At 34.2% G+C, this 72,089-nt stretch overlaps 1 pseudogene across 1 annotated transcript; it reads left to right on the top strand.

The window, feature by feature from the left end:
* Positions 1-41,833: 41,833 nt before the first annotated feature.
* Positions 41,834-42,249, top strand: LOC308346705 (10 kDa heat shock protein, mitochondrial-like; annotated as a pseudogene). Its single transcript has one exon. The product of its transcript is annotated as a 10 kDa heat shock protein, mitochondrial-like (transcript).
* The last annotated feature ends 29,840 nt before the right edge of the window (positions 42,250-72,089 follow it).

The following is a 72,089-nucleotide window of genomic DNA, read 5'->3' as shown; positions in this document are numbered from 1 at the left end:
GTTCTTCTTTAAAATGTTAAAAAGTTTGAAATTACTTGATAAATCTTGAGAGGAAAAACAACTCTGATACCTTACATTATATTATGTTACATTATGATTATAACTATTTTCAAATACATGCTTATAAATATACATATTATAATATAAATATATAAAATACATCTTAAGTAAAATAATATGGATGTGCTGATCATGGAAAAGATTATAAATATATAGCTATAAATATAGGACTTGAAATAGTGCTATGGTTAAAAAGTAGGTTTTGGAAACAAGTCACATGTCCAGCACATAATAAGTAATAACATAATGTTATTTCATGTTGGTTATTGAAAACAAATGCCTAAAAGAAAATTAAGTAAAAATGTAGATCATTATTATATTTGTATAATGGCCATGTAATTAATTTTTTGTCAAGTTAAAATTTTCAAAAAAGAGAAAATGTTACCTCTAAAGAAAAATTAAACTTTACTTAAGGTGAAATATACAATGCCAAGAACTCATCCTTTTCCTCACCCTCTCCAATGAAAATCATAGTAACTTAGGCTGTTCATTATGGTCACATTTTGTAACAATTTGCTCTAAAATGAGAATGCCAGTTCAACTTAACCTGTAATGAAGAGTGTATACATTAAAACTGATTGAATGTACAGTTGTAAAAGTCCTTGTCCCCCACACATAAATCAACCCAGCAGAGCCTACTTTCTTTGGAATCCACATTACTTAACTATGTGCAACTAAACAGAACTGACTGTTATAGGACTATGAAATTTTGGGAACATAGAATTATTATTATCAAAGTTCTATTTAATTATTAATTTGAGCAATAGTTATTGGTTAGAAGTCTAAAGTACCTAGTCAAGAAATTTTGATTACAAAGTAGTATGAGCACAGCATGAGTACATTTTCAGACATAATTCTGAGTCACAGTTGGGTGTGAGGTGAGTAAAGCTGGCAAAGACAATGATTTGCACAGTAAAGCCATGTTTCTTATAGAGTGAGTGTCAAATAAAAGCTGTATTCCAAGCAAAGTTATGCTACCTAAAAAAAATAAAATACCAATTAAATGCACACTTATGTGCAGAATATGAGGTAAGCCTCAGGAAAGGAGAATTCTAGGCAATATGATCAACAATGAAATACAATAGAGAAACTAATAAGAAAGCTTAGTTCTGTTTAGGCAAAGCTTTTGTGGGTTATTTTATTTTAAACTAAATACATGCTTCAGAAGCAATTTTCTGTCTGACATCATGAGGCCACATACTGTAATTATAACATTAATATCAATTGCTAATAATAATTTTAGTATTTATGAGATTAAAACATTCAAATAACTATTTACATCAGTCTTGTATATAGTGTTTTTTCTCAACTACTTCATTCTCACCTGGCTTCCTGCCTCACTTCTGCAAGGGTCTCAAATTCTTTTGAGATTTAGTCAGAGTCATTGACAGAGAACGTGGATTGTCACATGTAATATGTCGATCTACAAATGATGGCAATGTGGAAGTCTCTGAATGTTGAGTATAAAAGGTTAATGCCATCATTTTATGTGAGACCCTGAGATTAAAGGAATGTATCTGAATAAGACAACAGAGTTAAGTAGTAGCAGAGTAGAAGTGCGACCAGTTCCTTTGAGGTCCAGTCCAACGTGCTCTTTGCACAGAATGATGCATACGAGGGTCCTACATATAACCCAAAACAGGAGCTCATTTCAGTCTTTCCTTTATTAAAACAAGGAAAAAAGGAAACAGAAAAAAAAACAAAACCTTTCCTGATTCAAGTTGCTTCAACAGACCCAAGGAATTGTCTATTCTCACTGACTGATCGATCTTCTAATCACTATTTTCTCAATTCATTCTGAAATTGCTCTTTCCAAGGTCACTAATAACTTCCATTTTGCCAAATCATGGTCATTAAAGAATGACCTTCTACTCCAAATCCCAGCAGTATTAGGCCCAATTGACTATTCTTTCCTGGAAACATTTTCTTGTCTTGGCTTCTGTGGATATACATTTCTTCTGTTTTGTACTTCTGCCTAAGAGAAAATTTCTTTTTAGTGTGGTAGGTAAATAAGTAAGTAAATAGGTAGACAGATAAATTGACTTTAAATAAGGAGAGTTAGAAAGCTATTTCAGAAGTGGAGTAGTTTCGAACTGTTTTGAAGTATAAATAGAACTTTTAAAGGCAGCTGGGAAAGAGTATAGAATTCCATTTGGAGAGATTTTTCATATTTCAGAGCAAAGAATAGAGAGATTAATAAGGAATTAATATTTACTTTTGAATTCATGTTTGTTAATTGAGTTAAATTTTTTTTCAAGGAAAATATCAATAATTCTCTATTTCATTTCTGAGAACAGAAAGAATTAAAGTACTTCAAAGATAGGACAGATACACCTTAACCTTTTTTAATGTCAAGGAGAAATGCAAGTTTAAATGCATTGCAACCAATTTTTATTTTCCCCCAAATGACACTCTAATTAGCTCAGAAATACTAAATTGTATTAGTATTTCTAATGAGCCAAGTAGTTAAATGATTATTATAATTTCATTCTCTTATAAGATGAAAAGTAGGAGATACCATACACGTATCTACGAGTACTAAGAGGTAGAAATGGACAGAACGTTACCTACACATGTCTAAATTAAAAATAAGCTTGTAATGTATGTTTGATTCCCAGTTGACTCACATGTCACTTTAACTCTTACATCTAGTACTTGTCAGTAAATATGAAATGAATCACTAGGCTTATAGGTAAAACACTTAAAGAAGGGATTAGAGAATACCAGAAACCCAGTTATTTTCTGATGATAAACGTTGCAATAATGGGAGGAAAATCCTCACCATTGTTACTTAAATGAACGAACTGATTTTGATTATTGAATTCAAACTACTGTGAGTCTAATCCAACTACCATCTCTCACTGTGTTAAATATTGATGGTACAAGAATGACTATTACCAAGCCCTTTGTACTAAAAAAGACAAGGAAAGGGAAAAGTATGTAATAGAAGTTTAAGGCACTGTTTAGGTTGTTTGAGCTTACATTTTGGAAAAACAACTTTACTTTTTATTAAATGTTTGAGTACATGTCTGAGCCTTTCAAAACCTGCAAATTGAAATGGTTTTTCCCTATATAGGGCCATCTGAAATATAGGAGGTGGTTGATGTGTATGATAAAAAAAAAAACAAAAACAAAAACAAAACAACAACAACGAGATAAGAAGTTTCATTGCAGCAGGATGGGTCAACCTGGTTAGTCTGTGACCCATAAGCAAAGACGTACCTGCTTGCATGGACTTAACTGAATGGTAAGAACTTAGGTGAAGCAGGCATCTGCTGATGCTCCATAGACCTCCTGGCCAAACCCATCGCCTTAAAGATCCTGGAAAGGCACTTTGGAGTTGAACCTCTCCAAATAGAGAAACAGTTCAGAAATCTATGTTTAGACTATCCTACTCCTTAAATCCCCCACAAATTATACTTAAAATTTGCAAGGTGACTTATAATAACTCTTGAGTGGGAATAATCTTCAAAAACGGTTATGAAACATAGATTGTGAATGGCTTAGAAATTGTTAAAGTACTCTAAAGAAATAAAAATGTAAAGAAATGATGTTTTATGCACATGTGTGTGTGTGCATGTGCACACACACACACGCACACACACAAAACAAAGTAATCTAACTTTCGATGGATCTGGTCAAGTTTTGAAACAATCAGTATGATCTATTCTTTATAGTTCCTATTCTTAGTTTTCAGCCATTACTAAAGAGAAAAATGAGATTTTATTGTCATTCTACCAATAACTCAAGTAATCTCAGGACTGTTATTATCAGGATCATAAACAAATCAGGTTGTACTATGCACCAATTTAAAATGGGAAATAAAAGATACACATAATCGGGAGGAATCTCTGAATGTTACCAGGAAGGGCTGGTGATTTCTATCACATTTCACAGATTAGTACTCTTCACATTTACCATGGTTTCTTGCTCCCCACCCCCAAAAGTTAGACGCTTGATTTTATTAGCAAAGGAGAAGAGTTTCATCTTTCACGAAGGTTCCCAAAAGCTGAAATGACTAATACATAAAGTCATGCTGTTGTTTAATTGATTTACAATGAGAAATGTGCCTCTCCTGGGGGGTGGCATAACCACACATTCAGATGTAGACAAGGGCCAATTTCTACTCAGATGGATGCTTGTCAGACATGATATCAGAATAAGGGAAGAGATTAATGCAGGTAATTATGACATCCAGCTGAGACTGGAATGATCTTGCCAATGAGACTGGGGTACTGAAAATCCCTTGAATAGGATTCCCTTCCCCTAGATGACAACTGGATAGGCATTGCCAACATTTTGATGGCTTGTATTTTAAGCCACAAATGAAAAATCTTCTCTTTAATTGATACTGTTTCTTTAGACATGATATAATATTTTATTTAGTAGGAATCTCATTTTATTTGTTTATGAATATCTCTTGGAGGCTATGCATATAGAGTATGCATACTTATACATGCAACCCTCATAAAGTGATTTTTTTGGTCCTCTTTAAGAAGCTCCTGAGGAACTTCCCTCTAGTCCTCAAAAGCCCACAATTCCAGTGCCCTACTGGAGCACATAGTACAACGATTTCACCTGCAGGATAGCATGACTCCAAACATACAACTTTAGTCATGTTTTAAAATTGTAGGGCCATGTTCTAGGTAGTCTTGACATTTTTATGTCCTTTTAACTTACTTATTATTATGAACTCAATGATTGTCCCCATAAAATTCATATGCTAAAGCCCTAATCCCCAATGTGATGGTATTTAAAAATGGGGCTTTTGGGAGGTAAGTAGGGTTAGATGAGGTCATGAGGGTGGGGTCCTCATGATGGTACTAGTACCCCTTATAAGAAGGTGCAAATAAAAAGGCAAGCCTGAAAGGCTTACAAATATTTGTAATATATTTTTCTGGCAAAGGATTTATACCCAGAAAGAATTGTCATGAATCAATAATAAAGGGAAAAAATCCAATAAAAAATGGATGAGATTTGAAATAGGCATTTTGCATAAGTTCTATAAATGGCCAATAATCACACAAACGTGTGCTCAACATTAGTCATCAGGAAATGCAAATTAAAACCAAAATTAGATGTCACCCTAATAGAAGAGATTTTAAAAGGGTTGGATATAACCAGGTTGAGAAGATAAACATAGTGAACTCTCATGCCTTGCTGATGGGAGTGGAAAATAATATAATCACTTTGGAAAACTGTTTTCCATTTCCTCATAAAGTTAAAGATACACTCACTTTATCACCCAATAACTGGATCCTGGAGAATTTACTTGAGAGAAAGAAAAACACATATCCACAAAGTGACTCATACAAGAAATTCTTAACAGTTTTATACAAAATAGCAAAAAGTAGAAACAACCCAAATATCCATCACTAGGTGAATGGCATATTCATACAATAAACATTTACTCAGCAATAAAAAGACAAAGAAACTACTAATACAACACTGTAGATGAATGTCAGAATTGTTGAGAAATGGACACATGTAACTTTTTGAGTGATGGCAACATTCTGTATCCTGGTAGGGGGTGAATACTTTTTGTCAAAATTCACCAAATTGTATTTACAACAAATTTTTATTTATTTTTATTTATTTATTTTTAAAGATTTTATTTATTTATTTGACAGAGAGAGATCACAAGTAGGCAGAGAGGCAGGCAGAGAGAGAGGAGAAAGCAGGCTCTCCAGTGAGCAGAGAGCCCGAGGTGGGGCTCGATCCCAGGACCCTGGGATCATGACCTGAGCCGAAGGCAGAGGCTTTAACCCACTGAGCCACCCAGGTGCCCCACAACAAATTTTTAAAAATGGAGCTTAAAAGTGAAACATTGAAGAGTAAAAATTAAATGAATGTGTTTTATGAAGTTCTGAAGCAGGTAAAACTAAGTTATTGGTGATTGAAATGAGAACAGACTTTGTCTCAGAGTAGAAGGGTCTGACTAGATGGAGAACTAGGGGACTCTCTGGGGTTAGGCTACTGCTTGTATATCTTCACTAGGATGGAGGTTACATGGGAGTTCACATTTTTCAAAACTAAATTGAATTGTAAATTAATACTTATCCATTTTTGTTATACATATAAATAAGAACAGAAAAAGTCAATTGTTTTGGGTCTATTTCTCTATTTTTGTGCTAATAGCACCCTGTCTGAATTATTGATGCTTTATAATAAGCCAGGATATCTGATAGTGTGTGTCCTTAAATATTTTTTCTTCCAGATTTCTCTTGGCCACTCTTGTGCTTTTCTATTTCTATATACATTTTAACATTAGCTTTTCAATTCAGACACACATACATTTTGATTGGTATTGCATAAAATCTATAGATCAATTTGGGTTGAATTAAAATTTTAACAATACAGTCTTCTAATCCATAGCTATTCAGATCTTCTTTAACTACTTCAACTATTGCTTTGTAGTCTTTCTTTTCAGACATCTTGCATACTTTTGTTATCTTCATTCCCAGATATTTTCTATTTTATGAGCCTATTGTAAATGCTGCCATTTTTTTCAATAATATTTTGCATTTGTTGCTTGTATAAGAAACTATATTGGCAGATTTTTTTTTACCATAATCTAGAAAACTTGTTAAATTTCACATCAATTTTTATCAATCCTCATATTTTTATGTTTATACATATTATGTTTATACATATTTTATACTTTTTATGTTTATGCATATACATATTTATGTTTATACATATGTTATACATATACATATTTATACATATTTTATGTTTATACATATTTATACATACATATGTAAAAATACATACATATGTGTATATATGTATATAAACATATAATTTAAACATAAATATGTTTAAAAATTTTTATCTATATACATATAAATTTTTTTCTGATTTTTATATGCAAATAATGTCCTCTAAATAATGACAGTTTTCTTATATATATATGTATGTGTGTGTGTGTGTATATATATATATATCTTATATAATAGTAATAATTGTGAATATCTAGGTTAGATGTTAAGTGAAAAGAAAAATTTCATGTACCATCTGGTTTCCCTGAATTTCATCTATATTTTCTTGCCACTGTGAAGTGGCATGGATTTGAGGGACAAGATGCCAAGAATAATAGACCTAAAATTTAGGACTCTCTCCATGGAGAACTCTTGTGTACATCTTATAATCTAAAAACTAAGAGTTAACAGTAAACTGTCTAAATACCCATTTGTTTTTACTGTCATTGTTAATAAATACTGGCTTATTTTCTGTCTTAGTTTTTTTATTGCTGTCACAACAAATTACCACAAATTCACTGATTTAAGACACATCAATTTATGATCTCACAGTCTGTAAATCAGAAGTCTGAGTTGTTCTGCTGGTTTTTCTGCTCTGGTTTCCATAAAGCCAAGACCAAAGTGCTGGTGGCTGGGCTGCTATCAGGGGTCCATTCAGGCTGTTGGCAGAATCCAGCTCCTTATGATTACAGAACTGATGTCCCTGTTTCCTTTCTGGCTGTCACCTAGTGACCAGCAATGACCCTGAAAAGCCTCACTCTGATCCCTGCATGTAAATTCCTATAGCTCAGAGGCAGCACAAAGGCACATTTAATTCTCCTGTTTGGAATCTCTCTGCCTTTCCCTTTTGTCTCATTGCATCTCACTTCCCTTTACAGGCCAGGAAGTTCCCTGTGCTGAAGGACTCAAGTGATTAGATTGAGCCTACCTGAATAATTCAAAATAATCTCTCTTATTTTAAGTTCAGTAACTTTGTTCACATCTTCAAAGTCCCTTTTGCCATGTAAGGTAGCATATTCCAGGCATTAGGTGTGGACATCTTTGGGGCTCAAAGAGCATTATTAGGACTACCTCATTTTTTCAGTCTCTTTCAGAAATCTAAAGGATTGGCCTTTCCCCACATCAAACAAAGTGCTTTCTTGATTCTTTCTAGGAAGGACTGTTTTTTTTTTTTTTTTTCCCATAGCAATGTCATACTTTATGTATTTCTGCTTTCATTATCCACCTCTATCATTCTGTTATTGTCTCCCCAACTGTATTAAAGCTTTGCTCTCTTAGTATCAATGCTCTTTTATATTTTTCCTGTGAAATGGTCTGGCTTTTACTTGTCTTTACCTAATGGTCTTTAAAGTAGAGCCAGTCAAAATTATGTATCTGCAATTCCAGATGTTCTCTCTATAGTTAGATGTTTCCATCAAACATAAATGATTACAACAAACATCATGTAAATAAATTACTGCTCTCATCACATAGCAAACAGATGGGCTACTTCCCAGCAAACTAAGTTGTTCAATCAGTATATTGAGAATTCTATGTTTAAATGTTTATAATTTTGTTTTTTGTTTCTTGTTTTTAGTACAGCTCTTCAAAACATTTTTGTGGATCTGCTTAATATGACTTACTTAAACATGGATTATGTAAGGGAAATACAATTACTTAGTACTTTTTGAAATGGTTTATGTAACATCACTTCTTGTAAAGATCACAAGGAGTGGGAGGTTTCAGATGTATACCCCTGCTTCTTCTACTTTATTATTGACTTCTTCTCACCCACAGGGCAACTAGCTCTTCTTTCTATTTTGACTTATTTAGCATAGTACTACTTTTCTCAAATTACAAATGTGCTTTTTTAAAAGGTGTATACTTACAGATTGCAACTTAAGTCTTTCAGGTGTTTTTTTTTTTTTTTAAAGATTTTATTTATTTATTTGACAGACAGAGATCACAAGTAGGCAGAGAGGCAGGCAGAGAGGGAGAGAGGAGGAAGCAGGCTCCCGCCAAGCAGGGAGCCCGATGTAGGACTCAATCCCAGGACCCTGAGATCATGACCTGAGCCGAAGGCAGAGGCTTTAAACCACTGAGCCACCCAGGTGCCCCGTCTTTTAGGTTTTAAAATGGGATGTAAATATCTATTTATAATTAAGTCTCAGAACTCCTCTGGTCCATATATTGAGAATTGGCAAAGCATCAACAAGAGTAATTTCAGAACAAAGGAATGCTCTGGTTACATACAATATCATAATAAAGGACTGAATGGGAAAATGTTGTTAACAAGCAATACTTCAGTTGCATATAAAAGTAATTAATCCCATTACTTAGGAGTTCTATATTGTCAGCCCTAAATGAGTCATTTTCTGCTTGACTATATAGATGTTTCATATTTTGAGCTAAAAGTACAAAGAGGAAGTTCTCTCATATTCTATCTCTTCAATTTATAATAGATTATGAAATTCAGAGAGCAATATAAAAGACTGGTGAGAAGAGGTTGTACAGATTTATGTTAAGGCAACACAGATCAGCAGAATGTAGATAGCTAGACCCTTCATCCCACCCTAACACTCCATCACTTATTCATCTGAATCATTCATTTATGTATCTGGATCTCAAGGTCTTCTCGGTAAGATGGCCATATAATGTCCTGTCTGCTTGAGCAAAGAGGGTTGACTCAGTTTGTTCAAACATGGAATTTTGTGAATAGGAAAAAAGATAAAAGTCATGTCGTCCATTTCTCTAAGCGACACAGCCTTTTTTCAAAACCTCAAATTCAATTCTATAACACTAAGAAATGAGCATACAGGGGCGCCTGGGTGGCTCAGTTGGTTGAGTGACTGCCTTCAGCTCAGGTCATGATCCTGGGGTTCAGGGATCAAGCGCTGCATGGGGCTCCCTGCTTGGTGGGGATTCTGCTTCTCACTTTGCCCTTCCCCCTCTCATGCTTCTCTCTCCTTCTCTCTCATTCTCTTTCTCAAATAAATAAATAAAATCTTAAAAGAAATAAAAAATTTAAAAAAGAAATAAACATACAAATGAGCCTATGCGCAAAATTATGTAAGAAATATGCAATATTTATATAGTATATACAGGATAAATTCTATTCAATGAGAATTACAAATTTAATATTTTTTTGAAAGATTTTATTTATTTATTTGACAGAGAGAGAGAGAGATCACAAGTAGACAGAGAGGCAGGCAAAGGGAGAGGGGGAAGCAGGCTCCTTGCTGAGCAGACAGCCCCATGTGGACCCTGAGACCATGACCTGAGCCAAAGGCAGAGGCTTAACCCTCTGAGTCACCCAGGCGCCCCACAAATTTAATATTTTATATAAATACATAATGTAGTGTGTGTTAATCTATCTATCCATCTATCTGTTGGGAAAGAATGGAAGAAAATTTTCCTGTATTACCATCAGTTAATCACTGAGTGATAAGATTACATAAAATTTTCACTTTCTTATGTTCTTCTATATTTTCCAAATTTTCTATAATAATTAAATATTGCTTTTGTTAATATTCTTTATTAATGTTGATATATACCCACATCTGAAATTATATATCATAATAATAGAAGACAGGTCTTTGGGAACCTCATCATCTAAGACATGGGTTTTCTTGATGATTCTGAATAATGGAAAATTGTTAAATAAATTATTTTCTTTCCATAGGAGTATAATTTAAAATAAATGTATCAATGAGTATTAAATGAAATTAAATTGAATCACCAAGATAATATAAGAAAAATATATATGCATTATATTATGTACACATAATGCTTATGTGAGAAATTAAATAGGATATTTCTTTTCTCACATATTATTATAATCCCATAGTTATAAGGCTCTATCAGAAACAAAAATCATAACATGAAAATTCCTAATTCATCCCCTTTTGATATAAAAAATATGTATAAAAATAGAAATAAAAATTAAGAATCACCTCTTTTTCAGTTGAGGACTTTCTTTTAATAAGCAACAAATATAATCTTAAATTATTTGAACATATACATACATTTTAGAATCTCTCAAAGTTGAGCAAAAAAGTCTATACATACTTATGATAGTTCATAGGTAGTATCCTTAAAAAATAGATGAATATATAGCCCTTATAGAAAGTTTCATCTGCAGATAAATAATATTAACAACATATTCTTTAGATTAATACCCTCATTAGCTGGGTAAGAAAATTTCAATTGCCATAGCAACACAAAGTGGGTGGAGACCTACATATATATTAGCTCTGGAGATTTTATAGTTATTTGGCTCTGTAAATAGTCTTATGTTTTATAAAAGAAATCAATGTCACTAGCAGTAGATACTATACTAGACTTGTATGTACTATTCACACCAAGCATAAGGCTTCATTCAAATAATCCTAATGAAAAATAACTAACAAACCTTGAAAAATGTTAATAAAATATAATCTTTTAAAGGAAAGGCAGAGAAATGAGAAACCCAGGGGAAAATTGCATTATCTGAAAGAAGGTAAGGCGTTTGTTCCTTATATAAGGATATGTGAAAAATTCTATCCCAGGAGTATAATGTCATAATATTGAGACAAAATAATAATAGATGGATTCCTGTTATAAGTTGTATTGAATCCAAATCAAATTATTTGGCAATTTCAACAGCAGAAAATATTTGAACTATTTAAATTGATTTATGAATTTTACTTCTAACTACATGTTTATATGATATCGTAGCTCTGATCTCTACCAGTTTTTGTTAGATGTAATCAATAAGCAAAACAAAACACACAGATATCTGTAGATAAAATTACTATTAGTTAATGGAACTAAATATATATATGTTAGGAACTTATTCCCCAATTCAGCATTATTATAATCTTAATACACTGTAATCTTGACTGTATGTAAAATCCTAAATTATACACAGCAATATTAAAATGATATAGAACATACTTTATGAACCAGAAAAGAGAAAATCCAAATGCCACCTCTCTACTAAGTCTACTGTTTTGCTCATTTACAAGAAGATACTATTTTTTAAAATGAGCAAATTTAAAACACCTAACCATAAAGTGTCACTATTTAACATAATCAGAATAGAAACAAATGAATATTTGAATTTTTAAAGCAAATGCAAAAGATATGGATCCAGATAAACAAATAAAATCAGCCAAGTATTCAAATTGCACAAGATTTTTACTGTTCTTTAAAATGACCTCATCCTGATTTTGTTTTATATTCAGCATTGCGAGGCAAAGCCGCTCAAGTTGACTGTTTCCTTTGCCTCTCTACATCTATAAAAGCTCTTTGCATATAGGTTGGGGCACTCAATATTTGTTGAATGGATTAATGCCATTCGTATAATACCTATTATTGGTAAACACAATACCACACATTTTTAGAAGACTTTGCCCTGTGTAACCTCAAGATAAATCACAGCAGGCAGTGATATTGCAAGTATGATAAAGTAGTCTAATATGTCCCCATTACATAACACACATGCACTAATAAAAGAGTAGAGTGCAGAAGTTCGTGGTTTAAATTTGCTAGACTGAATGAGACTCTCCTTATATTTTCATTAGTTTTTATAATATATATATTTAAATCTGTCATTTATTGCCTGAAGTCTTTAAAAAGGATTAATGTTCAGAACATTTTTTAATTAAGTTGACCATCTTAAATGTTGAATTGTTACATATACAATGATCAATAGATACATATATAAACATATTTAGAAAAGTCTGATATTCCTGGAACTAATAATATAGAAGCTATAAGACAAAAAACCCTAACCTATAATTTATAATGTAAATAATGATAATACAGCTTTTGTAAAGACTAAAATTAAGTCTCACAGTTTTATATTTTGTCTATCCAGTAAAGCTGCATAAATATTATTTAAATTATAATTATTGCCTGATGTAAAAAGCTTAATTATGCCATATTTTAAGTATGACATAGGGAATTATAATAGAAAGAAAAATGAAATACTTTCAATTCCTAAAACATATAGATTTTCTTGCTGTAATACATTCATAGATAGCACTTTTTCTTGTAATTAATTAACATTTGATTGAATTTCCTAATATTACAGTTCTGTTAACATACAAAACCTGTATAATTTGTGCAGTCTTTTTCCCATCAGGCATGAATATAATTATCCCTTATCTTTCAACACAGCCAAGCCCTGTAAATATAATTACAAATTTTTATGTTTACTCAAGCATAAAAAAACTAATAAAATTAATGTTGTATTTATACTCATTCCTTTGTCAGTTATTAAAATGCACCAGGGGTTTCTTGAATTCATCCTCAACGACTACAATTTCTAGCTAGAATTCATTTTTACCTTTATTTTCAAACTTTAACAAAGGCATTTACATGTATTTAGACTCTCAGCTATTGTTAGAAGTTTATGCTTCCAACAACATAAAGACTGAATTTGATTAGAAATTTTAAAGAGTAGAAAATTGGAAGTATTAAAATTAATTTAGTGGTCCATCTTTAATCAATGCACCAAAGCATGCCCCTTGGGAACATATTTATATTTCAGAAATTGTCTTGTGGATGCTCAGGTGTCTTTAGTTCTAATGTCTCAATACGAAACTATAAAATATATTAAGTGATAATAAAAGTCATCATAAAAGACCTTTTCATTGCAAGATGAGAAACCCATATTTTTAACATTTTTTTTTAAACTTCAAGTTTTCAATAAGTAGGTCTTATCCCAATAGCAATAAAAATCCTATGTAATCCTATAAATGTTGACACTTATGGGATTTTTATGAAAACTTTAGGGTGGTCCCTTTTTATCTGGGAAATAATATAATTAATCAGTTTATAATATTTGCAGAAAACTAGGTGCAAGCCTTCATGCTTGCCATGCTGTTTGTTGATTTTACTGATGAATCTTCATTCTACATTAAATACAGGAAAACTGCTATATTTGACATTTGCCTGCCCCAGTTTGCAAATTAACCTATGAGCTTAAATAATGATGAATTCATGAGAGAGAAGTTGCTCAAAAGGAAGTATTGCTATACCTAAGATATAACTTTCTTCCAAGGATAATTTGTTAATTTATATTAACATATAGTATTTTTTATGGATTTTAAACCACATGTTCTCTAGAATCATATATTAATTGGATACTGAAACTAAAGTCTATCATTTTCACTTACATTTCAAAAAGTTAATAAAAACCTTCAGAGATTTATTTTGTGCCAGATACATTTCAAAGAACTTTACAAATAATACTCATTCTTCATAACAATATTATCTCCATTTTACATATAAGTAAGATGAGGCACAGAGAGGTTATATATTGCTTAAAGTCATACAGCTATGAAGCATTAAAGTGGTTTTCAAATTGAGGCAGGATGATTTCTAAGCTCCATGAATTCCATTCTGCCTCTTTGAGTCACAAGCTGAAAAAGAACTTTGTCCTTTACATTTTCTCAAAGTTACTAACAATGCTATTTCCAGCTTTTTGCTCACTAGTTGTTCAAATTCCACTAAAATTTAAACCCTTGTTATTTATAAAAAAAAAAAAAAAAAAGACTACATTTTCCCATTGAATTGCCTTGGTCTCTTGGTTGAAAATCAATGGAACACGTATGTGTGAACCTATTCTGTTCAACTGATTAATCTATAACTTTCCTTTCGTATACTGTCAAAACATTATCTTGATTATTCTAGCTTTACAGTAAGTCACAAAAGTAGAATATGCCCTCCAACTTTATTCTTTTTAAAGTTTCCTTTGTTATTCTAGGTCCTTTGCATTTCCATATAGATCTAGGAATCAGCTTGTCAATATGTTTAAAAAATGTCTACTAGGATTTTAATTATAATAACATTAATCAATTTGAAAACAACTGACATTTTCATAACACTGAATTTTATAATCTGTGAATAGGATTCATCTCTCAGTTTATTTAGGTCTTTCATTTCACTTGGTAATGTTTTGTTGTTTTCACTGTAATGAACTTGGGTGACTTTTGTTAGGTTTATTTCTAAGTAGTTTAGAAATAAGATAAAAGATATTCTGAATGGAATCGTTTTATTTCATCTTCTAAGTGCTACAGGAATATAAAATGAAATTGATTTTTGTATATTAATTTTGTTTCCTAAAACCTTTCAAAATTCACTAGTAGTTCCTGTATATTCCTTGGGATCTAGTTAACAACCATATACTTATAAAACAGGGATGGTTTTACTTATTTCTTTCAATCTCATTTTTATTTATTTTTTAAAATTTATTTTATTTATTTTTCTTACCATTTGATGTCTAGTGCAAAATTAAATTAAATTGATAAAAGTGGTGAAAAAAGCCATTCTTGATTAATTTTTTTCCAACTTTAGGAGGAAAGCATTCAGTCTTTCACCATTAACTGTACCTGTACTTTTTTTCATAGATACCCTTTATCGGCTTAAGGAAATTCCATTATATTTCTAATTTGCTAAGAGTTCTTTATCATGAATGGAGGTTGAATTTTGTCAAATACTTCTCCTACCTCCTAAAATTATTATTTGGATTTTCTCCTTTATTCTCTTATCATAGTGAATAACATGGATAGATTTTCAAATGCTAAGCCAATCTTGCATTTCTGAGATAAATCCTATCTGGTTATATTATTGTTATCTCTTTTTCAATTTGATTTTGCTAGAATTTGTTAGGAATTTTTATATCTATCTTCATGAGGGATACCAATTTATGATTTTCTTTTTCTCTAATGCCTTTGTCAGGTTTTGTTATTAGAGTTAACAGTTATGTTATTAGAGGTATGTTATTAGAGTTAGGCCTCATAAATTAGGGTACACAAGAGTCCCTCCTCATTTTTTTATTTGAAAAAGTTTTTGGACAAGTTGTTTAAGATTAACATTATTATTTCCCTCATTGTTTGATGGGATTCATCAGTAAAACATCTGGAACTGAAGTTTTCTTTCTAGAGACGGTTTTGATAATGAATTCCATTTATTTCGCAGACAATGGCCTTATAGTTTTAGTTCTTCTTGTGTCAGTTTTGAATCTTGCATTTTTTAAGGAATTTGTTCATTTCATCTAACTTTTTTGATCAATGTAACTAGAGGTTTGTCAATATTATTAATCTTTATAAAAAACTAATGCTAATTTTTGTGTTAATTTTTTCCATGTTTATCTACTTTCTTTACTGATCTCCTTAACATTTATAATTTTCTTCCTTATACTTTGATTTTACTTTGCGCTTCTGTTTCTAGCTTCATGAGAAAGAAAACTTAGGCCATCAATTTTGGGCCTTTCTTCTTTTTAATTGTTTAAAGCTATATATTCCCCCTTAAGTACTGCTTTAGTAGCAACTGATAGTATTTTGATACGTTGTATATTCTTGTCATCCAGTTTAAAATATTTTCTAATTTTTTTGTGATTTATTTCTTGACCCATCATTTATTTGGATATGTTGTATTTAATGTTATCCTGAGTAATTTATTTTTAATAATTTCTAAATAAGTTTCATTGTGGATACATAGTATAGTGTGTACATATATTTCATGTCTTTTTCCTTTTAAAGTACATGAGAACAGTCAGTGTTTGTCAGAGGTAATTTGATTTGAATGTAAAATGAAAACTACTTTATTTACAGAGTCAACTGTCACATATTAATATTTGATACCACAGGAGTGAAAGTAGGCCCCAATGAAGTCTTGCCTGAATGAGAAATCAAATAATGCTCACTTGTAAGGGGGCTATCATGAAGTATAATGAGTGTAATTTCATAATTTTTGTGTTTTTTTGAGTGACAGTCGGGCTTAGAGAATAAGATAGAATTGTTGTTGCCTTATGTATTTTCCAAAATATTCAATGCTCCAGGAGAAATTGCCTACATTTCATGTTTTTCAGGGTTGCCTTGAAGCCCACAATACTTTTAAGCTATTAATTTCATAGCATATACTGGAACCACAAGGGATTTATTAAACATATAGATATCTTGCACTCTAAAGAAAAATGTTTTTTACATACAGAAACAGATATTTGAAGATCTTGACATAAGGAGGAGATAAAATCCTTTTATATTGCTATTTGGCCTCCCCAGTGTTACTAATGGGAAATATTACTTGTCTTCAAATAAGTAAATGCCTGCTACTAAATACCCTGTAGCACAGCCCACAGGCTCACCATGGCCCAAGTGGAAAGCAAATCACTCCCTCACAAATCCACCTCTGCTCTACAGACGGCTCCCTCATCTCCCCAAAGACCTATCCCAGGACTCCCAACGGGAATACTGTATGCAACACTGTAGCCACACTTCAAGTCAGACAACGCCAAGCTTACTCTCTTAAGTTTTGTCATTTATCATTCACTGAAGGGGTAAGTGACACATAGAAGGTTTTTTTCTTCTAGATAAGAAAGAAGTATGCTCTAATAAGAGGGGCATGTTATATATTATAAAAGCAAACATTCTGCTATAAAGGATAGCTCAACCTTGCTAAGCTTTTGCCTGTACCTCTCTAAAATGCCCTAACAACTAAGTCACAAATGTGTTGCAAAAAACTAAATAAAATAATAAGTCTGAGAACAGTTTGTAAACCACATTATAAATATTAGTTTATCTTAACCTTTCAGTTGCAGTGAATAGAGAGCAATCAAGGAACTACCGTCAAACATTTATGAAGTAGAAATTTTAGAAAATAAAGCTATTAAAAAGTGAGTTTACTATCTTAATAAAGATTGATTTTTGATTTACAAAATATGTCATGTGATAGTGAGTCAAATCCTAGAAAGATAACCTGATAAAGAGAACTGCCTACATTTCTAAATAATTTCAATCATATTAAAACAATTTCAGAAAAAAACAAATTTTTTAAAATCAGAGATATTTACACCAAGCTAGGCAAAATGTCATTTATACAAGACTATTTTTTAATCCTAAGAGGAATATATAAATGTATAAAACATGAATCAAGTATAAAAAATGGCATCCTCATTTTTCATGAGTATATTTTGTGTATTAATATAAATTATTAAATATTGTCATTAGTTTTAGAAAATTTAGTCCTTTTTAACACAAAGTAATCTTTCTTAGGAAATAACATATTTTTAAACTGAGGTAATTTATTAAGTGATCATTTTTGCTACTACTTCATGTGATTTAAATTAAACCCAAGACATTAATAACAGATCATGCTAGTCCTCAACTTCACTAGTCCTTGCCCCTTGTTTGTAAGTAACCAATGTCAAGGTGGCTGCCGACAAGTCCAGCATATAAGAAATGATATGGATATAACTTGTTTTCTCTTTGATAAAGATGTTACTTTAAGATGTGTTAGAGCTAGGGGTGCCTGGGTGGCTCAGTGGGTTAAAGCCTCTGCCTTTGGCTCAGGTCATGATCCCAGGGTCCTGGAATCGAGCCCCGCATTGGGCTTCTGCTCAGCAGGGAGCCTGCTTCCTCGTCTCTCTCTCTCTCTCTGTCCCTCTGCCTACTTGTGATCTCTGTCTGTCAAATAAATAAAATCTTAAAAAAAAAAAAAAAAGATGTGTTAGAGCTATTGTAGGGGGCAGATTTTTGCTTGCTTTTCTAGTTTAAGTATAGTTTAAGCAATGGAGATACCAAGGGGAAGCTGTTGCATTATTTAGTCATGTGCATAACAGGAAAATCACAAAAAGTTGCTGAACAGTCCAACTTTCACCCAGAATATAGCTTACCTACCTAGTACATAAAAAAAAAAAAACCCTTGAAATTCTGTCTTTTTATCTTTTTTCCTTGATTGATAAAGTCATTTGAGCTACTTTTCTTTTATGACCATATGTCACAGTCAATGGATATGTGACCCTCATATTTTGCAAGACCATGACAATGTGGAGTTACTTATTCTAGAAACAACCTTCTCAAAGACAGACATAACCTTTAATTTCTGGATCATGATATATCACGTTAATTTAATGATCATCACTGGAAATTCCATAATATTTACCTTCTCCTTGGGGAACTGATTCTCAGCAAAGACAATTACGTCCTTATAGAAAAAATGGCAATATCATATTATACATATATATAAAAAACATATATAATTTAATACCTAAAAGAGTATCCTAAGTAACATATTTTCCTAGAGACTACTTTCTAGGAATAGAGTATATTCATGAAGAATCTGGAATTATACATGTCTCTAATATGAAAAGAGATTTCATTTCTCTAGTATTCTGAATACAGAAATATTATAGGGAATTTCTATATAATCCCTTATCCAATTCCAAATTCACTGAGGCTGCCATATTATCTTTTAGTAGTCAAGATGTTCCCTTAGAACTAATGGATCCAGATCTCAATTTCTTGGAAAGAGACAAGACTTTAGGCTTTTATTCAGTCATTATCCATTTCTTAACTATCCAGGGGTATGGTTTTATTTTATTCTAGAACATCTGCTGTTCTATAAAAACAAAGAACTTTTAAACTATGTTGCCTAAATATCTCATTCAACTAATTAAATAAAAAATACCATGAATTATCCATTGAATGAGAAAATCTCCCAGTATGTCATCATTTCTCAGGAATGAGAAATTGTCCAATAGATTTTTTTTTTGCCTAGTTAATGGCTTATTCAAAGTTTCTGAAAGTTGACACAATTAATATTAATCAAGTAAATCCACAAAGTAAATCATGTATAATGAGTACAGTATTTTTCATTTACTAACAATGATAATATAAGTTGCAGATCAATGTTTACAATACCTAGTTAATTTAGAACTAATTTAGAACACCAGAACATCTTAATGATTAGTATTGTGAAAACTGAATAAACTAGTCTAACAAAATTTTCATTCTACCAATGCTATCAACATTACTGAAATACTTTATTATTATTTCTATAGTATTTTGTAGAAGTTTACCATAACTATATTTTATAATTTTATTTCATAAGCCTTATTGAATGACTTTCTTAGAATATACTTATGTATGCTAATTTAGGGATTATTTTTATGTGAAAAAGTTTTGGAAATTTTTATTTTAATAAGCAGTATTGGTTTAACATAAAACCCTGCTATAACACTCAATTACTTTACTTTTATGCTTTACTATTTGAAGATTAGAAAATAAGATGAGGTTGCTCCTATATTATCTTAAGCAAATAATCCCATTAGTTTACAAGGATTCAAGGAATCAAATAACCTCATGTTGTAAGAAAAATCAACATCATCTTCCATGTATTCCATCAAATATAATTTGTCCTCCTACAGCATTTATTGACTTCCAGTGTTATTCAAGTAGACATAATCATTATCATAGGCAATAGTTTATTTCATGATTACATAGGTTTATAAGTTATCGTTAAATATCAACCACCCCAAAATTTGGATGCTTGCAATAATCAGTATTTAATTAGCTTACAATTCTCTGGGACACATGAGGGCTAGAAGGCCCTGCTCATGGATCTTTCAGTTACTGGAGCTGTGAGTCAATTTGATAATTTGGGATGGATACTCTCAAATATCCAGAGCCTCTGTTGTGCTGAATTAGTTAACTCAGACTGCTCTACATGGCCTCTCATCCCCAGCAACCTAGCTTGGGCTTATCCACATGACCTATGCAGGGCTGAGACTGAGAATGTGTTGAAGGCCCTTTGTGAACTAAACTGGTAACTGAGACATCACTTCTACCATATTCTGTTACACAAAACAAGTCATAAGGCCAGTACAGATTCAAGGGATGGAGAAAAAGACTGTGCCTCTTGATGAAATAAGTTGAAAAGTCACATGGAAAAGATTATGGATAAAAGAAGGAAATAGTCAAAAAAATTTTGCAACCAATCTACCCCAGTATGTTTTGTTTATAGATTTCTTTATAAAGTTGAGCTTTCTCATTTCTCATGAGAATTCTCATCTCAATTGAGCTGTCTATGGAGGAACACAGACACGTGGTGTATGCCCCTTCTCCCATGAATTTAGTATTAGATTCATGTCTTCATGGAGGGGGATACTTCTATCATTCCTCTCATAAACTCTTCCATCACCCTGGTTATCTTTTGAAGCTTTCTTATTTCTCAAGATCCCTATTCAAATTTGACTTCTAGAACTAAAACACAAGCTGCTGGTACAATTCAACAATAAAGGGTACATAAAGGCACTTAATTTAAATGATATGGACTTTTATTTTCTAGTAATTCAACCAAAGTAGTTAGGAGAAACCCATATATTAATGCTCAATTCAGTTTCAAAAATATTTGTCAAGCACTTAACATAAAGCATGGTTCTTATACTAGATATATAAAATAGAAGCAAAAACATCATCTCTGCCTTCAAAAAGTTTACATGTAATAGAAAAAATAGTCCAACTAATATACCATTTCCAACATGATAATGATTAAGTTAGAGATATGCATAGGACTCTACAGGAAAGCAGAAGAGCACAGTGGAATATAAGGATGATTTAAAATTATGATTGATAATTACTTCTTAACTTAAGCTGCCAAAAATCACGAGAAAATGGAAAGCCCAGATTTTGAAGTCAAATTTATCTGACAGTATGGACCATACTTTAACTACTCATGTAAAAAACAAAATAATACATTTCCACAAAATAAACACTTTTTTATTCTAAAGGTATAATATGTATTTTAATGATAAAGACAAGCTTTAATATTGAGTCTTTATTTTGTCTTTCATCATTTAAAAACTCATCAACTCAAATGAGTTTTCCAATCATTTTGAATACAAACTGTTACCTTTTGTCTTAATAATCTCTTCCCATTTAACATCCACATTCTATGACAATTTTCTTTTAATTTTGAAATTTTACTCTCCAAGGAAAGAGTAATATTGAATTCTTCTAGAAATTACTTTCTACTTTCTCTCAGAGAGACTAACATTCCCTATTCTACTGTTTAACTCACTGCAACATGGCCAACATTCCTTCCTCTTACTCAAATGAATTCTCTTTGTCAAATGCTTCAAAAATTACCATGTTTATGATATTCTCCTGATCAATTATATAACAGCTTCACTACAAAAAAACAAAAATGAGGTTAATTTGGTATGACATTTTCTTCAGAGTTGTTACTGGCTTCTTTCTACATTCCGTTGTGCCATGTCACATTCTTTCTAGGCATCATAAAACTTCTACCAGATGAGTGTTCAGAGAATATATTAAGGAATTAATTTAAGCAGCTGCCCTTTTAGTAAATCAGAGTAACATTTGCCAGTATTCCAATTTTCCGGCTCCATCTCCATGAATTACTAACTAAAATTCCAAGGTCATTTATCTAAATTTCTTCAGCGTCCTGTATTATTTATTTATTTGGCTGTAAACATATACAGATTTATTATTAGCTCTTCAGCTAATCTGGGGGAAAACTTTTTCAACTCTTGTATATTATTTCCTGTATACATTTAAGACCTTTCTCCTTACTGGTGAAAACAGAAGAAAAACAATTTTGGTAATTGTCTTTCTCAGTGATATCTGCTATCATTTTCACTGTAGATCTATTCTCCCTCTCTATCTTCTTGCTTTCTATAGAGGTGAATATAAACATGTCATTGCTATGTTATATTTTTCAACTCAAACCTCAACTAGTCTTAGGATTTTTGTTTCCTAAGATGATCCTACCAGGTTTTCATGACCATTTAGAAGTTTTCACTAGGTACTTCTTACCCTAATCTTTTTTTTTTTTTTTCTAAATGTTATTTAGAAATTTCTCTTTTGGAGTGCCTGGGTGGCTCCATTGTTAATTGACTGCCTTTGGCTTAGGTCATGATCCCAGGGTTCTGGGATTGAGCCCAGGGCATCTGCATCATTGGGCTCCCTGCTCAGTGGGAAGCCTGCTTCTCCCTCTCCTAATCCCCTTGCTTGTGTTCCCTCCCTCTCTCAAATAAGTAAATAAAATCTTAAAAAAAAAAAAAGGAAGAAATTTCTTTTTCAATTTCTTTTTAATTATTGGATCATCAAAGAATTTCCTGCACAGTCCTGCTTGTTTCCATAGACATTCTGCATATCCCTGGCTATCCTCCCCGCCAATCCCAGTCATCATTCCAATCCACACTATCACACAGATGAACACATATCTTTTGCGCTGCAATATCATGGATCTCACTGAGCAGTCTGAAATACTTGCCTACACTCCTATTACTCCTTGCTCTCCCTTTATAACACTAATCCTGTCCCACTGGAAGTCCACACTCATGTTGAAAATTTACAAAAATAATTTCTTTTATAAAAAGCTACTTAAGCTTTTATCACAAGCTAAATTATGTCCCATTGACATGATTCTACCACGTTGCAATGGTATACATGAAATTACATTTGCTTTATTTTGGTTAAATTTTTTGTTCATTGGTATTCAGATGTCTGAGGCCATAAATATAATTTATCAGTTTCTTCTTTCACTTAGAAACTGGCAAAATTTATCTTCCTATAAGTGTTTTTTACTATGTCAAAAATATTTCCATTATTTATAACAAGGGCTGAGTGACCAAACTGGGAGGGGACCACTAATTTAGACTAGAGTAGGTGAGAGACAGATGTCTAGGAATAGTAGAATATTAAGGCAGGAAATAGTGTTGGGAAAATACAATAAAAAACAAAAATTTTCTCCTAAACTAAAAAACCTCTCCACAAAGGTAGAAGAGAAAGAAAATAATTTTGTTAATGTGATAAGCATGAAGCCAGAAAGTGTTGTGCATCACAGGCAATTTGCTAAGAGACTGAAAAGACAGGAAGAAATCCCACCCTTCATATTGCCAAGCAGGTACAACCAATTATATACATGTTCTCAAGATAAACAATAACTGGCTTTCAAGTAAGAGGCATTGACAGTATCCATTTATTACACAGAGTTCATCCTAAATTCACCTGGTAATTGGGGTGACTATCTGTGTCAGTCAATCAAAAGGAAAAATAAACTGTTTCTCGTGCTCATTATGACAGGGAGTAGTTTTGTAACTTCGAGCCAGGCTCCTGTGGAAAGTAGGCTCTTACCCTCCCACAAAAGCTGGAAGGTAGGGGTGCTATCTCCCTTGATGTTTATAGTTCAGAGATATATCTTCCAAGTCCTTCAGAAAGATTTCTAGACTAGCTTAATTAGATTTTTTTAAAGATTTACGCACATTTCAAAGACAGAAAGAACTTAAAATTACAAATTTTCTAATGTAAATGCTCTTAGTAAAGATCATGAAAGAAAATTTCTTCCCTTGTTTTCAACAGGGATAATTAAGCTTCTTATTTTTATTTTGCATTTGTTTCTACAGTAGGCATAGATATAGAAGAAGAAAATAGAGTTTAGGGACTAGGTTATGCTGTAAGAAAACAGGAACATTATCTCATTACTGAAATTGGGGTATAAGTTTTGATAAGGAACAAAGGGTCCATTTTGGAACTGGGATAAAAAGAGAGATGGTATTAACCACGTCAAATTGGAAGTTTTAAACTACTGGTCCAGAACTTGTTCCATTCCATTTAAGATAATGCTTGGTCATAGAACCTATGGTAAAGTGAGCTTGCACAAGTCACAGGCAGATTCAGATCAATTTGAAGAGTTTGGGGGAAGAGAGTTAAACATATCTGTGCTTCCAATGCATGTTTTTTTAATTTTAGCTAGAAATTTTTTTCCTCTCCTTTCTTAAAATTTAACTTAAAGTTATCTTGATCAGCCTGCCAAAACTTTTTTTCAAAAATCATTAATTTTCATTCCATAATAGCAGCTTTTCATTTTTATTTCATTAGTCATCATTTAGAAGATTGAATCATTTGCTTTAATTATATCTATATAGTTCACCCACTATTTCATCCATCCTCTTTCAAACAGAATTAAAAAGAAAGGGGAAAACACCACCTGTTCCCTCACATTCCCTTGCTTCCTTCTTAAAAATTCACTAGCATTTCATTCCCAATTGTTTTGGGCTTTATAATTTTGCCCCACATGAATCAGCAAGAAACATGTGCTTTTGTAATGACTAGCAAGTATCTCATCATTTGAATACACCCATTCAATTCAAACAGCCTGCTTTTCACTTGGCATTGGCAGGCCGCCATATTCCCTTAGGAGGAAATTTCACCACATACTGCCAAGCTCTCATTCTTTACTGTGTTGTTTCCTCTCAACTTCCAGACCTTGTGAACTCATTACTTATTGTTTCGGTTGAGATGACTGTTCCTTCTAATTCTCTAGAATCATTCTCTCCTACTTTAGGACAAAGACATTAGAAAACTCAACCTGTCTGTAAAAAAAAAAAAAAAAAAAAAAAAATTGGAGATAATAATAGTAATTATTATCACATAATACTGTTGTGAGGGTTGCAAAACAATATATACATACAGGGCTAAACACAGAGCCTAGGAAATGGTGAGTGCTCAGAAGTTATAATTATTAAATATGTTGAACTATTACTTCTAATGTCCACTTAGCTTTAATTCTAACATATAATCCACTCAAAGAAAGTATGTTATACATTAGCACTGTACTATACTTTCCATTGTATATTTTTACATAGTCAATTCTAGAAAATTGTCCCTTCTTCACCCCCACTGACTTCTTTCTTGGGTAGAATGCGTCATCCTTCCAAACAAGTGCAATATGGAGAATTATTATTGAAGTCTTTTCACATATATCTCCAAAAGAAAGAACAAGCTTTCACATTTGGCAGAGATCTACATCGAGAACAAATAAACAAACAAACAAACAAATGAGTAATCTGTTAAAGAAAAAAACCTGCTCTGACATGAGTAAAAATGGTAAGGAACACTTATCAAAGACTACTTCAATAGAGGTATTGCAATAGGGAAGAGATATGGCACTCAACTCTGAATACAGCCAAGACAGCTGCGGATTTATGGCAAAGAAGCAGAATGAGAGGCTTAGTAGATGGAAAATTACTAAGAGGAGACATCAGGGCTAAGAGGATTCCTGCCAAACTGGCTTAATAGGATTCTTGAGAAAGACAAACCAAGGACTTAAAACATCCTGGGTGGGCCATGAGGAACTTCAAATCACACATCAAAGATTGATCAGATATCAAGAGTGAGAATTCTCTCTAAACTGACTCAGCAGGATCTTAATAAAACGAGGGCAGCCCAAAGACAAGATGGGGCCAAGGTTGAGACCTAATTGAGCAGAGGACTCTCAGGAGCCTGAATAAAGTTTGGTCAGGGAGTGACCCTTTGACATATCCTGTGAACCACCACAATATAACTAAACCTACCTGAAAAACTGCAACAGAAAATGTTAAGTTTCAATTATTGTCTTAGTGTCCATAAAAGAAACTTTTTAAGAACCACTTAATTTACTTCCCTCTAGAGTTTAACGTTATAAGTTGCTACTAAGCTTTATTAATTATTGAAACATCAATTATCTCTCCTAGAAAACCCAGACGCATGCACACACACATACACAGATAAAAAGTATGCCGTGGTCAAAGAGTAGTTTGGCAAATACTGCATGACATGTTAGTCCTTTGGAAATCCACATTGCTACACATATGAAGCTATTAGAGGTCCTTTAAATAAAAAAAAAAATAAATAAACAGTGAAAAAGAGAAAACAAAACAAAAAAAGCAAACCTCTACATTTTACTCATCCAGCATTTCCCATTTTCCCCCCACAGAGATTCTTTTCTTTACATCTGTTAACATTGGTAAATCAGTGTTTCCTAAAACCAATTATGGAACGTTTAAGCATGACAAATATTTTGAGAGAGCTTGCAAATAATGGAGATTAGGAGGGTGGGCATACACTGTGTACTCTATATTTGTTATATTCAGTATTATATCTCCAATATCTAACAAGGTAAGCTGCCACTAATATTTCTTGAGCAATTATTCAAAAAATTTCTGCTAAAATTTTACAAAATTCAAACTGCATAGAAAAAATAGAGTAAGAAATACAAATTATTCTTCCAAAATTCTATTTGTGACTGGGTTTATTGTCTGATGCTCCTAGTTATCAGGTACTTCTGGGAAGTACTTAGCTCTGTACTTAACCAGATAATCATCCTTTACAGAAATGATGGAGCAAAGGGACTCAAACATTTTATAAAATACTATGTGACTTCTTTTTTTAAGATTTTATTTATTTATTTGACAGAGAGAGAGACAACTAGGGAGGGAACACAAGCAGGGGGAGGGGCAGAGGGAGAAGCAGGCTTCCTGCTGGCAGGGAGCCCACTTCCATGGGGCTCAATCTCAGAACCCTGGGATCATGACCTGAGCAGAAGGCAGACGTTTAACATCTGAGCCACTCAGGTGCCCCTACTATGTGACTTCTTAAAATAGCCAGGGATACATGAAAATTATTCTAATCAAACTAAAAATAACACATCTTTAGAATGTAATGTTTGACTAGTTCCAAACATCTTTTTAAAGCCATTTATAAAATGGAACACAGTATAAAACATTTACAGTAACCCCAGAAATCTCATTTTTTAAAATTGGGAAATATATGAAACCAGGACAGTTAATTATAGAAGCTAAACATCCAGAGAAAATTTGAAAAGATATTATGTTACTTAGTATTCAATGCCTTACAAGAGATAGGGCTAAATATTTTTAGAATAATAAATATAATAAGATATTTATTGAGCTGGCTGTTTTGTAAATGTCAATTGATAAAGTTGAATATTTTTCCAACTATGCTTTTACAAAAGACATGGAAACATAGCTCAAATGTACATTCTATATATCAACTGTGAAAGAAAATGCGTAAGAACAGAGCATTTTTCAGTGAAGGCAATCTTCTAGGGATCTAAAACTCAGCTTTAGAGAGTTATAGAAAGGTCTATATAAGGATAAATTATAAAATATAGTAAATACATAAAGTTTACTGATAATCATACTAGTATCTTAAGATTGAAGTTAATCACAGATATTCTTGAACCAGACCAGTTTTGTCATTTACCAGTTTTATCATTTACTAGTGGTTTTGAAAAGATTACTTAACCCCTCTGCACTTTCATTTTCCATTTATAAAATGGGGCTAATGATTATGCTTAGAATAATATCTGATGCATTATAAGTACCGCATAACTGTTGGGTAAAATACTAAAAATTAGCATACTTTGAAAGAGCTATCAGGAGTTGGTAACTTTTGCTAAATATTTTTTTTTTTAAGATTTTATTTATTTATTTGACAGACAGAGATCACAAGTAGGCAGAGAGGCAGACAGAGAGAGAGGAAAGGAAGCAGGCCCCCCGCCGGGCAGAGAGCCCGATGCAGGACTCGATCCTAGGACCCCGGGATCACGACCCCAGCTGAAGGCAGAGGCCCTAACCCACTGAGCCACCCAGGCGCCCCAATATTAAGTTTTTTAAAACAACCCTTGACTACTTAAAATTGTAGTTAATTCGTGACTGAATTATTTGACAAGTAATTGAAGTGCTGTATTTTAATGTTGTCAGTTGAAAAAGAAACCATGAACTGATATGTAGAAGAAAACTTCTGTTGTGGAAGCTTGGAAGCCTGATTTATATTCTCATTATACAGAGAGGAAGCATATTTTAGATGCAGAAATAACTGAACAGAATCAATATATTCCTATAAAAGAAAATAGGCTTGATTATTAGAACAAACACTTAAGGTCACAGAATTCTATTACATAAAACAAAAAGTATATGGTTTTTCACTGAAAAAAATTTAGGACATTATTATTAATCAGCAGCCTCAACTATAAAAAAATCTTGGTCAGACACTAGGAGAACATTTGGTTTTTAAGTCACAACTTTTCACCAAGCATTAGTTACATGTAAAATATATTCTAAGTATTACCATGAGCTGACCATTTTAATGGGGTTCTTAAGTAACATATTTTAATAAATACAGATAAAAAGCTATTTCTTGTACCGATTCAATTGTTTTGAAGTCAATATTCCTTGTTTGAGATAATTTAACTAAATTATCTATATGAATAATATTTTTTTAGTGGGCACACTTCTAATTCCTCCAAAAATTAATGAAGTGTTAAAATTTAAATTGGAAAAAAAACTATTCACATCTTAATTTGTTTTGTGATTGGTATGGAGTTTGCTGGTTTTTGACAACATAGTTTTGCATGACTATCATATGTACTTCAATATCACTTATGTGTTTTCCAATAATATATATAGTAATCTAGAACAGATTCTCAAATATTCTTTCATTCTGGAATACCACTTCTTTTTCTAGAACCTTCTTTACTACCAGTGTGCACTGCAGAATCCCACCAGCCTTGTTCAGCCCTTTTCCCCAATCTAAAAACTTCTTCCTATGCAATAAAATATCTGTCTTCCTGCAAAGACTATAATCTCTTTACCTTTCAAGATGACAACTGGCTATTTTTATAAAGGAGTACATGAACATACACTAAGAGAAAAGACTAGAGGACTTTACCGGTAACATAATATATGTATTTTTCCAAGGGCCTTTTGATGATAATGACCATATTGTGTTGATAAACTCAAAAGAATTGTTCCAGTGGAGGTAATTTCATGCCATGGGAACGACTGCAACTCTCCCCCGAAAAGATGCCTGGGGAAAGTGTATGGGATGAATCAAGACCGCCTTTGACATTCAGCATGTTATTAGACACCACAATTTCACCCCAAATAGAAATGTATTTTCTGGGGTGCCTGGGTGGCTCAGTGGGTTAAAGCCTCTGCCTTCAGCTCAGGTCATGATCCCAGGGTCCTGGGATCGAGCCCCGCATCGGGCTCTCTGCTCAGCAGGGAGCCTGCTTCCTCCTCTCTCTCTCTGCCTGCCTCTCTGTGACCTCCATCTGTCAAATAAATAAATAAAATCTTAAAAAAAAAAAAGAAATGTATTTTCTCTTTTCTTTTGAATATTGGACAAGATTGTCCAATATTGGGCAAGATAATACAATTTTCATTTATAAAATCTGGAATGTACATCAGTCTACTGTGATAACACAACATGAATATTAATATTACCTAGCATTAAGCAAAAAAAAAACCCAAAAAACAAAAAAACCCATGAATGTTTGGGCATCACTGTATTCTTCATTTCAAATCTATCCCTTTTTTTCTATTAATTTTTTTAAATGGTAATGGCTCTAGGAAAATCATAGGTCTCTTTAAACAGCAGTCAGTATAACAAGCTCATTCATTATTGGCTCATCTTCATTCTTGGGTGCTTTCACACCTGTAAAAGCTTATATAACCAGCAAAGTCATCTCTGTGATGACTAAAGTAGAATTTGTAATGAATTTCTACCCAACTAAAGGATAATTCACCCAATTAAATTTCTAAAGAAAAATATAATCTATATACTAGCTGCCGATAGCAAGAATTATAGCCATATTAAGCCAAAGTAATGTGCATACATATGCTTGTATACTTATACCTTAATGGAGAGTGCTGGTTTAACTACTAGAAAAGTGGCAAATGGAAGTTCTATACTGGTGCTCTGCGTGTCTACTCCTCTGACCAAATACAATCCCAGTCAGTCAATGCCCAAGGCTTCTACTCATTCTTCTCAGTGTTGACCGTGGTATATACCATATGGATTCTCTACTACTTAGGAGTTTTTTAAAAAGTTTATTGAAATATGATTTAGCTATCATAAAATTCACTGGTTTTAAGTGAATGATTAAATGATTTTTAGTGAATTTGCAGAATTGTGTATCTGTCTTTATAGTCCAACGTTAGAATATTTCCATCATTAAGATCTCTTTATTTCAAGTATGTGCCAGACATTCACATGCATTATATTCACCACTACTCTGAAAGGTGGATTTTATTAAGGTTCTTATTATGGCTTATGATGATTAAATAAATCGCCAGTCACATAACAGACTCAGTGACAGAATCAAAATTCAAACCCAGGTCTCTTTGATGCCAAAATCCAAGATTAGCCCATGACACATGCCATCACACCTCTTCTCCTTAAAACTCCTGCTGTCTTGTACCACCATTCCTCTCAATTCCTCCAGTCTCATAATAAGTACATTAAAAATATCTACTAAGAATGTATTGTTCAAAAATCAAGTACTCAGAGTTTCAAATACTGTAATAATTCAAGAATTTGAACACCTCTAAAGAACCATTTCTTGTCTATATTAAATATTACCCCTTGACCTTTACTTATGATTCCATTAACTCTTTTCTTCGGTAAATATTCTAACATCTTTATCACTTCTGTTTTTCCCGTCAGCCTGTAAACAATTACATAAAACATACCCCCTTGATTATAAATCTTTCCAAAATTCCAACATTTCTCAATGAATGGCTTGTTCTTGCTTACTTGCTTTTCACTGAATTTTTCGTAGACTATTCGGACTATTTCTATTTTCTCCTCACCTACTATCTGCCCTTAACTATATATACTATGGCTTTTTCCAAAGTAACGTGTCTGCATCTGTTCTCTTAATGGTTCAAAATAAATGCCTAATTGCCAAATTTGAAAATATTTTCTTAGTCTTTAACTTTCTTGAACATGGCAACTACTGCTTGAAATTCTTGACTTCCACCCCCACCGCCAAATTTTGACTTTTTCTTTACGGAGCCTTGATATGGCTCCATCAAGACATGTTGTTCTCCCTACTACCTCCTTTCTCTTTCTCTCTCTCCCTCTCTTTTGTAGTTCCCTTTCTTTAGCCTAATCTTTTAAGTGTAGATTCTCCTGGCTCTACTTCAATCCTCTGCTCTTCCTCTACAGAAGGAACTTTCTGAGTAGAAACCCGGAAAAATGCATACACTCAAATGTACATAAAATTTTGTTTACTTTAAAGGGGCTCAAGAACACCTAAAACACAGACTTTAAATCAAAACATTCTATGAACCCCAGGTTAAGAAACTGAACTCTGCCTTAAGAACCATACTATAGGGGCACCTGGGTGGCTCAGTCATTAGGCATCTGCCTTCAGCTCAGGTCATGATATCAGGGTCCTGGGATCAAGCCCCCCATGGGGCTCCCTGCTCAGCTGGAAGCCTGCTTCCCCCCACCCCTGCCCCTGCCCTTACTGTGTTCCCTCTCTGGCTGTCTCTATCAAACAAATAAATAAAATCTTTAAAAAAATAAAGTCTCTTTTCTCTCCTACCAAACCATTCCTTAGAAATTTTAAGTAACATGGCCCAAACAGTTAATGGCATTTTTTTTTAAGATTTTGTTTATTTATTTGACAGACAGAGATCACAAGTAGGCAAAGAGGCAGGTAGAGAGAGGAGGAAGCAGGCCCCCCGCTGAGCAGAGAGCCAGATGTGGGGCTCGATCCAAGGACCCTGGGATCAGGAACCTGAGCTGAAGGCAGAGACTTTAACCCACTGAGCCACCCAGGTGCCCCGGCATTTTTTTTTTAACCTTACAGGGAGGGTCCTGAGGACAACCTGGTCATTCAACTGGGTTCCTGTAGGATTCCTAAAGTCCACAAAAAAATCAATAGGATTTTTTAATTGAAATCCTAGGTATAATAATGTAGTATCGAAGGACCTTGAGCAGTCTTACACTCTAAGCCTCCAGTTTTTTCTTATTTTCATATTTATTTTTTAATCTGCATACAGGAAAATTCATTCTTTTTTTATATAATTCTGTAAGTTTGACACATGCATAGTCATGTAGCCACCGTCATAGGGAAGATCTAGAACAATTCCATGACTCCTCCCAAATTCCCTCCTGCTATCCCTTGGAAGTGAAACTTGAAGCCCATTTCTTAACTTCAGGTAACCACTGATATACTCCTCATTCTATACTTTTGCTTTTTCCAGAATGGCAAGTAAGCGGAACAATGCACTATGTAGTCTTTTTAGTCTGGTTTCCTTTGCTTAGCATTCTTCATTTGAGATTCAGTCGTGTCGCATGTTATCAACACTTCATTTCTTTTTATTGCTGAGTAGTATTTCATTGTATGTATGTACTAGTTTGTTTGTCTGTTTACCAAGTTGAGGGACTTGGGTTGTTTCACTTTACAGTTACTACAAATAAAACTTACACAAATAGTCACACACAGGTTTTGGGTGGAATAGAGGTTAACATTTCACTTAAGCAAGTACTTAAGAATAGAATCGCTGGGTTGCAATGAATGTAAATGTATGTTTAACCTTATAAGAAACTACCAAACTGCAAACTGTTTTCTATAGTGGCTGTATAATTTCTAAAGGTTGTATAATTTTTCCTCCTCACCAGCATTGTGTGCAAATTCCAGTTGCTCTAAATCTTTATGGGTAGATTGGTGTGTCATTTTGGTTTGTTTGTTCTTGCCATCCTAATACATAGATATTACTATCTCATTGTGGTTTTAGCTTGCATTTCTTTTTTTTTTTTAAAGATTTTATTTATTTGACAGAAAGATCACAAGTAGGCAGAGAGGCAGGCAGAAAGAGAGAGGGGGAAGCAGGCTCCCTGCTGAGCAGAGAGCCCGATGCGGGGCTCGATCCCAGGACCCTGAGATCATGACCTAAGCCGAAGACAGAGGCTTTAAACCACTGAGCCACCCAGGGGCCCCAGCTTGCATTTCTTAATGACTAAGGACACTAAGCATTTCAAGAGCTGATTTGGTATCTATAAATCTTCTTGGGGGAAATACCTGTTCAAACAGAACTTTCTATTAGTATCACCATTTGCTTTTTCTTCCAAAATTTTTTTCCAGTTTTATTGAGCTATAATTGACAGGTAACACTGTATAAGTTGAAGGTATACAATGTGATGATTTGTTAATGTATGTATTCTAAAATAACTACCATAATACAGTTAGTTAACACTTCCATTACCTCCCATAATCAGCATTTGTGGTGTGTGCATGTGTGTGTGCATGTGTGTGTGTGTGTGTGTGTGTGTGGTGAGAACATTTAAGATCTACTCTCTTAGCAGCTTGACTCATCTCCTTTCTCAATCTGTCCTTTAGAAAAGCCACCAGTTTCTTTCAGTTCTCACTATTACAACCATAGTTTAAGTACTAATTGCTCTATGTCTTCTGTGGGACACATATTTTACCTTGAATAAGTGTTACTTATTCACACTTTTTCCTAACACCCATGCTAGATTGTTAATTTTGTCATAATTTCTAGCACAAAACTTTAAAAGTGTACTTATTAGATAAATAGATTATAACTAATGTTCATGTATATTTATTGTTTTTTTGCGTAATAGTGGGTTTTTTTTTAAATCTTATACAGTTGGGATGATTACAGTCATGTTACAAAGTAGCATCATAAATATTACAGAATCTAATATCTAAATATGTGGCAGGAAATGGAATCTTGACTTGGGACAGTAAGAAGCAGCTTCTGCTTTTTTTCTCCCCCTCAGAAGGAAATACAGTACCCTTCACTAGAATAACACAATAGGCAATAGGATGAATAGTAAAATAATGCCGCTACTGCTTCTCTAGATGTGAACCTACGGCAGCTACCTTGTGAGCACAGTGGAGGTGCCTGAACAGCAAAGGTGTGGCCAGTCTTTCATAACACAATCCAAAGAAGAATGGCAAACTAAGAATAGCAAAAACAAACAAACAAACAAATAAAACAAAATAAAAGTGATCCACACAATCACTATGCCTTCTTATTAGCCTCCTCTCCAACTCAATAATCTTAACAGTACATATAGATGGCCTATAGGCAGATAAAACTATTTTTTGTTTGTAAACTCAAAAATTTTACTGGCCTATATCATTCCAGAGTATCCCAGCTATGACTTTATAATACCATCAATTGCATCTCGTGTTGTTCTATGTTTATGTTAGGTAGGGCTTAAAGGTTGACCAGCATATTGAAGATTTAATTTCAGTGCCCCTGGAAGGTGTATTGGAATATTGAGAAACTGTTCCAAGAAATGAATGCATCCAGCAAGGGAAAAATAAGGAAATTTTTTTTCACTTTTGTATGAATTGGTTAATTTTTTTTCCCTAGGGACACAACAGTTCTCAAATATCAGAAGCATGCTGCAGACAGATTTCTTTGCCATACATTTTTAAAAAAATACTACTTAACCAGGGACTCCTGGGTGGCTCAGTCAGTTAAGCATCTGCCTTCAGCTCAGGTCATGATCCCAGGATCCTGGGACTGAGTCCTTCACTGAACTCCTTGCTTAACTGGGAACCTTCTTCTACCTCTCCCTCTGCTGTTCCCCCTGCTTGTGCTCTCTATCTACAAATAAATAAATAAAATCTTTAAAAAAAGAGAGACAGAGAGAATGCTGCTTAACCAATCTTTTTCCTCAAGTCAGAGATCAATGATATCTTGGATTCTATTAAAATTATGCCGTAAGATTAATTACCATAGATATATTTCACTTATGGCACTATGGCAGAATTATTGGGCATCATGACGTTAAAAAAAAAATCTACTGAACATTTAATCCAACTTTTGAGAATATGTACAAAATTGCCCCATTTCTCTATGTGGGGACAGAAAATGCACCGATATAAAACAATAAGAAACAAAAGAAACCGTCCATAAAAAAAGGTAGGAAATGAGTACCTTAGGAGGGCAGATGGAGGAGAGATAATCATTAGCTACAGTTGCTTTAAAAGAAGATGGGATCTGAGAGATTGTGAGAATTTATAATATCAAAAATAAGAGTAGATAAAGGTACCCAGGTATAGGGAACTAAGGAAGCTGAAGTACAGAAGCACAAATACATAGCACTTGCTCAGAGACCAGTTAAGTGGGATAAAGAAGACATACAGTTAGAGAAACTGGGTCTGATTAGAGACAGTGAACTGCAGGGAGAAAGGGAGAGAAAATTAATGAAAAAATGGCCAAAGCTAGAGAGAAATAAAAGAAAAAAGAAAGGTAGTTCAGTGATCTTTTTTACTGTTGAAAAAGGTCATAAATGGGATTATATAGAGAATAACAATACACATGTCAATATACAGTTTCATTTCTATATAAGCTGAAATTATTTTGGAAATGTTCATGAGAAATCCCTTAAAGATGAATAAAGAGGTCTCTTGTCCAATTTTTATGTTTTGGAGGATTCTATCATAGTACTGTTGCCTTAAAATTATCATTCAGAATAACTTAATTTTTCTGTATGACTAGGAAAAAATAGAGTCTTTGTAAGTATCTAATATATTATTTCATCCAATAGGAAAATGTAGGATTTACTGCTATGGACTTTATCAGAACTGGCGTCACTTTTTTTTTTTTTAACCTCCCATTCCCCAAATGGATTACTTTTTGTTCAGCATGTACATGATTTAAATTATCTGATTCTGCATTCATGTGACTGCCTGGTAATAGATAGTTCTCAGAATGTCTGACAGTATTTCTTGTAAGCCTCAGACATGACAGAGAGAAGGGTACTGATGGAGCAAAAGGCTTTGAAATGTCATTTTGGATCAGTGCACAGTATGATTCAAGGTTGGATAGAAAGAGGAGTGTGAGGAGCTATTAAAAAAGGTTGTGTGTCAATATCCTGAAGAATGATGTGAATCTAAACTGGCTACTCCTCTCTTTTAAGCTAATTGATGTGTTTATCTCAGGTTTTCCCATGAGATATTTTATGCTATCTGAAAACTAAGATTAATCAGTATTAATAATTTAATTATTTGAGGCAAAAGTCAACATGTAGATCAATTACCTTATTTTGATGATTGATAGACATTTCCTACACCGTTAACAGGCCGAGGCAAATCAGGTATCTGTTTAAATAGTGAACTTAATTTGGCATGTCAAGTAGAAAATGTAATCATAAAAATTCACAGTTGATATATTGATAAGATCTTGCAGGATTCCAAATTTGTGAAATCACATAGAATTTATACATATATATCGAAATGTCTTATTTTGAGAGTAGTGAATGACATCCTTTTACTGATAATGTATTTACCCATTTATCTTTGCAACTCCTGCAGTTTCTATTTTTTAAAGGGAATTGATGTGTTTGTGACTATTCTACCCTCATTATAAACGATATCTTTTAGCATTAGAAAGTGCCCTTTATGTGATCTTTAATAATTTGTGGTTTGGATTCTACTTTGACATTAGGATTGTAATCCCTTTCTTGTGGTTAATAAAACAAAATATTGCCTTTGTCCATTCTTAGGCTTAGCCTTCCTATATCACTATTTTAGGTGTATTTTGGTATATTTTGAATATGATATATGATTAAGATGTTTAACCCTGTCATACATTTTGTTATAATTATGATGTGTATTATACTTGCTATCCCTTCTTTATGTGGCATATATCCTTTGTCTTCTGTTTTTTAGTGCTTTTCATAATTAAAAAAATGTTTATATTTTTGTGTTCTATCTTTATGCCCATGGCCCTCTATTTTGTTATCTTTTTACTCTCTGACGTGTCTATTTTACTTATTTAATTTTTTAAAAGATTTTATTTATTTATTTTAGTGAGAGAGAGAGAAAGGGAGGAAGGCGAGGGAAAGAGAGAGAGAAAAATTCAAGCAGACTCGCGCTGAGCACAGACCCTGATGTGGGGCTCGATCTCACAACCCTGAGATCATGACCTCAGCAGAAACCAAGAATCAAACACGAAACCGACTGAGCCACCCAGGTGCCCCTGCTGTGTTTATTTTAATGGTATCCTTTATCTTTTACCTATACCTGAAGAAAAATACATAAGCTTATTCTTCTTTTCTCTTTTCCTTTCTTTCCTCTTCCTGTATTTTTTAGTTTTGTTTTTTCTACAGGCTTTACCACTCCCCATGTTCATCAGCGCCCCATGTTCTTATTTCCCTCCTTGATATCATTAAGATCATTCTGGTGCAGCATACCTCAACTCCCTTGCCCCTCTCTTCCTTCACTGAAATCATTTGGCTCATCAGTTTCCTATTGCTCCAACAGCAAATTGCTACAAACTTAGTGACTAACAACAACACAAATTTATTCTCTTACAGTTCTGGAGATCAGAAATCTACAGGTGGTGCTATAGGTCTGAAATCAAGTAGAGCTGATTCCTGCTGGAGGTTCCAGGGGAAAATCCGTTCTTTGCCTGTTCCAGCTCCTAGACACGTGTTTCCTTGGCTCCTAGCTGCATCACTCCAACCTCTGCTTGCATCTTCACATTGCCTTCTCCCCACTCTGATCTCCCGACTCTCTCTCTCATAAGGAATCCTGTGATTACATCAGGCACATTTGGGTAATCTGAAATAATCCCCCCATCTCATTTGTGCAAAATCCTCTTTTTAGTTTAATCATATGTGCAAAATTCCTTTTGCCATATAGAGTAGCATTCATAGGTTCCAGAGATTAGGACATGGACATCTTTGGGGGCAGAGGTGTTATTCAGCCTACCACACTTGTAAAATTTGTACCTCCAACCTTAAAGATAACCAGTTCTTTATCTATACTGTGTTTCCACTAAAGTAATTGAATTTGGCTATGAAATAACAAGCGACAAAGCTGTTAAGTCTCACTTTCAATATAAGCTTACAAACCTCAAGAGGGCCCTAGAGACTAACCAACATCCTAATAATATCTCTATTTAATTCACTTCTCCACTCTAAAAGGTGACAACTTCAGTAATAATCCTTTAAAGCTTCTACTAATCCTTTCTATTTGTTATCCTCAACAATGCCCTAAGCACTTATTTCATGGGAGAAAAAATAATAACCTATCAGAAGAAAATATCCACATTCTCTCACTGCCAAACTTACCTTCATGTGTTCCCATATTACTCTGAATTCCCTTCTGGGACAATGGATAGACAGCTAGTATTCCATTAAAATCTTCCTATTTGTGCACTCATTTTACCTATCTGAGAAATCTTTCTTGAAAATAGCTCCTCCTTCCTCTATTTCATCAGATCATTCCTCTCTGGATCATTTCCATAAGCTTTCAAACATGCCGTCATACCTTTCAATTGAAGAAAATGCTGCCCATGACTCCATAGTCACTTTAACTTCTGTCACATTACCTAACATTCTCAAAAGAGTTATCTATACTCAATGTCACCTTTCTTTCTCCTCTCTATTATTCTAACTCTGTTCCAATTAGACTTCTATTCCTATAAATCCAACAAACATGTTTACATCAAGATTATTAAACATATACATTGCTAAATCCAATGGTCAGTTCTTAGTCCTCCTCTTACTTTGTACCTGTCAGCAACATTTACATATGTGATTCATCCTTCTTCTTGAAATACATATATTTTTAGCTTGAGTGACAAAAAAAAAAAAAAATTGATCTAATTTGTTCTTGCTGTTCTAATGATTCTTAAACCTTCTTTGCTAGATACCTCATCCACTTCTCAAACTTAATGTTGGAGTGCTCCAAGACTTGTCTTTATATTTACTTTCCTCCTCTTGTTAGATTTTCTTTCTCACTAAGCTTACCCATTCTTGTGGTTATAAGTATCTGCTGATGATACCCAAAACTTTCCCCTGAATTCCACTTGCATATTTATTTGCCTACTTGTCCTGCTCTTGGAAGTCTAGATGTACCTTGAATTTATTATATATAAACTGATCCTTTATTTCCCATGCTTTCGTTCCCTCTTAGTAAAATCCATTCATCCTAAGAAATTCATTCTCAATAAATGGCAACACTATTCAGTGAGTTACTATAGCCAAATCTTGCACGATATTTTTGCTTTTCTCTCTTCTTTATACTAAACATCCAATTCAGTTAATGCTACCTTCAAATAGTTTATGAATCAGACCACTTCTGAACTAATGTTGTGTAAAAGTGGCCTCTATATGTAAGTGCCACTGCTAATATATAAGACCAAGTTATTTATCCCTCAGACTACTGCTTGTTCTCTTTAATTCATTGCTGTGAAGTAACTTAAAAAAAAAAATTAACTAGGATTGTTTCAAAACTCTCTGAAACCCTTTTATGTCTTCCATTGTCATTAAAATTACATACAAACTTGCTACCCCGACATAGTCAATAAATGACCAGATTCTTGCCTACCTGTCTACCAACATCTGCCTCATTTCTTCCTTTCGCACTTTCTTCCAGTCACATAAATATCCTGGCATACAATAAGTTTGTTAATGGTAAACATAGAAAAGTCAGTCTCCAATAGCTGCTTATGAATTTTGATTTAATCTTACTTAACCTCAGTAATTACATTGTACAAACTCTCTACCTTCATTTATTTTTCTCTACTTTAAATTTAAAAAATAAAGAGGTATAGGGGTGCCCAGGTAGCTCAGTTGGTTAAGTGTTGGCCTTCGGCTCAGGTCATGGTCCCAGGGTCCTGGGATGGAGCCCCATGTTGGACTCCCTGCTCAGCAGGGGGTCTGCTTCTCCCTCCCCTTCTGCCTGCTGTTGCTCCTCCTGCTTGTCCTCTACCTCTCTGTCAAATAAATAAATAAAATCTTAAAAATGAATAAATGAAGAGGTATAGTAAAGTCTCCCACAATTATTTCTGTGTATTAATCCTATAATATTTTGCTTAATATGTTGATGTTTAATTATTCAGGACAAAGGGTTAATGATTATTCCAAATTCTTGTAACATCTATGACAATGTAAATGGAGTCTTTTATCATATTTAATTTTGTTTCCTTGAATTATATTCAGTCGTACTTAATGCCTGAGTCCTTTTATATTTGGTTTCACTTTTGTACTTACTTAATATGCTTTTACCAATTTTTAATGTTTAATCTTTGTGTACCATTTTATATGGATTCCTCAAAGTTACTATGATATTAAAACTTGTTATTTTATGTTACATATTATTTAACTTTTAAAAAAGGGTTTAAATTCATTTACATTTTCATAATTTTATCTTCAGTCTTTCTCAATTTATTTTATTTTTTAATTTTTATTTTATTTATTTTATTTTATTATTTATGTTATTTTATTTATTACTATTTATTTATTCATTTATTATTTATTATTTTATTTATTATTATTATTAATAATGAATATCAATATTTATTTATTGTTTATTTATATATTTATTTATATTTATAATTTATTTATTTATCCTGCTTATTTATTTATTTTTGATTAATTAATTAATTAATTTTATTTAAATTATTTTATGATATTTGTGTCTTATGTTTCTTTACTTCTCTCCTTTAATTCTTTTCTCTTACTCTGTAGGCCAAATTTGTTACCCTATCCTATAACTTGGGGTCTCCCAGTCAGATGGGGGGTCACCAAATGTGGGGCAATCTGATTGGGTGAAGGCCAGCAGTGCAGGCAGTGAAAGAATTCAGTCAAGATAGAAAAAAGGAGATAGAAGTTTACTGAATACACCACAAGGGAGCAGTGAGCAGGGTAGTAAGGGAAATACTGCCACAAGGTAGTGGGAGCTGGGGGAGCTGTAGTTTAGGGGGAAGGCAAGGAGGTATGAGAACTATGGAATTTTCCTTTTTTTGGTGCCTGTGTCGGGGTGTAAATAACCCATTGGTCAGTTAGGGCTTATGGATATTTTTAGGTGGGTCACCTAATAGGTTTGTTTCTATTCAGCCAGGGGGCCACTGTGGGCCCTTCTACCCTACTCAGGTCTCCTTTGTTCAAGCTGATTGCATAAAAGTCGCCACTACATATAAGACTATGAACAACCAGATTATCACTCACTCTAGCTTCATCTTCATTTCCTTCTTTGCTCTTTTTATGTTATTTTTGCATTTATATTGCTTATATACACTGTTGTAGAAGGAAGATGTCCTGTTTCTAATTTAGGAGATTCATCATAATATTATTTAGCCAATTATTTTTCAAAAAAACACATTTCATATTTTTTCAAAACATTAAAAATTTCACCTTTCAAGTTCCCTCCATGTAGTTAAGGAATTAGAAGAAAGCAACACAGCAAAGTTCCCATTCTTTCACTCTAAGATCAAGCTCTCACTCAGTTTGAATACATTTTCAAGTAATTTTTTAAACAGCTAGTATATTTTATATGTTCTTGCATTTCTGAGAATATCTGTTGCATTCACATGAAAGACAAGTTTTCTGTGTAAAATAATTTTAGGACAAAATTATATACGCATTCCATGATTTTCTGGCATTAGTTTTTTTGTTTGTTTTAAGATTTTATTTATCTATTTGACAGAGAGAGAGAGAGATCACAAGTAGGTAGAGAGGCAGATAGAGAGAGGGGGAAGCAAGCTCCCTGCTGAGCAGAGAGCCCAATGCAGGGCTTGATCCCAGAACCCTGAGATCATGACCTAAGCTGAAGGCAGGGGTTTAACCCACTGAGCCACCCAGGTGCCCCTGGTCATTAGCTTAAAAGAGAGGATGTATGAGCTTTTCCCACATTCACCTGGCCCTAGGACTGGACTAAGGATCTCCTTGTGGCCATGGCAGCTCCAGGGCAGTGTAGGAATTGTATCAGCCAAAGTCACAGCAGGACAGGCATTTAGAATGTTTCTTCCCCTCTTTGACCACATTTAGTGGAAAGGGATGCAGCCAAAACTGTAACCAAATGAAGCATTATGCTTCCAGAAAAATCTCAAGGAAAAGTATTGCAAGTAACAACAGTAAAAGCTGGTGGATCTAGCTCTAAAGGAAAGGGTGGAGAAATTCAACCAGTTAGTGTGAAAGTTGGAGATAAAGTTCCCTCTGAATATGGAAGAACCAAAGTAGTTCTAGATGGCATGGATTATTTCTTATTTAGAGTCAGTGACATTTTCAGGAAGTATGTAGACAAATAAATCATTATTGAAATGGCATGAAGTGAACCTGACTATTTCAGTGAAGTTGTGAAATCTTTCATGTAAATAATTTTCAAGTCTCTCTTTTTAAATAAACCAATGGTATCCAAACTAAAATAAAAACAAAGAGAGGATATGTGAGACCAATCTAACTTCTATCCTCAGTAATTTTTTTTCACTCTAAAGCCAATGAATTTTATTCTCTACCCTTATAATCCAAATATTTGTCAAACATATCTAATTCGTGGCTCTCTTTTCATTGATTTTTGCCTAGAGCAAGATGAGCTTTTCAATCTTGATGATCAGATCTTTTTTCAGCTTATGATTACTCTCTTTAATACTGGGTATTATCATTTCCTCTGTTCAATTTTATGGTTCTCAAGTACACAGTTATTTTTAAAAATGAATCAAGAAGCTTTTCTCTCCATATTGATCATATTCTTTGTCATTGTTTTTTCTCTTCAGCCTTTTCTACTGCATCTAAGAGTGTCTCTCAAGTTTGGTCTTTGCAACTCTGATGCTTCATAGCAACAGTTCTTTCCTTAGAGTCATCATTGTGGATTTTCACTTTGCTGCTACATTTTTATTTTTTTATCTTTTCTTGGGTCATCCACTTCTCAATTTAATCTCATGATATTTTTATTTCTGAATTTACTCTTCTCATGACTTAGGATTTCCTATTTCATAGCTGGAATGGCTGTAGACAGTGGATAATAAGTGTATTTTCTGAGATTTTCTTCAGGTTTCTTAAAAAAATATTGAAACTATGTCTTCCTCTTTCATATACATGATTTTCCCTTTATCTGGTTCAGCAGTATTGTATTATAGCTATAAATTGTGTATGTATGTATCTACAGACACATGCATGTACATATATATCCTCCTTCTATTCTTCTTGCTCCTTTTCTTTCTCTTCTTCCCCTCTTAACTCATTCTCAAGGGAGTTAGATCAATTTATATTCTGTGTTTAAGCTCAAGTGGGGTGTACAGTTAGTCTTCATCCTTTTTAGCTATCCATTTGGGTGCTGACAAGTTTTCAGTTCAGTACTTGCTTTTCGATATTCATCTGGTTCTCTTCTGCTGAATTTATAAGTAACTTATCCTATTGCATTTTGATACTTTGAGCTGAGTACCTGAAAACATACAATGTCTAAAACACTTTGCTCCTCTGGTTCAATATGTTCCACTACCAGAGCTTGCTTGGGGAATTTAACCTCTCATAAAGAAGCACAATCCTGATAGCTCATCTCTACCTAAGGCCTTATAGTATTCTGGATGTTATCGAATCTGAAGGGCTATTAAAAAAAAAAAAAAAAAGGCACTGAAAGGGGAAACTTGTGAAAGACAGCAACACTCAGGCCCAACAAAAATATGATAATAGCACAGTAAAATTATGGTTGTCCAAATCTGTATTTGGTATAGCTTGAGGTAAATAGTCATCCCAGGTATATCCATCAAAATGGGCACTTTTTAGAAATTAAGCTTGGGTTCCTGTAGAAATTTTCCTCATTCTGTTTCATGGTTTTTGTATATCCATTCCCCTAAGCCTTTACTGGATTTATGAAACATTTGACTTATTCCAGGTTCAGCTAGACATGGTTTTCACACTGTTATGCTAGATCCATTAGGGAGTAGTCACATATGGTTAATGTATAAGCATGTAGTGATCACATGAAAACTACGCCCATCTGAAATTTCAGAAACCATAAGTTAGCATAGTATTAAGTTAGAGAAGAAAAAATACTATGCTGACCACCATTTATTCAGTTCTTACTATGTGACAATTCACTCAGTCATTCATTTCTCAGGAGTTTGCTGAGAAACTATTTTATGCCAGACATTTTCTGTGCTAGGGAAATGATGGTGATTAAAAAATGCAATTCTTGGGGTGCCTGGGTGGCTCAGTCAGTTAAGAATCTGCCTTCGGCTCAGGTCATTGATCTTGGGGTCCTGGGAATGAGTCCCATGGTGGGTTCCCTGCTCAGTGGGGAGCCTGCTTCTCCCTCTTTCTCTGCTGCTCCCCCTGGTTGTGCTCTCTCATTCTAACTCTCCCTCAAATAAAGAAATGTATAAAATCTTTAAAAAAATAAAATTATTTACTGAGTTTATAGTACGGTATAGTCATTAACCAAGTAATCATATTAATGAATTTTAAATTAGTAAAGTAAGTACTTTGAATAAATGTTTCATAAAGCACACCAAGGCAGGAAATGTGGTGACAGGTAGGGTCAGAAAATACATTCCTAAGGAAATCTCCCTTCAATCGGAAATTTGAAGCAAGAGTAGAGATTACCCAGATGAATAACATGTAGAGTAGAAATACAACCAGAAGCAGTCGAATGTGCAAAGACCTTACGAGTACAAAGCATTGATCGAAGTGCTTACTTGCATAGCTTTTTTAAAGCTAATTTTCAGTGTGGTAAAGTCACATTTTTCTATTCCATTATAGGTATTTGGGCAGAAATTGGGAGCGACTATACTTTGGGCTGCTAAAATGAACACAGATTTTCAAGTCAGATTTTTAATTTTAGTATAATTCTACATAACAGCAATGTCTTAAATACAGTTGAATGTCAATATCAGATAAACATTGCATATGCATCTATAATCCTGATCAGTGTTTTGCCTTTCAGAGCAAGCACATACAGGTTTAATAGTTTTTACATCATAAGGTAATTTTAGTTCTCCTGTTAGTTTTCTTTGGAATGTGGAAAACAAACTGATGTTAGGGAAAACTTATTTATAAAATAACTTAGTTTTAAGAAATCTTTATCCCAGGCCTTCAGCCTAAAACTAGTATAGACAAACCCAAGTTAAAAAGATGTTTAATTCAACCAAATCTAAGTAAATTTACATTCCAATTCTACAGAGCCAATCAACTTGATAGTATGTAACCAGATCCCCAAACAAACTGGGTCACACCTTTCACAATTTAGTTTCACAAGTAATGTAGAATTTCAGTGATTAAAGTTCACATGCATACTCAGGTTAGCCTTTGCAAACACTGTACTCAGGGAAGCCAGGATTGAGAATACCTAAACAAATTTAAATGGATTTTCATTGAATTCAATTTTTATGTTTTGAGGAGGGAATTAGTGAATTTAAAGTGGGGCCCCAGCATAGGCAATAAGATTTAATGATGCAGAGCCCAAAACATAATTACTCTCAGCTACAGAGTAATAATGGATGTTCATCTACACAAATTCCTCTTAAAAAAAAAAAAAAAAAGAAAGAGCAAAGTTGCACAAACGAAAATCTTGTATATTTATCACATGTTGGTGCTCTTGGCCACAGCTTCCCTTATTTTATAAGGCTTTAGTTGTGTGTGTGTGTGTATGTGCGTGTGTGTGTGCATGTGTGTGCAGGGAGGGGTGTTGAGGGGTGAAGAATCAGCTACCATGACAATGGCTGTAACAACAAACTTTGTGGACATGGTTGTTTCCAGTACTCAACTCTGACCCTCAACCATGTTGGGACTTGATGGCCAAGTCTAATCAGAGCTGCAGAACAGAGGCAGAAAATCAAGTTCAGAAGTCCAGAAATCTGATTTAAGTTCCATTTCATGATGTATTCCTAGTGGTAAGAGTTAAGAAAAATTACTTTCCTCTCTGAATCTCAGTATCTCCTCTGTAATTTGGGGATAAAACTGGTATCTGCTCAACCTTTTTCATACAAATTTCATGAGCATCACATGAGCTCATTGATGTGAAAGTACTTGGGTTGATGACCATATGTCACACAATTACTTGTTTAATCATTAAATATGTATGGTCACCTCTACTCTACCTTTGACTCCTTGACTCTCTGAAATGTTTATGAATATTGTGAGGAAATGAAGAAACATGGTAAACCAGAACTGAGAAATGTTTTCCAGGTACACATCCATAAATCAAATAATCTTCCTAATTTCTAGACTTATTCAGACTTAGCATACATTTTATGTGGTAACATCTTAACTGAAAAAGAATGCTGAAAACCTCTTTAGAACACTTTTTTTTTTAAATTTTCTATTCAAGACTACATATATAAAATGCTTAATGCCATCCTGTTGGTAGAATTATTTAAATGTGCATTATCTATTTTGTATTTATAATTAAAGTTTTCTGAATCTAACATAATATATTAGGGATGCATTTCTCTACACTTAGAAATGGTATATTTTTAAGGAATTTATTCTTTTTTTTAATTCATCATATAATCTATCAACCACAGACACTTTGATTAGCAATAGAAGTTCACTCTGGTCCAATCCATTCATCATGTCTTGGCCTGAGTATTGCAATCACCTCTTAGTCTTCCTGTCTCCTTTGCCCCTTTCAGTCCATCATCAACATGGCAATCAGAGTGATATTTTAAACACAAAAGTCAGATCATATCATTCTTCTTTTTAAAACTCTGCAGGGACGCCTGGGTGGCTCAGTTGGTTAAGCGGCTGCCTTCGGCTCAGGTCATGATCCCGGCGTCCTGGGATCGAGTCCCGCATCGGGCTCCTTGCTCGGCAGGGAGCCTGCTTCTCCCTCTGCCTCTGCCTGTCTCTCTGTCTGCCTGTGCTCACTCTCTCTGACAAATAAATAAATAAAATCTTAAAAAAAAAAAAAAAAAAAAAGTCCATTTCTAAAACTCTGCAATGTCCTCTCTTTCATCGCCTTACTGACTTGCTCCAGCCATCCCAGCCTTCTCACTGTTCCTGGAAGATGCCAGTTATGATCTCAATGTAGGGCTTTTCTATTGCCTATTCCTCTGACTGTTAACACTCTTCTCCCAGATAATGATTTTGTTGACCTTTTTCTCACCTTAAACTTTCACTTAACTGGGGCCTATCCTGATCATATTAATATTGGAATATACTCCCTCCCACTACCCTCATAGCTCCCATCAACTTTATTCACTCTCTTTTTTTCCATACCATTTATTACCTTTTATCATATCTATTATTAAATTATAGCTAATTTTTTATTGTCTGTCTCCTACTACTAGGATGAGAGCTTCAGGATGGAAGGTGTGTTTGGTTTGTTTATTGATATGTCCCAAATGCCTATAACTGTGCCTGGCATAGAAGAGCCATTCATTGACCCTAAGATTCATGACCCTAAGATACGTTCTGCTTAAGAAAGGCATGAAGTGCGGGTCAATTAAAAGTAAGCACCCTCCATCTCCACCCATGTCTAATTTGCACTTTTTCTGGAACAATATTTTAATCAAATATAACATTCTATTTTGACAAGTATTTTATTATCTATCCTTTGATATTACCAATATTTTGAAATTCTATTTCCTCTGTCATCTAATTTTGCTATTGAGAAGTCTGCATTCAGATTGTCATTGCATTGTGGGTCATCTTTTTTCCTCTAGTTACTTTTCAGATCTCTTTATCTTTGATGTTTTGCAGTTTCCCTAAAATGTACCTATGTGTGCATTTATTGCCATGTGTCTACTTTGAAGTTGACTTTAATTCTTGAATCTGATGCTGTGATCTTTTCAAATAATCTTTTCTATACTGTTTTCTTTTTGAATTTCTACTAGATATATGATGGACTTTCACACTCTATCTTCCATATCCCTGACATTCTTTTTTCATCTTTTCCATCTAAGCCTCTGTACCTCTATGCATGTGCCCATTCCATTCTCTTGCCCCTAATGGTTCTATTGCCCTTGTTCACCAAGTGAACTCATACTTAAAAAAGAGGTAGCTAAAATGTCTTTCTTAGGACATTGTCTGACCAACACAAGCTTGACCTTAATGTCTCTAATACAAACTACTTATCTCTGTGCTTCTGCACACTTTTAAGTTAGGTATTATTTATAAGAAGATTCTCAGAGTTATACTTTCATTCGTGAATTTCTACTTCAGTTGTATTTATTATGCTCTTAAACTCATTGATTGTGGTTTTATTTTATTTTATTTGAGAGAGAGAGCACAAGTGAGGGGAGGGGCAGAGGGACAGATTCCCCACTAAGCATGAAGCCTAACACAAGGCCCAATCTCTGAGATCATGACCTGAACTGAAGTCTGACACTTAACTGACCGAGCAACTCAGGCCACCTTATTTTATTTCAGTGACTATTTTTTACTTCTAGGAGAATATTCCGTTGTTTCAAATACTTCTATTTTTATCATGGACTCTTATTATTGTTTCAAATGATATTTTTTATAACTTAAAACATATTTATTTCATAGCTCTTAGAGTAGTCTAATTCTGCTTTGCTATAGCTGCCCCTCACCAATTCTTGATTACTGATTTTTATGGTCTTTAATTTTGGATTGCTCCTTAAATTTGAATTGTGGATTTGTCTTTAGTCTGTGAGAAACCCATTCTGCCTAGTTCAGAGCATGTCCTTCCCAGGTGCTCAAGTTTGCTTCTGTTAGGTTTTGGAGCATTTTACTGGCCTAGGACCAATTTTGTATAACTTCTCAGCTTGCAGGTTGCTGAACAATATGTGTAATGTAAATTTCACCCCAAACCTACAGCAAGTTAAGTATATGGTTTTAAATAATTAGAGATGACTAAATTTTTTTTTTTTTTAACCTGTGAGTTAGTTAAGACACAAGTGTTCTTTTTGTCTTTCTGTGCCAGAAAACACAATTTGTAGTCCAAATTTTTGCCAAGTTTATAGCCACTCATAGATTATGATTAACTAATCAACACCTCCCAAGGCCACAGCCTCATTTTGTCTCCATAGGCATTGAAATTAAGACTTCAGTGTTGTGGATTAAGAACCCCAGCTCCAACACATTTTCCCTCCAGTGGAGGTGCAAAATCAGTTTGATATTCCTGCTTTCTTTCATAGGTCTATTCCCATTTTGGACTGTGTATATACTGCGTCCCTTTCTGTGCGCACATCAATTTATTTAAAATGTTGTATTTTTCCAATATTTTATTTATTTCTTCTGCATTTGTATAGGCTTTCCCCTCAAGTTCATGAACTTCCACATTGTTGGAAATTGAAGTCCTGGGTGTATGTTTCAGCAAGGAATAAAGTTTTTATACAACCATATATAAGAAAACTTGTACAAAAAATTCAGTCTTCTAGTGAGTAAGGGACAGTCAGGACTAGGTAGGGAGAGATAGATAGGGGACTATTGATCAGGCTCACAGAAATCCCAAAAATGTGAAGGGAACAAACCGGACCACCCTTCCCTAGCCATGTTGGGTGGGTGTCTTTTTTTATGATAATCACCTGTGACCAAACAAGGAATAACCAGACCCTTAAAAAGGAAGTAAGCCATTGAAGGTGTTAACACTAGTCCTTGCTCAATGGCAATAGAGAGAGGCTAAAAGGATTTAAATTACCTGGTTAGCTTTCTATAAAAGACCAACCCTAAAGCCCTCAGTGGCAACCCTGTGGGGACCCCTCTCACTCTTGAGAGTTTTTTCTATATCTTCACTCACTAAACTTCTATGGCTTTACTCACTCTCCTTTGTCCGTGAGAGTCATTCTTCGACTCTGTGAGACAAGAACCTACCTCTCCTGCTTCATTAGGAGCTCCATTGTTCCATTTTTATTTATTTGACAGAGAGAGAGAGAGAGAGAGTGTGTGTGTGTGTGTGTGTGTGCACAGGCAGAGAGAGCAGCAGGCAGAGGAAGAGGGAGAAGCAGGCTCCCTGATGAGCAGATCCTGGGAGGCCCAGAGATTCTGGGATCAAGACCTGAACCAAAGCTGACACTTAACCAGCTGAGCCACCCAGGTGCCCCTAGGAGTTCCATTTGATGAAGGGGTGAAACAACTAAATAAACAACTGCAATTAAATGTGGCAAGTGCTAGGAGGTGCTCTGATGGCACTGTTAAATACAGAGAGGGCAATGTCTATCAACGAAGGCTTTATGGGGGAGTTGAATCTTCAGCCAGGAAAAGAAAGAGGATGGATACTGCAGACCAAGATGAATGAAAATATTCAAAGAAATATAAGTAATTAATGGTGGCTGAAACACAGTGTAAATCTGGAAGAGTAATTGAAGGTAAAGCTGAAGAGAATAGTTAACGCTAAATCATGAAGACATTTCTGCCATGCTGATGAGTCTAAATTGTAATATTTCAATCAGGTTAATGACACCAGCAGATGTGGATGGTATAAAGCATATTATAACAACAATCAGTGTGAAAGGTGGATTGAGAATGAAGGGATTAGGGAGCCATTATAGTAAAACAAGTGATAAAATGATGAAGGCCTAACCTAAAGCATTGGGAAGTGATTGGAGGAGAATGGACATAGTTAAGTGATAATTAGGGGTGATACAAGCAACTGCATAAAACTGTAAAATCACTTTCAGGTTTTTGGTTTGAGCACCTGAGTGTTTATGTTAATTACCAAGACAGAAACTGCAGTAGGCATAGATTTGGTGCAAAGATAATATGCCCATCTTCAGAAAAGTTAAATGTGAAATGCATGAGAGACATTTAGACAAAGATGCCCTCCCCTCAGCACACAAACAAGGCAAATATTCAAACATACTTCTTTCACTGAACATATTTGTTTGGAATTCTGCCACTTGAATACCACAATAGGTGGTTCCATTTTACCTGGTACCCTGGGAAAATTCGGCCTTCAACCAGGGTTACTTCCCTGGTTCTCAGTTCAAAAGATATTTGGAAAATGTCTAAGCAAAGTTAAGAGAGAAAAGCACCTTCCACAGACTAGATTTCACTAGGTCTTTGTGTAGTCCATGAATCTGCATTTTTTAACAGCTATCTTAGTTGATTATCACACAGTTACTCCACTGAATGTCCATTGAAAAACACTGATTAGGACTCTTCTCTTCTCAAAATGAGACCTGTGACCTCAATTCCTTGGTATATTCCTTAATTTGAATGCCAATCAATGTCATGATGGCAGCAGAAAGTCAATGTTTTTGCTCTTGATGTGATCTTTTGGCAGGAATTCTACATAGAAATTGTATTACAAGATTTGACTAAACAGTGAATAAGTAGCCAGAGCCAATGTGAGTGTCAGACAATAAGTTTTATACAATCTATAAAACTGATCCAAATAAATAACCTAGTTTAAAAATCACTGGTGTCATATATCGACCTGTCATATCACCAATAAAGCATCAACTGCTGGGCATTTCTTGGTTACAGTCTGGGTATCGGATAGTGAAACCTGTCAAATGTGCAGTGGTGAGAGGAAAGAGAATTTTCTCTGAAAGAAATCATCGGTATAAAAAGCTATGCTGTCTTTTCAATAAATGGTGTCAGAACAATGAAACATCCGCATACAAAAAAAAAAAAAAAGAATATAGAGACAGACTTTACACCTTTCACAAAAATTAGCTGGAGAGAGATTATAGGTCTAAAAGTACAATGCAAAACTACAAAATTTCTAAAAGATAACACAGGAGATATCTAGGTGACCTTGAGTTTGATAATGTTTTAGATACAATACCAAAAGGATAATCCATGAAATTAAAAACGGACACATTGGGCTTGACTTAAATTAAAAACTTTTCTGTGAAAAACACTGTTAAAGAATGAGAAGACAATCCATAGAGAAAATACTCACAAAACATCCATTTGATAAAGGACTAGTATCTAAAATATATAAAGAACCCTTAAAACTCAACAATAAGAAAATAATTTAAAAATGGTCAAAAGAGTTGAAGACATCTCACCAAAGAAGACATAAAAATGGCAAATGAAATATAAAAAGATGCCAAACATCATGTATCATTATGGAAATGCAAATTAAAACAGTAATGAGGTACCAGCATATACCTCTGAGAACGGCTAAAATCTACAACACTGACAACATCAAATGCTAGCAAGGATATGGAGCCATAGGAACTTTCATTCATTGTCGGTGGGAATGCAAAATGTACAACCAGTTTAGAAGATAGTTTGGCCATTTTTAAAAAAATACTTCATTTATTTATTTGAGAAAAAGAGAGAACATGAGAGTGGTGGGGAGGGCAGAGGGAGAGGGAGAAGCAGACTCTCTGCTTAGTGGGGAACCCAAAGTAGGGCTCCATCACAGGACCCTGGGATCATGACCTGAGCTTAAGGCAGCCACTTAACTGACTGAGCCACCTAGGTGCCCCAGTTTGGCCATTTCTTATAAAGCTAAACATACTGTTATCACATGTTCCTTGATGCTTATCCAAATGAGTTGAAAACTTATATCTAAAGAAAAACCTGCACATGAAGGTTTTTAGCAGCTTTATTTGTAATTGCTAAACTTGGAAGCAACCAGGATGTCCTTCAATGTGTAAATGTATAAACAAACTATGGTACATCCATAGAATGGAATATTCTTCAGCTAAGATATCAACCCATGAAAAGACATGGAAGAACTTTAAATACATATCACTAAGTAAAAGGAGCCTATCAGAAAGGGCTGCATACTGTATTATTTCAATTCTTTGAATAATACATTCTGGAAAAGTTAAAATTATGGAGACGGTGTTTAGAGGGAAGGAAGGATTTTAGGGCAGTAAAACTATTCTGTATAATACTATAATGGTGGATACAGGTCATTATACATTTGTCAACACCCATAAGGTATTTGAGAATGAACCCTAATATAAACTATGGACTTTAATTTAAAAAATTGTATTAATATTGGTTCATCAACTATAACAAATATACAGTATTAGTGCAAAATAATAATAATAATAGAGGATATTGGGGAGGAGGCATTTGAGAGGGTATATAGGAACTCTCTGTATTTTGTGCTCCATTTTTCTATAAAACCTCAGACTGTATTAATAAAAAAAAAAAGAGAGAAAGAATCTGTACCTGGAATGCTATCCTCACTTGATGCATTAAAGTATTATTCTTTTAACATCTTATTATTTTGATTAATAAGTAGTGGGATTATGTTCTACAAATATATAAAGTTTAGAGTGGAAGGGATTGGTAAAATGCTAACAATTATGAGGCAGAGATTAGAAAAGTTCTATGCATTTTAGCAGAGACTTCTTTAGAGGACAGAAAATGGATGTGCAGACAACCCAACTTTTACGCCTCAAAACTTTCCCCGTTATTCTTTTTTAATACACCTGATCTGACTTCACAATCATTGGGGGTCTCTGAGGAGGAACCAATACTTAAGAAACTCACTGCTCCCTACCTCAGTTCTGAAAAAAAAAAAAATGCGACTTAAGACAAAGGTAAAAAATTCTCAAAATACAATCTTTCTTCCTAATAAAATAGAGAGTTCAAGTGTATAGCTTAGGTGAAAGGCCAATGGGCTTCCTAATCACAGATGAGGCCATTTTAGCCACTGAGACAGCAGCACTGAGCCTAGCCATCACCATCCATTACAAGGGAGGGGTGGGGTAGGTCAATGTATCCGGTGGGCAGCCCATTCCTAATTGCAAAAGAACCTGAACAGAACAACATCAGTTTAATATTCCTGAGTTAACCAACCTTATAGTGATTTCAGTGCCTCTGTACAAGGCAGAGAGGAGCTAGGACTGTTAAATTAATAAGGATCCCTTCACATTGAAGGAATCAAGAACAGGGAAGAAGCATTCACTCCCTCTCAATAATTATATTGTGAGATAGGTAATATTATGTCCATATATAAATTTTGAAAATGTGTTTTGATGCCTTTTACAAATTTGTGGGTTCATGAAGATCTTAGTCCTTTAAAATGTTAAAGATCACCTGCACGAATAGGAAAATGATTCCAACAATTGTGCCAATCATAATATAGAGGGCAAAGCTGAAACACTGTCTTGAGGAAGAATGTGAGGCTGAACGTGGGCTCATCGATAAAGCTGTAGTGGTTCATATGGTGATTCTGTCTCTGCTGTGTGGGTTCGAGGCTGCTGACTAAAGGCTGCAAGGTTAGAATTCAAATACATAATTTACCAGGTAAGAAATCTAACCTAGGTACTAAAACCTATATTTAGCTCTGTAAAAGCAAAAAATGTTCATCCGGGGGAAAAATACTTTGCAGTTTTTATTAAAATTACAACACCTAAGAGCTGTTCATTGATAAAGCATTCCAGTGTAGGCTTGGAATGAATGTGGCTGACAGCACAAAGTCATGTAAGCCCAAAAATATTGGAGGAGGTACAACTGGGTCTTTTAAGTGGATGAAACAGAGTGGCAGTAGCTGAGACTAGAAGAGACTAGAATAATAGCTTGGAAGCATGTGCTAGAAGACTTTAAATACCAGGCAGAGGACTTTGTATTAATTCAGTGTGTAACAGCTACAGAGGGATTCGGATGTACTAAAGAGATCCATGATCCATGCTTCACTTAGTAAAGAAGATTCAACTTTCAGCAGAGTAACGGATGAGTTGGAATAGTTGAAGAAATGAAAGACTGACAGAAAAGATGTTTAATGAGAGATCACCAGTGAACTCAAAGGTCACCAGAAGCCCTCCTCGACATGCAGTCCAGTCTGTGATGAGGCCTTTAGTACATGTTGAGGAAGAGATTCTGACTGTTGGTCTATCCCTCCACATTAGTCTCTGCTCATTTGTCCTAATTTCATTTTTCTGATTTGTACAAAATAATCTCAACTTTGATCCTCACCACAGGACTTTGATTTAAAAATAACAGTTTTTTGTTTTGCTAACACCACTGATGATTTTGAATGTCCTTTATATATATTTAGTTTGCTCACCCATGACCAGAGCTGAAACCAGACGGCTTATGTTTCCTGAAGATTAATACTTAGAAATTAAATCCTATTATATTTTACCCAGGCCAGAGAAGAGCAAACTGATTTAAACATTCTAAATTTGATAATTCTATTACTACAGCTCAACAATGACATCTGCTAACATTTTTGAGCATTAACTATATGCCAAGCCTCATACCAAGCATTCTACATGCAAAATCTTATTCAGTGCTCACAACACCTCTAAGAATTAGGCACTATTAGGTCAGGTCTGGTTAGTACTTGGATGGGAGAATTAGGCACTATTATTGTCACCTTGAAGAGAAAATTCAGGTCAAGAGAGATTAAGGCCACACATCTTTGAAAGAAGTAGAGCTGGGACTAGAACCACTTTTACTTTATGCCAAAGCCCATGCTACTAACAATGACATCCTGTGTTCCTTCTCTTTAGATTACTGCAGCACTTCTTTTTTTTTTACCCCCCAAGAAGAGGTAGTGGTATCAAACAGCTAATCACAGTAGTCTAAAATTCATGGTTATAAAACTTGGCTGCACAAATGAATCACCTCAAAAGCTTTTATAAAATTCTCATGTTTGGTCCTTACCCCAGGCCAATTAATATGAATTTCGGAGGGTCCTGTGCACTGGAATATTTAAAATTCCACCCAGGTGATTGCAATGTGTAATCAGAATCATGATCTACTGCCTCTGGTCCTTTTTGCATATTCTGTTGTTAAATCCAGACTTCCTTATACTATACCTAAGTAGTTGATTTGAGGATACAAATACAGGACCTAACATGTGTCACAATTTAACTTTATCTAATTGGATTTGGTCCACTATTTCAGCCTGTTAAGACCTTTAAGGAACCTAATTCTGTCACCCAGGATATTTTTTAAACCTCCTGGTTTCATGTCATCTAAAAATTTCATAAGGATTCATTTGATATTTTCATCTAAATCTTAAAGAAAGTCAGTGAACAGGAAACAGGCTTCAAGCACATTGGCTTGATACCCTTAGACACAGGCATCCAAATACAAATTTATATAATTACACTTGCTTCTGGTTCATTATCCCATTTTTTTTCCACAGGAATGCCATTAATGACCTTTAAAAAGATATAGCAACATACAAATATACTATTTGTAGCACATTTCTCTGCTCCATGTAAATAGCCTTCAGCAAAAAGAAAACTCATCCCTGCCATGGCCTATTCTTAGTTATGGCTTACATTAGTTATTCTCAGTTCTGGTTTATTCTCACTCCCTAAAAACCCTCCTGCATACTAATCTTCACCTCAGAGTCTTCGTCCCAGGGGATTCAACCTGCAGGGTTCAGTCTGAAGTACATGGTAGGAAAATGGTAATGTGTGAAGTCACTGAGAAGATGAGTGAAAAACAGTAATATGATGTCAGTGAACACACATTATGGAATGACCACATTTAGGGGCTTATCAGAAGAAGTCTTGCACCAATAGGAGACTAGAGACCTAGGAAACAAGGAACATCAAGAGTAGAGTGGGGGGCACCTGGGTGGCTCAGTGGTTTAAGCCTCTGCCTTCGGCTCAGGTCATGATCTCAGGGTCCTGGGATTGAGCCCCGCATCAGGCTCTCTGCTCTGCGGGGAGCCTGCTTCCTCCTCTCTCTGCCTGCCTCTCTGCCTACTCATGATCTCTGTCTATCAAGTGAATAAATAAAATCTTAAAAAAAAGAGTAGAGTGGCATGGTGGCCAAAATAGAAAAGTAATTCCAAGGAGGCAGGTTTTACCAATATCCGATTATATAGGAAGGTTGAAGAAGATGACCATTATGCAAAAGTGTCCATACATCCATGCCTACTCTCAGCTATTTTAGGATCCCCTCTTGGGATCAAAACCTGTAGAAGGGAAGAGAAGGAAATGGAACTGGAAGTTCTGAAGATGAATGACAAAGATGGGTTGAGCGAAATGGCCCTCTTTGTTCCAATGTTCATCAGTCACTAAATGTGGGTACCCTAGCAAGGGATCAATTGTCTGACTACTGACAGTTTTCCATGGAGCAGCTTTAGTGGACTTTAAAATACAAAATTTAGATCATTTCATCTGTCTCTCAAAGCTCTCCAAAGGTTTCTAAACATTCTGCTCAGACTAATCCCGGTGTCTCTGACTTTACCACAGTTCCCACTCTCCTGCTAATCCCTGCTCTAACCCTCAGGCAACTTCTTTAGAATACCAGGTGAATTCCCACCTCAAGGCCTTGCCACATGCTGTTCCTTTTTCTTTCTTTCTTTTTTTTTTTTTTTTAAAGTAGGCTCCATGCTCAACATCGGGCTTGAACTCATAACCCTGAGATCAAGTGATATGCTGTGCCTACTGAGCCAGCTAGGCACCCCTGCATACTGTTCCTTTTACCTCCTTAATATTCATACTAACTTCACTTCATACATGTCACCCCCTCAAAAAGTCCGTTCTTCACCATACTAAAATAGACCCATTCCAGCCACTCTCTTTTCCCTGCTACTGTTTTCCTCATAGCAGTTATTATTTCCTGACTTTGAGTCATATAGTTATATAATATAAATATCTAAAATAATGATTTTATATTATACATAAAAAGGGTGAAGTTTAGCCTTCAGCTAAACTTAATCTTCGATTCAGATAACACAAAAAAATGAATTTTGACTCAAACAATCACATTGAAGGAAAGAGTATGGTGCTGGCCTTCAAATGCTAAAACTAGTAACATGTTTATTGTCAATATATTTCCTCTTTTTTTTTCAACTAATTGCTGCTGCTTTATCACAGGTTCATTATCATCTATTGCAGACTGGCTTTCTTCACACATGTATATACTAGTGGCTTCTAAACTGTTACTCTCACAACTTTTCAACAAGTATAATGGACCTATTCCCAGAACTGATGAGAAAAAAATGAGGAACTGTGGCCCTCATGGGTCAGATGTTCACCTATATGTCAATCACTCTGATAAAGGAGGCAGGGACTTAAGAGTGTGATTCCCATTTGAAACAAAAGGTCAAAGCAAAAGACAAAAGTAGCTCCTCTCAGGAAGAAAGGCAGATGAAACAACTAAGGTCTATTACACATTATGGTTAGTACCATTAAGTTAAAAAATGCATTTTGATAATTTAAGAAATAAATCCAGGAAGGACCAAAAAGAGATTCCTTTTATGTAGATCTTTCAGGATTCTACCTAAATACTCTTATCCATGTTTATATTTTGAAGAATGTCTTATACATATATAGTGCCTTATACAAATTATTTTTCCTTAATGATTTTTTAAAAAACACCAAATACTATATTTTGCCTTACACCCTTTTAAAATCAACCATGAACTTCCGTTATGAATGAGATAAATAAATTTTCGAGGTTAAAGAGATAAAAACTTTCATATAAAATAAAATAAAAAGCAGTTTGTCTAAACATGGTATTTTCACTAATTGACACTATCAATTATAATTTTAAATATATGGAAAAGAAATGCATTGACCTTAGGAAATGACTATAACTAAACTCTCTAAAGAATGCAACCTGGTAGCAGGGTGTCATGAACTCGCCTTTTTTTTTTTTTTTTTAAGATTTTATTTATTTATTTGACAGAGAGAGAGAGAGAGAGCACAAGTAGGCAGAGAGGCAGGCAGAGAGAGAGGGAGAAGCAGGCTCTGTGCTGAGCAGAAAGCCCGATGAGGGTCTGGATCTCAGAACCCTGAGACCATGACCTGAGCCGAAGGCAGAGGCTTAACCCACTGAACCACCCAGGCGCCCATGAACTCACTTCTAATGGATTTCTCCTTCCTTCCTTCCTTTCTTCCTTCCCTTCTTCCTTCCGCCCATCCTTCCTTCCTACACCTTCCTTCCTTCCTTCCTTTTTTTGGGGGGGTGGGGAGACAGAAGAGGGAAGGAGCAGAGGGGGAGAAAGAGAGAGAGAGAGAGAGAATCCCAAGCAGGTTCCACACACATTGAAGAGCCCAATGTGGGGCTCCATCCCACAACCCTAAGATCACGACCTGAGCTGAAATCAAGAGTCAAATGTTTAAGGAACTGAGCCACCCAGACAACCCACTTTTCTAATGGACTTTCAATTTCTAATATAAACTAAGTTTAGCCACAATTCCAGAAAACAAAATGTTCAAAAAACCATACCTAGACAGAAATGTTGATTTATCCAAATGAAAACTGTTTCAGAATACAGACACATACCAAACAGTAAGCTATGTATGTTTTCTTTTATTTTCTTCAATATCCAAAGTTTGGATCCCTAGTCATGGAAATTACCAATTTCTTTCTTTTTCTCACTCCATTCTTTAATAGTTACATTCAACACTATCATCAATTTTAAATTTCAAAAAGAATGGAAAATTTTATTTCTCCTCAGGCTCTTGACTATTAAATCTTTATGCTTCTATTTCTTAAATGTCTCTATTTGCATAAAATTGTCTGCAAACAATTAAAGTTAATTAAGATAATTTATCACTTGAAGTAAAGCCATTTTACCAGCAGGTATCAGCTTGTTAAGCAAACAAAGAATTAGTTTTAGGGAAAACATTAAGCCCTCCTTACCAAGTAAGGCAGAAGTGGCCAAAAGAAAGAAAAAAAAGAAAGAAAAGAAAAAAGAAAAAAGGAAAAAAAAAGGATCCTTTCCTAATACTCCCTGTTTGGAGGAGGTGTTATGTTTTCAGAGTCATTAGACTCAATTAGCTAATCATGCTTCTTTAGCAGTTTATTCTGCAACACAACACTATAGATTCGATAATTTATACTTTGGCAATCTTCTTGCATATGGAATATGATAAAATTCCCATTAAAAAGAAAAAGTATGTCTTTTAACTGCCAAAAGAACTCTCTAGCCAGAGTCCTTTGGAAATTATTTTTAAGTATATGCAACAAAGCAATATTCATTATTAGCAGATATACTGATTTTTAGACAGATATTTATGTAGCTGTCTTATATAAATAAGCAATTAAAAAGGATTTAAAATGCTGGGACTTTCTCTGACTATAAAGCAGGGTAACAAAATGATACATGGAAGTTTTAAAATCCATGAGAGAGGCAAGAGTATTCTTCTGAAGAAGATAGGAAAGAAACTTACTATCATACTAAGTACACTGTAAAAGTGTAATATATAGAAATATCATTATTATGAGTATTGATGATGGGAGATGAAAGAATATTTTAATTTTTGGTAAAAATATTTCCTGGTTGATGAAACAAATGATTCTAAAACTTCATTAATTTAAAATTTTGTATAAAATCTGTCTTATATAGTGGGGGAAAAATAATTCTCCCTCCACCCTTCTGAGTTCTTAGCTGAGATCCCTGTAATAAAAGACATATTAGCAAAAGAAAAACAGGTTGTTAACATATATACTTCATGTATACATAGGAGATACAGGAAAAATGAGTAACTCCCCCAGGTGGCTTAGAATTCAGTCTTAAATATCTTAAGGAAAGGGGAGGATTGGTGTAGGCCTCTCACGGGACAGTAAATAATTTTGGGGAAAGAAGAATGGACCCTTAGCAGAATAGATAGCAGATATGATGGTTTGTGATTTGCTTCGTCTGGGGGTGGTGCCAATTTCTATTCTCCTTCTTGTGATAGGAGTCAATCTTCTCCCTGGTTTATGAAATTCCCAGGGAAGGGATTTATGACAATTGCATTGTCATATTTGGGGTGGCATAATAAATTTGCTAATAAAGTAATTGAAAACATTTAAATCCTTCCTACCAAGAAACTTATGATAGATAATGTAAATAGTAAATTGTTCTAAATACTTAAGGAAAAAAATTTATTAATGTTAACAAATTGTTCCAAAGAATAAAAAATAAACATAGAACATTTCTCAACAAAACATTAGAAGAAGGGGAAATTAACATTTCTCTCATGAATATGGATCAAAATTACAAATGAAATCTTAGCAAATCAAATCTAATCTATCATCTATCGATCTATCCATCCATCTACAATAATATATCAAAAACAAGCAGAATTCATCCCAGAAATGCAAGACTGATTTAACATTCAAACTGAATCTGGCATTGTGGTTAATGAATACTATAAAACATGGGAAGAATTAAAGGAGTATAAGAAAAGCTATTCAGGGATGCCTGGGTGGTTCAGTGGGTTAAGCCTCTGCCTTCGGCTCAGATCATGATCTCAGGGTCCTGGGATCGAGTTCCACCTCGGGCTCTCTGCTCAGCAGGGAGCCTGCTTCCCCCTCTCTCTGCCTGCCTCTCTGCCTACTTGTGATCTCTCTCTCTGTCAAATAAATAAATAAAATCTTTTAAAAAAAAAGAAAGAAAAGAAAAGCTATTCAACAAAGTCAACACCCATTCATGACAAAAAGGCTCAGCAACTAGGTAAAGAAGGGAACTGATAAAGAGCATATAAGAGAAACTTATAGATAACAGTGCTCTCAATAGTAAAATATGTAATACTCTGTATCTGTGGTGAGGAATGAAATAAGGATATCTACTCTTAGGTTTTGTTTTTAAACATGAAAAAAAATAATTTCTAAGTAATTTTAAGCCATGAAAAGTAAAATTATGGCTAAAAAATTCTGTGGAAGAAGAACAATGTGATTAAACATTAAAATATACTCTAGAGTCTCAGAAATTAATAGTGATACTGAAATTAATAGTGATACCAACATTGTCAGTGGGCATGTGTATGGAAAAAGAAATGGACTCAAATAAACAAAGAGACTCTAGTATTTGATAAAGATCTCATATGAAATCTTTGGGAAGCTGGTATACTACAAGGAAAATTTTTTCATAAAAACCTAGTAAGCATTTGGAAAAACAAAACAAACAAAACCAAAGAAGGTTTTATTGGGATTTAACAGTATATACTAGAGAAAATTCCAGATGTCTTTTAATTTAAACCTGAACCATAAAAACATGAAATTACTAGGACAAAACATACGTAAATGATTTTATAACCTAGGTGTGATGGAAGTTTTCTAACTGTGACACAAAATCCTGAAGCTTATGAAGAAGAAAGACTGATAAATTTGACCATTAAAAAAAAACAAAAAACAAAACTTTATTTAGCAAAAAGCAACCATCTCTAAATGAGCAAATTTAAGTTTGTGCAACATTACATCTTCCAAAAAGCAACCATCTCTAAATGAGCAAATTTAAGTTTGTGCAACATTACATCTTCCATGTTGAAGCCTGCTGCTATTATAAAGGCAAATAGCATGTAAGCTAACTTTCAGAGACCAATTCGTCTCAAATACCCAAAAACTTTGCTACTTACTGTCTACGCTGTCTTCAGCAAGATAAACAGCTTCCCTTAGCCAAGAACTGTGAAGAGTCTAAGTTTTTTTTACCATACTTATAAGCCTGCACGTTTGCCTGTCACAGTTTTATAAATTCTGGTAGATAGGAGACTACCAGATTAGAAACAAAGAACTTCATGACTAATGGCACAAAATCTGCATGGTTTCATGTTCACTTCAGTTCCTCCTTGTCTCTCAAATCCCATGGAAGTGATATAGAGGCAGGTCCATGTAGATACTGGACACACAGTGGGTTTGCCATCTGAGGAACTTCAAGTTTAGGAGATGCCATATTTTAAAGGGGTCTGCTAGCAACATTATCAAACACAGAAAGATAGTGTATTTATTATACTGGTCAGAAACACATTCTGCCCTCTACTTTGGTGCAAAACTTCCAATGCGGTTTGCTGTACAAATATCCTTTAAAAACTCATCTGGAATTAACAGCTGATACTAGATGTACAGAAGCACAATGGAGAAGTGTCTCCCAACACTCAGCCTTGGTTGTTTGAATTGTATAATGTGGATTGTCAAGCATCATTGGTTGCCAATCACCAAAACTAGAAGCCAGAACTTTTTTGCCCACCTCATCTTGATACCTCAGTTGCCAAGGAAAATGCAACAGTCAAGCACTGGGTATGGAAAAATGTTTTACTCACCTAGAGAAGAGACAGATCAGCTTCATTAGTGAACATTGGTCGCCCATGGCCAACAAGTCCCTCCAGGCCACTTATCCATCTCAGGCTGGGGCAGAGTCAAGGATCCTGTCTCCTACCTGCAGGGGATAGATTTGGCAATGAGACTGGCCAGATGTCGTATGATATATTAGCTTAAGCAAAACAAAGGAACACACATGGAGTCCGATATAAGGAAAAAATAGTCCCACACGAGGTAATAAGCCCAGCACAAGCTGTGAGGATTCTTCATCTGTTGGTAAGAAAGTATTGCAGGCTCAAGGCCCATTCATAGGTGGCAAAGAGGGGATTAAAAGACTGCATGCATGAGACTGCCTTTCTCAATATGGCTAATATAAATATGGGATGTAGTGACAATAAATTAACTAGGAAAATGTCTGAAAAGGGTCTAGGGTGACGCTAGTTAGCATCTACTAAGTACTCATAATATAGACTCTATTATACTTTTGGTCATAATTATATAAACTATTTTCAAAAACCAGTCTACATTTTAAAATACACACATTAAACTATGTTTAAATATTATTTTACTTCCTACCACTAAAGAAAGGTTTCTTTTTTATACTAAAATACAATGATTAATTTTTAGTTTCTATCAATATGTGTTTGGATCCACTATTAAAGGGCTCTGAAACTTAACTCTTTGTTTTCAATGGTCAAAATAAATATTTCCCACAATATCTCTAACTCTAAAAAAATAATCAGTACTGTACACAAACTATAAAAAGAATAGCAAAATTATCTTTTTAAAGATAACTAGTCATATTCTGAATGAATTCTTTTTTATTGTGTACAAAAGTCAATAAAAAAAGTAGACAACCAGCTAAATTATCCAAATTTTATGTAGTGGGGGAGAAAATCCTTAGAGCATGCTAAAAACAAATGTATGCATGGGAAATTACATCTATCAAACCTGAAACAGACTAGTCTGAAAAATACTGATTGGCTCAGAATAGAAGTCACTTTCCCCAGAAGCTTTTCCACTTTCAGCTTGGCATGATCTAGGATTATAAAATGCTAAAAGCACCAATGTTTAATTCATCTTGAAGGTACTAGACACTAAACAGATCAGCACAGTACAAATTCTCATAAAGGTAAATCATTTAATATCTAGAGCCAAAATTTGGCATTGCTGATTGCAATTTTAAAAATAAACAAAATCTCCATTATTAAATCCCTGAAACACAGCTTTAATTGTTAAAACTGTTATAATTAGGTATTCGTGTGAATGGTTGTATACTTGCATTTATAAAGGCATTAACTCATCAGGGTAAACTGATTTAATGCTATGCTAAAACTGCTAAAAGGCATGAGGAACAGTCATTTAAAAAATTAATTTAAAACAATTTTTGAACTTGCCATGGGAAAACAAAAGTCATTAAACAGTATTATTAATATTCACAGCAGCTGTTACACAATTATGCATCAAGTCTCCATGTTCAAACTTGTTTTCTAATATAGTATCTTAAAATATTCTACTAGTCTGTAGTTCATTATATACCAATGTGTTGCAAATAGCTTTGTCAATTTCTTATCAATTTGTCATATGGTTCATAAAAGAGCATTTGCTCAATAATGTTTGGGATTAACTGTTTTTGAGTCACCTTACAGAAACCTACCGAAAAGCCTATCATTACTCCCAAACATAATCCTGTAAACAAACTGAGATTACTTTTTCCCCCATGCACCTGACTTTTTGTTCAGCCTCTCTATCCGGCCTTCAGATAGTGAATCATGATCTTCTTCTGTGTCTTCAGGTCATCTATACCTTTATCTATGCTGCCTACCATCCTTAAACATTATCCAGCGCACCTGCATTTCTCTCCACAAACCGAAGTGTTTGTACTAAATCCCATAGTTGAAAACGTATGTCTAAGCATATGAGTAGCCAAACTGGGCTAGCCTAGATATAGGTCTGGTCAGGATCTTTCTAGAATTTAAGAATCATATACTCTAGGATAGCCCTAATGTAGAGCCTTTGAAAAAACTTTAAAAAATGATAAGGTCTTATAAGAATGACTAAGAACACACAACAAAAGGTATAAAGAACAAACAGCAAGGTAAAAAAAAAAAGGAGGGGGGAGGTTGAAAACTAGTAAGAGAAAATTACAAATAATATGAAGAATTTAGGCTTACAAATTGCAAAAATTAGGTGAAGTGGAGAAGTAACAAAAAATGCTAACCAAATTGAGATAAGAAATAGGAAATATTAAAAGACTATACCAATTATAGATACTGAATCCAGAAATAGAATTCTTTCCACACGTAAAACTCATGAGTAGATGGCCTCACCAGTGATAATGTCCTTCTTATACGAATTTTTCCAGAAAAGAAAATGTGGGAGCACTTCCTAACTTATTTAAGAAGTCAACAGAATTCTGTTATGAAACCCTGGCAAGTACTTTACAAGATTAGAAAATTTTTTAAAAGATGAGAATTACTGGGGTGCTAAGTGGCTCAGTGGGTTAAAGCCTCTGCCTTCGGCTCAGGTCATGATCCCAGGGTGCTGGGATCGAGCCCCACATCGGGCTCTCTGTTCAGCAGGGAGCCTGCTTCCTCCTCTCTCTGCCTGCCTCTCTGCCTACTTGTGTGTGATCTGTCTGTCAAATAAATAAAATCTTAAAAAAAAAAAAGATGAGAATTATTAAGTTTGCTGAATGCAATCTATGAATAAATATCATTCAAAGATAACTTTAAAGATCCTTCAGATATTAACTATACAGTTCTCAATACAGAACTGCCAAGGGAGTGAGCTTGCAAAGCAGACCACAATAGTAAAAGACTTGGCATTTATCAATACTTACAATATATCAAGCATCTTCCATGGGCTTTACTTACTTAATTTCCACAACAATCTTATAAGGTGGGTGTTATTTTAACTTCCCTAAATTATTTTGCTCCCCTTTCTCTGCCTCTCTTCTCTCTGAACTCCCAGCTAAGTCAGTGCTGGGACAAGGGCTTATAGATGCTTAATCCATAGCACTCTCTCTAAATCACGCTGCCATCCTAAAAGAAAATGAAAGGTAACTAATTACTAAGTGGGGCAGGAAATTGATATTTGCAAACAACAAAGGACAAGAATGGGGGGTTATCAGGGGAAAAAATAGGAGGCAAAAGGAGTAAATAATCTCTGAAATTTCCAACTCCAGCCAATGTTCTGGTATATCTAGTCCCTAGAAATTTTGTACCTTGACCTTGGTCTAAGTTTTCTCTAGTTAGAATGAGAAAGGTGAGGCAGGTATGAGTACAGTCCTGAGGTGGTATTAGAAAATAATGCTGAATTGCTCTTTCTTTGGAGACGTGTCATGACTGTGGTGGTCAGTTGTCACTCTGCAGAAAGTGCTTTGTTTTGATTCTTGATGTGCAAATCTAGTTATATATTACATAGATATGACACATGAATGGGTTAGAATACAGTGTCTGCTATCTAAGAAAGTAAAGATACTTAAGAAGTTTGCAAAGTGCTTCAAGAGATCCCCAGAGAAAGGAACTGTGGTAAATACAAATTATTAATAATGTTTCTTTGGATTTTTATAGAGTCTTTGCTCCAAAATGCTGGAAGACCTTTCATAGTCTTGTTTACTTGTTATATGTCTCTACTATGTTTCCCCTAAAGAGACTATTCCCTAATGTCTTGAACACAAACTTAAATTACAAGACTCCAGATATTCCAAAGATGATACTCCCTTCTCAATCATTTATTTGTTACAGTATTTCTATGAGATTAAGAAGGTACAAAAGTGACCACAAGTAGACACAAAATTTGTTTAGCATCCCAAAGCACCTACTCCTAATTCAAAATATTTTTCATCTGTTTTTGTTTGTTCTTGGTTTTTGGTTTTGTTATGTAACATTTAGTCTATTTTTTAAGAGAAACTGACCAGTATTATCCTAATATTACAGATTTAAATTATTATTATTATCAAGCCGATAAAGTATGCCAATTAATTTAGTTTTAATTTAACATCAAATATTAAACTGTGTAAGAAAAACTCGGTTAAAGTATAACTTAAGCCTGAGAAAATATTGATTTCCTACAAGCAACTGAATTGCATGTGATATAAATAGAAATTTTGAAAATAGCTTTTATCAATAAAACTTTTTTTCTAAGTAAATTTTCCCTGCTAAGAATATGGATTATCCAGTCTTTATACTAAAATAACATTTTAAAAGTGATTTTAAATTAACTTTTAAATAAAGTACAATTTAATTTATTTGATACATTTAAAAACAACCACATGATATTTTTTTTAATATATTTCATTACAAAATTGGAGGATTACCTAGAAAATTACATTCCTACAAATACTCTAAGTCTGGAAGAGTTCTACAAATACTCTAAGTCTGGAAGAGTTCTAAGAAAAATATACAGGTAAATACCAGGGAAGGAAAGATACTGAATACATCAGACTGAATAAATCATATACTGAATACATCAGGGTTTTGCTGCAATTCTGCTGTTTAACAACCCTAAATGTCTAAATTCTAGTGGCTTAAAATAGTAAGCATTTATTTCTCACTTATAGCACTGTATGTAGCCTCTAGATCTACTGACCCCAAGTGGGACGTCTGATCTTGGCTCCAGGCTATGGCTTTTGTTCAGGCTACTCCATATGTCTTCCAATACTCCTTGGACCTAAGCTGGTCCACGCATCATCTTGTGGCAGATGGCAGAAGTGCAAGAGGGCAAGTCAAAGTATGGACACACAGTAAAGCCTCTTTTCCTATTACACCCACTAATATTCCATTGGCCAAAGCAAGCTGCATGGAGAAATCCAGAGTCAATGGGGCAAGGAAAATACACCTGACCTTTTCTAGTGAAACTTTTATAGAATTGCAGAATAGCATGGCAAAGAGTGTGCATGAACAATTCTTTTACAGAGAGGGAGTGAAGAATTAGGAAAAATAACCTGATATTCCATTTTTGGGAAATCACCATTCCCATATTTTCTTGAAGAATAATTTCTGCCTGCCTAATCATGTGTTCTCAGAAATGCAAACATTTTCAGTTTTATAACCTGAAACAGATTTATTTCTGTGGGAGCCTAGGAAATCAAATGCTTGGGTTAATTTCCCCTACTCATTTTCAGAGTTCAAAAACAGAGAGGAAAACTATCAAAAGGAAAAAAAAAATTATTTGTGGTAAAAGTGAAAGTAGATAGCAAGCAATTGGCCCTAGACATTCAAAACAGTGGCTTTCAGAGGCTCCTTCCCTAAAATATTTACTGATCTTTATATTTGTGTCTCTAAGTTTAACACAAGGTTTTCCATAAAAATACAGTAAAATATAACTGAAAATGTAAGTGTCCTACCTATGTTTTTAATGAAATCACAAATATTACACTAAAGACTTTGTATCCAAATAATAAATTATTCCACCAAAATAAACTCTAAACTCTTATCTTCTCTAAGTTTCTTAACTTGATGGAAAATACAGGGTGACATGTTCAGCTAATACCATTTCTGTTAACATTATATAACTGGGATATCACAGATGTAACAGCTTTACATACAAAGGAATTCATAGATATAAAAATTCATATATATAAATTCATACATAAATCATATATATATATCCCTTATATGATGCTCCAAAACCTTACCCTGATTAATTTTAATCCAGTCTTTTTGTTTCATTAACCTCCCCAATATTTTAGAGAATTTCCAGGCATATCTGTATATGCTCATGAAAAGACATTGATATTCTTCAAGGACATCAGTGATCTCTAGATGAGCAGTACAGTTGCACATTTCTAAAGGAGAGAAGCTGCAATGATTAGCCTTGATCATCACCATATCTTGATATGCACAGGTGTTGTACCACTATTGTTTCTCAATACTCACAGTTCTGGAAATATTATATAGAGGGAATGTCCCTCTACCTGTGGGACATTCCATAAAAGGAGGCTACAAAGGCTATCCCACAAATATTTTATAGAGGGAATGTCCCTCTACCTGTGGGACATTCCATAAAAGGAGGCTACAAAGGCTATCTCACAAAAGTAGCAGGATTGTGTTAATTTGTTAAATTTCCCAAAGCACACATGCATCCAGAGTGGTTGAGTTGGGTAAAAAGTAGCCACCACTGAATTGGTAACCAACAATTCCCTCCAAATCTTGAACCCATTTTGTCTATGGAGACCATATTCCCTTAGTGAGTTTTGCTCCATGTTTTTGGTTTTTTTCCTACTATCTAACAAAAGTTGAAGACTAATCCATTGCTTTATACATATTTGCACACACCCAAATTGCATGGGGTTAGAGTAGAAAAGTTCATAAATTAATAGATGTAGATAGAAATGTGGGAAAGAGGCATTACCCAATTCCACCAATCAGTATGATTTATGTCCCAATTTAACTGAATATGTTTGAGGAAAGATGGGGTTTAACTAGATCATTCAATTGTCTTAGCTATAGATGACCCAACTAATGCCTGTTGCATTCATAATGCACATGTGTATCCAAGTAAATACTTCTTTTTTTTTTTTAGCTTTTATTTTTTTCAAATAGATACTTCTTAAAATTCACAAGACCATGTTTACTCATTTAAAAATACTTCAGTAGCTATAATCATAGTTTCATCCTGGACATTTTCTTTTAGCTCCTAACTTTCTCCCTAAAAAATGTGACCCAAGAATGACAAGTTATTTCACATATATTCAGAACATCCACAAGAACACTTGACTTTTATTAAAGTGAATCTCACACCAGATGAATAATTTTTGCAACATCTGGTGTACTTCCTGAAAGAGTTTCATGTGGTCTAATAAATAAACTGGATTTAAAAAGCCATGGATCACCATATATTCAATTGAGTTTATATCCATCAAATTCTATTTTGCTTAAAACTCAATCATTTCTTGACTCCATTTAAATTTTCTTTATAGAAATAATAATAGGCTATATTTTGTTGAACTTTATTTTCCCCAATGGAACAGAGTTTTTATTTTATAGTATATTATCCAATATTTTTCAGTACATATTTAGTGAGTGCCTACTATGTAACAGGTAAAGGACAGGTGGGTGTGGGAAGCAGCAGCCTAAGCAAAGAAAATAGCATATGAATAAAACCAAATAAGCATATGAACATAAGAATTGGGGTTGGTTAGTATAGCAGGAACTTAAAATGAGAGGGAAGTGCCATTAAGCCACTTACAAGCATCAGAAAATAGTAGAATGTGTTAAGAAGTTTGGGCTTTGTCCTGAGTGTAATGGAAAATTACTGAAGCTATATAAGCAGGTATATACCATGACAAAGTCTGCATTTCAGAAAGATTACTGAAGTGTAGAGGCTAGATTGGAGGAAATGAAGTTCAGGACACCAGCTAAGAGGCTGTATAATCTAAACAAGAGATATGATGTAGGACTGAAATTAATGGTACTGGGAGGGAAAGAAGTAGGAGAAAATGGAGCTGTATCTGGAAGTGGAATCTATAGAATTAGGTAATTACTTGGATTATACAATAAGAGGCAGAGAGAAATCAGAGAAAAAACACAGGTTTGGGTCTCAAATGGTGAACTGTATGGTGTATAATTCATTGGGATAGGTACCATAAGGGGATTTGGATGTTATGTAAGGAGGAAGATGACTGTGGTGGGGCATAAACAAATGTAAAATGACTATGGATTACCAAGTGGAAATATAAGCTATAGAGTCTGTAGAGTATAAGCTGTAATAAGAGAACTGGGCCAGACATATCCATGTGGAGTCATTAACATATCTGGAATACTGGAAGCCTTGTGAGTAAACAATATAACCCAGAAAGTGCTTCAACAGAAGAGAATTCTGGGCTAGAAGCCCAAAAGGTACCAATAATTAAGTAACAAAGGAGTGCACGGTACAACAATGGGCACTGAATATTGAGTCCAGAGGCAGGCAGAACACCAGGACAGTATGCTGGCCCCTTGAAAGAAGAGCTCATTTCTAGGTTATTGGTGATAAATGCTGTTAGGCGGTCAAGTATGATGAAGAATTTTTAATTATGCTTAGTAACATGGAATTAGTAGCTTAACTTTATAAAAGAAAAAAAAACTGATGAAGTTGTGGAGAGCAAGCAGATCAAAATGGTTTTAGGAATGAGTGGGAGGGGGGAAGTTGAGTCAAGAGACAAGTTCCTCAGTCATATTAAAGTGAAGGACAGCAAGGAGAGTCTAGGTCAGGGGAGAGAGAGCTGATAGTAAACAACACAAAAATTATATGATTTTGTTCTAATTGTTGGGTGACTTTTATCTCAATCATCCATAATACCAATATATGCTTAAGAAGATTTACAAATAGCTACATGCAAAGGAATTAAAAATCTCTCTCAGGAATAGTGGAAACAGAAACTCCTGAAATGCTTTGACACTGTTATCAACTCCAATAGTTCTGTGTCTGTGACATCTGAAAATATTATAAAACCCTAAGTAGTCATTACAAAGTCCTTAGGCTTTAGTAGTTAGTAATCACTTAAGTGAAGTCTACTGTTAATAAAAAAAACTTGTTTATAATATTATAAATCTCATTTAATGAAACTCCAGTACCAGATTGTATATGGCCTTTGGAATATGACTTATTTTCAAAGTGGTATTTTACCTGATGTTACTGACAAGAGAAAGTATTTTCTAATATTTTGAGAAGTTCCTTCCGAAGAAACTCCTCCTATTATATACATCTTTATTATGTTTTAAATTCACTTTCTAAAAAGAGCTTCATTTATTAATTCAAGTGTTAAACACATTTATTCATTTATTCACTGTATCTTTTTTAAGAGCCACTATGTACTATGATAGGTTGGATTTGTACTACAGTTGGTACTAAAATGTGGAGAGTTGATGAGTAAATTAGAAGAAATAGTTCTTTCCCTTATGAAGTTCAGAATCTAGGGATGATGGCTAACATGGAACAAAGTACATTCAAGTATGAGAAATATTAACAGGTTTTACTGAAGTGTATAACAGTACTGGGCTTACTGTGAAGATTTATGGAAGAGTATCGATGGCTAGAGGACATAACCTTATAAGCTTGTTTGAAAATTTAAAATTGTATAAAACACCTTAACTTCATATAAATCTATATTAGCATGAATCAGTATAATCAAACCCTTAGAATATTTTTAAATGAAAGAAGCCCATTATAGTTATCTGCAATTACTATAAAAAGATAATGTAATTTATATAATATTAAAAGATTTAAAAAATGGGATGCTTTAGAAATAAGATGTTGTAGTTAGTTGGATTTTCTGGTTAATTGAGTGCTAAGAGCTTTTATTGCAATGTCAATTTGAATTGAAAATTTTAGTATAATTATGTATTTT

The sequence above is a fragment of the Martes martes genome, assembly GCF_963455335.1.
Source record: "Martes martes genome assembly, chromosome: 7".
NCBI classification, from domain to species: Eukaryota; Metazoa; Chordata; class Mammalia; order Carnivora; family Mustelidae; genus Martes; species Martes martes.
This window is presented reverse-complemented; position numbering and strand designations above follow the sequence as displayed.